This window comes from Zalophus californianus, chromosome 4 (genome assembly GCF_009762305.2).
Source record: "Zalophus californianus isolate mZalCal1 chromosome 4, mZalCal1.pri.v2, whole genome shotgun sequence".
NCBI lineage: Eukaryota > Metazoa > Chordata > Mammalia > Carnivora > Otariidae > Zalophus > Zalophus californianus.
The window spans coordinates 78,464,869-78,527,595 of record NC_045598.1 but is presented as its reverse complement, the minus strand read 5'-3'; the positions used below and the strand labels follow the sequence as shown (position 1 = coordinate 78,527,595).

The 62,727-nt window shown below is 39.0% G+C and overlaps 1 protein-coding gene and 1 pseudogene across 3 annotated transcripts; one reads left to right on the top strand and one right to left on the bottom strand.

Moving 5' to 3' along the window:
* The first annotated feature begins 8,015 nt into the window (after positions 1 to 8,015).
* LOC113926524 lies at positions 8,016 to 25,242 on the top strand (annotated as a pseudogene). Its single transcript, XR_004820014.1, has 3 exons — positions 8,016 to 8,324; positions 9,803 to 9,846; positions 22,729 to 25,242. The product of XR_004820014.1 is annotated as a eukaryotic translation initiation factor 2-alpha kinase 1-like (transcript).
* On the bottom strand, positions 25,086 to 44,372 carry DR1 (down-regulator of transcription 1). 2 transcript variants are annotated; one of them, XM_027617875.1, is made up of 4 exons: positions 43,416 to 44,372; positions 35,099 to 35,262; positions 33,065 to 33,191; positions 27,002 to 27,135 (listed from the first exon to the last, which is right to left on the bottom strand). In XM_027617875.1, exons 1-4 carry the CDS (start codon positions 43,633 to 43,635, stop codon positions 27,131 to 27,133), a joined length of 516 nt encoding a protein of 171 aa, XP_027473676.1. In that variant the 5' UTR covers positions 43,636 to 44,372; the 3' UTR covers positions 27,002 to 27,130. The 2 variants fall into 2 exon arrangements, with proteins under 2 accessions (XP_027473666.1, XP_027473676.1); XM_027617865.2 differs by lacking the exon at positions 33,065 to 33,191 and having other exon boundaries at positions 25,086 to 27,135; positions 43,416 to 44,371.
* Between the last annotated feature and the right edge of the window lie 18,355 nt (positions 44,373 to 62,727).

Genomic DNA, 62,727 nt, shown 5'->3' with positions numbered 1-62,727 from the left:
GAACACTTAGAGGTAGTACATGTCTATTTGAGTGGCTCTGCTCCATACTGTGAAAACAGGTAGCACGAGTGATAGATAAATCTTTATAATTTTGAACCACTGGGAACTCAAGAGTTGTTACTGCAGCAAAATCTAGATCACAGATAGAAGGTAGAAATTGTTATCTAAAGGGAGGTGCTGTCACGCCAAGAACCTAAAATATTTAAGAGACAGATGACAGGTAGCAGGAAAACCATTTTCAGAGGAGGGAAAGATAGCAATCCATGTTATGAGGTGATAAAACCATTCCATAAAACTGTTTCCTACAGTTGATTTGGGAGACAGGTCATATAAGAAATTTGTAGCTTAAGCAGCAGATAGGGAAAAAAAAGGAATGTTTTGTGTTTATTCCTGTTGGCTTGCATTTGACAAGACATTCCAAAGAAGATATGAGGTGAAAAAAAGAATTGATTGCAAGCAAGAATGAAGAGAATAAAGAATCACCAATTTGAGGACTCATGGGGTTGAAATAGGCAACTACTTCTCAACCTCAAATAGTTAAAGAGAAAACTGAGAAATGCTTGCAATGACAAAGGATAACTAGAACTCAGCCTGAAGGCAGTGCATCAAATTAAGAGAATGGCCGGTTCACCACTTTTTTAAAACTCTGAATGGATGAATAGGTCCCAGATCAAAAGTCCAACCAACTAAGGTTATATATGGCTCAGAGAAAAGAGACTAAGGGGGGGAAGGGACTCTCACAAGTCTGATAAACCTATGTAATCACTATGAGAGAGAGAGGGAAAGGGAGGGAGAGAAGGAGGGAGAGAGATAGAATATGGATAGGGGCTAGAAAACAAAGAATTATACCAAACGAGAGTTATGCCTCGGAAGGAAGTGTGAAGGTGACTATTGCCATGTGAAGCTGATGAAAATGACTAGTTTCGGTTTCTTTCCCTTTTCATTAAGTTTCTGAGAGAGTTGCAGTTTCAAAATAATTACTACACTGGACTAAATAAAAGAGATCATGACTATTCACCCTTAGAACTCCAATATCTCTGGGAAGAAAGGAGGAGGGCATATCCCCCCCAACACCCATTCCAGATGTGGCCAAGGATAATAATGGAAAAGGTCATCCACAGAAAGAATCAGGAGTAATGGAGAACAATGAACAAGGGGGTCACTGCCAGGGGGCAGAGTCAGGGCTCATGAAGAAATATTCCTCATTCCCCAGGGTGATATAAGATCCTCAAAAGAGCTGCCAAACAGAATTTCAGAACTGCCACAGACCGGTGCCTGTCTCTGCTCCATGTCTCCTTCCTGAAGGGAATCTTTACGGTGGTTATCTTTTCCATGGGACAGATACCTTGAGTTTTCAGGCATAGGTTTTTATGCCAAAAGGAACCACATCTGTACCAATTGTAGAGGTGACTGCACATCACTCAGAGATTCTGGGTTTTGATCTGGATGCCCTGGCTAGATAGAGCTTTGAGGATGTCTACCTTGGGAAGAGGGTGAGCATATTTTGCATGCATGAGAGAGAATTAAATTAATATTTGGTGACCAGAAGAAAATATTGCTACTCCCCAATATTTCTGAGTTTTTTCCTTGCAGGCACATGGTAGGACTACGCTTCCCTGCCCCTTTGAAACTATAAGTGGCCATGTGATTTTTTTTGGCCAATAAAACTGAATAGAAGTCATGAGCACCAGTCCCAAGAGGAAGACTTTAAGAGATGTTACACAATTTGCCCTTCTCCCTCCCCTTGCCGTGGTTCCCAGGGATGTTTTCAGATAGTGAAGCCTCTGTGAATCTGCATCTTTTAGTGAGAACAACGTGGAGCAGAGCCCCTACTGACCTAAGATGGACATATAACATGAGTAAGAAATACACTCTTGCTGTTTTAAGCCACTAAGATTTTGAGGATGTTATTGAAAAATAAGCTAGCCTAACACAGACACAAACAAACAAAACAAACAAAAAAAGAAAACAGCTTGCCTAAACTGAAAAAAAAAAGAAACGCATATTATCTTAAAATAATAAAATCTAAAAATGACAATCTTTAAAATAAATTTGTTTTTAAAATTTGGCTGGAAACACAATCAATGCCTAGCAGAAAATTAGGAAACCTTCTGTTCATTTTAGCCCTTAGAGTTTGTAATGAATGTTTAAAGAAACTTCGTAATCTTAATATAGCCTGGCTAGAATTACACTGTACTGCAAAACATATTAAAACTAACCATGATCCAGGGGCGCCTGGGTGGCTCAGTTGGTTAAGTATCTGCCTTCGGCTTGGGTCATGATCCCAGGGTCCTGGAGTTGAGTCCCGCATCGGGCTCCTTGCTTAGTGGGGAGCCTGCTTCTCCCTCTCCCTCTGTGGCTCCCCCTGCTTGTGCATGCATGCTCTCTCTCTCTCAAATAAATAAATGAAAAATCTTTAAGAAAATAACTATGATCCCTAGTTTGCAGAGCCAAGGTGGAGTGGGATTGTTGAGGACAGATGAAGTGTCTCCCTAAAGTGGTAGCTGAGGTGATAATAATGTTGAGGTTCCCATTGAGAACAGGGACCACAACCTTTATATATTCTCACTACAGAACCTAATAGTGCCTGACATGTAAGAGGCACATGGTAAGTATTTGAAGTATTGGCTACAGCTGAACGCAGTTGCTCACCTGAAAATCTAGTCTCAGTTGGTTAAAGTGCCCAGCTCTTGATTTTGGTCTACGTCATGGCCTCAAGACTGTGAGATCTAGCCCCAAGTCAGGCTCCACGCTTGAGATTCTCTCTCTCCCTCTGCCCCTCTCCTGCTCTCTCTCTCTCAAATAAATAAATAAAATGTTTTTAAAAATTAAATTGAGAAAAGCAGGGGGGCATCTGGGTGGCTGTCGGTTAAGTGGCCGACTCGAGTTCGGCTCAGGTCAGGATCTTGGGGTTGTGGGATCAGGCTCTGCACTCAGTGTGGAGTCTGCTTGAGATTCTTCCTCTCCCACCCCCTGCTCGCACTCTCTCTCTTTCTCCTTTCTCTCTAAAAGAAATAATAAATAATAAAATAAATAATAAAATAAAATCTTAAAAAAAGAAAGAAAATCTAGTCTTCAAGAGCAGCCTATGGAGCTGGGCTGTACCTGATCAGGGCTGCCAGTGAGGGTAGTGTAGAGGTACTGGGGGAAGTGATTCTGGTATGATGGTAAAAGGCAAGCTAGGCTGTTAATCCCCAGATCTTGATTCCAAGAATAACAAATAAAAAAATCCTAGTTCCCTCTGTTCATATTGCTAACAATTCCTCTGTCATCGTGATTTAGTTTCATGAGTCAATAGATTCTTCTTTTTGCCTAAGGTAGTCATGTCAGGGTTTTGTCACCTACAGAAAATGCCATCTACTAATAATCCTTTCTCAAAGGATTAACATAACAGATATGAAGAAATAATTAAAAACAGTGCCAAGTGGTACTGGGGAGCATGTAAAAAGGCCAAACCTAAAAGTCTAATGAAGTTGTTGGGCATAGTGAATAGTGCTGATGTAGGCAAGCAAACTCTGAGGCTCAGTGACTTCTTGACACAGGGAAAAGTGTTTGAATATTCTATCATCAGATCTGTGCACATGAGTGTCAGAAGTCCAGGAAGGCAAGAAGAGTCTAAATCCAAGAGTGTCAATGAAGGCAAGGAGAACCAAAGGCTTCTGCTGTTGGGCTGGTATTGGGTTTCCTTTTGTGTGTAAGCAGGCAGTTTTGTGTGTGCAGCTGAGAAAAGGGAGTGCCTCACAGATGCTAGAAAACCCAATTACAGAGGGTGGGGGACTCCTGACACACCAGCCTGGTAAGGCCACAGCAGCCCTGAGCTGCTGGACCAACTGTAAAATGTGTTTGGTCTGGTTCAGTGATTGATTGACTCCATCCCAAAAGAGCAATTAAAAGGTAGCTACCAGATCCCAGCCAGCTTGTACTACTGTGAAAACATTTTAGGCCAAACCTATGACTAGAAAGAATAGCTTAAAGTACACTATTTTAAAACTAAAAACATTATTGGGGCGCCTGGGTGGCTCAGTTGATTAAGCAGCTGCCTTCAGCTCAGGTCATGATCCTAGAGTCCCGGGATCGAGTCCATGTCAGGCTCCCTGCTCAGAGGGGAGTCGGCTTCTCCCTCTCCCTCTGCTCCTCCTCCCGCTCAGGCTCCCTCCCTCCCTCTCAAATAAATAAATAAAATCTTTAAAACTAAAAACATTATTTTTGACAGATGTTCTCTAAATGAAATGATTTATATCCAATTACTGTAGGCAGCCCAACTGACATATCTTCATTACCTAAATGTACATTAAAAGTACTTTTATTGCAAAAAACTCTCATAAACACAGAAGTAGAGAGGTTAGCATAATTAACTTCCACGTACCCATGACTGATCTAAATAATTATCACGTTTTACCATATTTGTTTTATCTGTCTCTTTTATGTTTTTTAAGTAATTTATTTTTTAAAGATTTTATTTTTAAGCAATCTCTACATCCAGCGTGGGGCCCCAACTCACAATCCCTAGATCCAGAGTCGCATGCTCCACTGACTGAGCCAGCCAGGCGCTCCTCATCTGTCCATTTTATTTTCTTGTTATTAAAGTATTTTAAGGGGGCACCTGGGTAGCTCAGTCAGGTAAGTGTCTGACTTCAGCTCAGGTCATGACCTTTCGGGGTCCTGGTATGGAGCCCTTCTGGCCCTCCCCCGCTCGTGCTCTCTCTCTCAAATAAATAAATGAAATCTTAAAAACAAAAAAGATTTATAGTATTTTAAGGCAAATTCGGACATCATTTCACCCTCACATATTTCAGTATACATTTTTAAGAAAGGACATGTTTTTACACTACCACCACGCTATTATCACATTGTAGCAAATAGTGTTGGTGCGTTTCCCCACATCACTTTGGCCCTTACCATTCCAGCGCACCTTTTTGGCCTGAGGGCTTTCTCTGGCCACTGAAGAGCCCACTCTGCCTCCCTCTCCCATGGGCACAGCTGAACCAACGCCTGATAGGAGCTGGTATATAAGGAACCCATGTCCCTTGGTCTGGAGGTGGGGATTAGCTCCGAGGTATAGTCCACACTATTTCCCCAAGCACATCAGTGAGATTAAGTTCCACGGGCCCACAGTGGTTAAGTTGCTTAATAGTGCAGCTTTTATTGGCTTCTATTCCTTCCTCATCTCACTTCCTCTTCCTCTTCCAATGTTTCCTGCGATCCTTTCTCAAATATACTACTTGTATTTGAATCTTTATCTCTGGGTCTGGGAGAATCCAAACGGAGAAACTCACCTAACCAGACTTACAATAATTCTTTGGTATCATCTAATACCCAGATCTTATTGAGATTTTCCTGATTATATCAAAATTATCTTTTTATAATTGGTTTGTTAAAATCAGATTTTTAAACTAATTGCATTTGGTTGTTTCTTAAGCCTCTTTAATCTAGAGCAGTCTCTTCCTCCTCACCTCTTTTTGACAACATTGACTTGATTGCAGAAACCAGATCAGTTGTCCTATTGAAGTTACCACATTCTGGATTTGTCTATTTGCTTTTTTCTTGTTCCTTTATCTCCTCTATTTCCTATAATGAAAGTTAGCTTTTAGAAACTTGCAGATTCAGGGGCGCCTGCGTGTCTGACTCTTGGTTTCAGCTCAGGTCATGATCTCAGGGTCCACATGGAGTGGGGAGTCTGCTTGAGATCCTCTCTCCCTCTCCCCTCCCCTCATACTCTCTTTCTCTCAAATAAATAAATAAATACATCTTTAAAAAAAAGAGACTTGAAGATTCCATTTTTGGGGGGAGCAAGAATACTTCACAGGCAGTGTTGTCAGCCTCATATCAATCCCTTTAGGAGACACATACTGCCTGGCTGTCCTGCTTGAAGTGATACTAAGACTGATAAGTGGGTTCAGCCGGTTCATCTCAGAGAGTTTAACAGGAAGCTGCGCTGCTTAAAAAACCATGTTCCATGTGGCATTACTAACACTGTTCTATGACTTCAGAGGACAGCTGCTAAGTTCACAGGGAATGTTTTGTAGTGTTAAATAATTTTAAACAGGCTTTAAACTGTTAACTGCTTCATGTCTTAGAACATACTTCAAGCTATTTTCTAAGGAAAATTCTAGTCCCACTCACAGCTTGAATCATAACTTAATGCACCATTAAAATGGGAACTAGATGGGGCGCCTGGATGGCTCAGTTGGTTAAGCGACTGCCTTCGGCTCAGGTCATGATCCTGGAGTCCCAGGATCAAGTCCTGCATCGGGCTCCCTGCTCAGCAGGGAGTCTGATTTTCCCTCCGACCCTTCCCTCTCTCATTCTCTCTGTCATTTAAAAAAAATAATAAAAAATGAGAACTAGACCCACCCCTCATGAAGTCTCATTAACCCACTTACTCAACAAATACCGAATATTGCAACGTGCCAGACAATGTAATAGGTACCAAGGATACAAGAGTAAGCTAATCAGTCTTTGTACTCAAAGAATTTAGTCTTTTTTTTGTTTTAAGATTTTATTATTTATTTGACAGAGAGAGACACAGCGAGAGAGGGAACACAAGCAGGGGGAGTGGGAGAGGGAGAAGCAGGCTTCCTGCGGAGCAGGGAGCTCCATGTGGGGCTCGATGCGGGGATCAATCCCGGGACCCTGGGATCATGACCTGAGCCGAAGGCAGACGTTTAATGACTGAGCCACCCAGGCGCCCCAGAATTTAGTCTTGTAGGGATCTTACTAGTGATACAATGGTTAAGCACATAGCAGTGGAGGGAGGATGTCATTAGGAAACTCTTCTTCTCTTCTTAGAGGAAATGATATCTAAATTGAGACCTACATGGTTATTTCTTAAACAGTAAGCGCCAGGAAAAGCAAAGCTTTCCTTTTCTTGAAACGAATATGTTTTTTCTTAAGGAAACCATGAATCATGTTGTTAACTCTTTTTGCTTTGACCCCTAAAAATTTCAACTTTGCAGCTTAACTTTAATTAGGTAGGACCTGATAGTTTACATCTCTTTATTGCAAATGTTTCCTAGTCTTGATTTTCTTTCTATTCTTTTCCTGATTTTTAAATGTTTATATGTTATTTTTCTGTTCCAAATTATACATGTTTTTGAAGCTACCTCAAATCTCAGTCTCTTTTGCTTATATTTAAAAACAAGAACAAGGGCACCTGGGTGGCTCAGTTGTTAAGCATCTGCCTTCGGCTCAGGTCATGATCCCAGGGTCCTGGAATCGAGCCCCGCATCGGGCTCCCTGCTCGGCGGGAAGCCTGCTTCTCCTTCTCCCACTCCCCCTGCTTGTGTTCCCTCTCTCGCTGTCTCTCTCTCTGTCAAATAAATAAATAAAATCTTAAAAAAAAAACAGGAACAAAAAAAAATCCCATATTGACCTGGACCACGGATGACTCTAACTTCATCAAAAAATAGTCTCAAGGAGCTACCCAGGGAGGGGTCCATATGGCATTGTTCTGCATTCCCGTCATAAATTAAAGGGAAATTTTCACAATGTCTAGAGCCCTTGACGTCCTGCAAATGAAGGAGGAGGATGTCCTCAAATTCCCTGCAGCAGGAACCCACTTAGGTAGCACCAACCTTGACTTCCAAATGCAAGCGTACATCTACAAAAGGGAAAGTGATGGTATCTACATCATAAATCTGAAGAGAACCTGGGAGAAGCTTCTGCTGGCAGCCTTATGCCATGGTTGCCGCTAAAAATCTGGCTGATGTCAGTATCATCATCCAGGAATACTGGCCAGGAGCTGTGCTGAGGTCTGCTGCTGCTGCCGGAGCCACTCCTACTGCCAGCCGCTTCACTCCTGGAACCTTCACTACCTAGATCCAGGCAGCCTTCCGGGAGCCGAGACTGCTGGTGGTTACTGAGCCCAGGGCTGACCACCAGCCTCTTACAGAGGCGTCTTATATTAACCTGCCTATCATCGCCCTGGGTAACAGACTCTCCTCTGCACTTCGTGGACATCGCCATCCCTTGCAACAACAAGGGAGCTCACTCAGTGGGCCTGGGAAGTTCCGTGCATGCGTCGCACCATTTCCCATGAGCACCCATTGGAGGTCATGCCTGATCTCTACTTCTACAGAGATCCTGAAGAGACTGAAAAGGAAGGGCAGGTCGCTGCTGAGAATTCTGTGACGGAGGAGGACCTTCAGGGTGAATGGACTGTTCCAGTTCTTGAGTTCACTGCTATTCAACCTGAAGTCACAGACTGGTCTGATGGCGTGCAGGTGCCCTCTGTGCCTATTCAGCAGTTCCCCACTGAGGACTGGAGCGTCCAGCTGGCGGTAGAAGACTGGTCTGCAGCTCCCACTGCTCAGGCCACAGAATGGGTGGGAATAACCATGAGTGGTCTTCCTCTTCCACAAAGGCAAACAAAATGGAAAGAAGGTTGATGGAAAATAAAGTTTCTAAAAAAAAAAAAAGGTCTTAAGGAGGGTATAACTTTCATCTCTGCTACCACCCATTAGTTCCTGAGGGAGAGTGAAGTGGAGTCAGAGATATGCTTAAATCCCAGATCTGACAACACTGATATCAATCTTAGTTTGAAATCCTATGGAAAGAATTTTCAGGGACTCCAGGATCTTTCCCTGAATTACTACCAATACCTTTTTTTCATATGTTTAGCTTGAACTTAAAAATAATCATTATATTAATTAAGATATCTTTGGCTGCAAACCAACAGAGAATTGACCCACAGTTTGTATTATTTCCTGAGGCTGCCATAACAAATTACCACAAACTGGATGGCTTAAAACAACAGAAATTAATTTTCTCACAGTTCTTCAGGTCAAAAGCCCAAAATCAATGTGTCAGCAGTCATTTTCCCTCCAGAGGCTCTAGAGGAGAATCCTTCCTTACCTCTTCCAGCTTCTGGTGGCTCCAGGCATTCCTTGGATTGTCACTGCATAATTCCAGTTTCTGACTCTGGGTTCACATTGCCTTCTCCAGTGCTTCTGTTTTCTCCTCTGTGTGTGTGTGGTTTGTTTTTAAAGATTTATTTATTTACTGGGGCCCTTGGGTGGCTCAGTCAGTCAAGCGTCTGATTTTGGCTCAGGTCATGATTTCGGGGTCCTGTGACAGAGCCTTGAATCTCGGGCTCCGTGCTCAGTGAAGAGTCTGCTTGTTCTTTCCCTTTTCCTGTGCCCCTCCCCCCATCATGCACATGCATGCATGCTCTCTCGCGCTCGCTTTCTCTCTCAAATAAATAAAAATCTCTTTAAAAAAAGATCTATTTATTTACTTTAGAGAGAGCAAGCATGTGAGCAGGGGGAGAGGCAGAGGGAGAGGGAGAGAAGCAGACCCCCCCCCCCCCCCGGGGAACGGAGCCTGATGCAGGGCTTGATCCCACAAACCTGAGATCATGACCTGAGATCATGACCTGAGCTGAAACCAAGAGTCAGACACTTAACCGACTGAGCCACCCCCAGGCACCCCACCTCTGTGTGTCTTTCATGAGGACACTTGTCATTGGATTAAGGACCCACCCAGATAATCCGGGATGATCTTATCTCAAAATCCTTAATTTAATTACATCTGCAAAGACCTTTTCTCCAAATAAGGTCACATTCATAGATTCTGGGGGTTAGGACATAGACATATCTTTTTGGGGTCACCATTCAACCACACAGTGGATTAAACAATGAAGCTATTTCAATTATCTTACATAAAAGGAAGTCTATATGTAATAGGCAATTTAGGATTGGTAAGGCTCAATGATCTCATCAAAGACCCAGACTCTTGTCTTTCCCCCTCCACAATTCTCAGCATGTTATTTTTTGTTCTCAAACCTTTTGCCTTATGATTACAGGGGACAGCTGGTCCAACTACAGGCTTCACATCCCTTACAGAACAGTAAATATAGCAGGAAGGGAAAAAAGAAGAGAAAGTAAAAAGACCTCTCCCTGAAGCCTCCACAGCTTCCCTCTATGACTTATCATGCTCAACCGAAATGTACTATTAGCAAAGGGGGATGGAGATGCCATGACTGCCTTGATCTATCAGGATACATGCCTTGGGGTACACTGCCATATTGAAACTTGAGTTTTGATAATAAAAAAGGGGAGGCGGCTACTGCATAAGCAACTAACAACATTTGCTACAATTTCTAAATGTGTTTCCTGAAGATTACTAATAAAAAAATTCACCAATCCTTTTATCTACCAATTTACATAAATTCCCTCAAACTGGTAACATCTACTATATGTTGGGTACCGTGATAGAAGCAGGAGTCTCAAGATCATCAAAGAGCCCTTGGTTGAGTTGAGTAAGAGATAAAAATACCAATAATTCCAGGACAGCATGACAAATGCAATGTTCGAGATATGTGCATGGTACAGTAGGGGGACAGAATAGGTTGCTGCATCTGGAAAGGCAACCCTTGAGTTTTTGAGAAGCAATTAAACAGAGAAAAGATGGAGGTGAGTAATGGTACTTTAGAGAGAGAAAAGAGCATGTAGAAAGAAAAAGATGATTGGAGAACACTGCTACACCTTTGTGGAACTATGAAATTTTTACCATGGTTAGAGTGGAGAACTGTGTAGGTAGCAGGAAGGCAGGTCAAGCTAGTAAGATGGGTGGGAGCTAGATGAAGAGGATGCTAAAATAAGATGACACTTGATACCAAAGTCTATGGGGAGTTATTGAAGGGTTTTAATCAAAGGAACTATCAAATTAGACTGTTTTAGGATTATTCTGACAGTAGGTGGATGTATCTGACTACATTACTGGATAGATGGTCATGCCCTTCCTAAAAAGGGCAAGTACAAGTGGAGGAATGAGAATTGGGAAAAAGATACCGAGTTGAGTTGTGTGTTTTGAAGTTTGAAATACCAGTCCCAAATGGACCCTTCTCTCTTTCTCTCACTCTCACTTTCGCTCTCTTTTACTTGCCTTCTAATTTACATGCAATCTATTATGCCTTATGGACTTATAGGCCTCATTTTTGGTTTTATTTTACTTGTTTTAAAAAAGATGCCCTTGGATTAGAAAGGAATACATCAAAATGTTACCAGTGGCTATCTCTGTGGTGAATTTACATGACTTTAAGAAAATATTTTTCAGTATTTCCCAAAGTGAGCATTTTACACACATTTAAAGACCAAGAAACCTTCAATTTAACTGCCTGAGATGTTTTCATTCCAGAGCCAGTATTTTTTACCTGAGACATGGCATCTTCTTGAGTAATTTTAAGTAAATGCCAAGTTTCTTATTGTCAAATAAATTTTAAAATTTCACCATTCGATCATTTTTGGTCATACTTCCAATTTCTTACCAACACACTTAGCACAATTTTGCAATCATTTGCTTATCAGTCTTTTCCCATGGATTATGAATACCTCCTAGGAAAAAAAATCTGGCCTTGTTTATCTTGGTAGACCCAAGACCTAAATATTCAGTGGATAGATATTTAATAAATATTCGCTGAACTGGAATGTATAATATGCATCTTTGTGTTCCTAGTGCCAAGCACAGTGCCAATGCCCAATAAACGTTAGTGGAGCTATATTTAAACTTTTGGGCAGTACTCCACCAAAGTCATACTGTCACTGGGTGGCAAAAATAAAATTCCATTTTCTCGAACAGTATCTTTTTGCCACATAATATATTATATAGCTTCCTATAGTTCTTCATCACTGGGCAACATGGACCTCCTTTAGCTCCTCCAGCCTTTCCAACAATTTTGTTATCTAATTTCCATATTAAATCCCTCCCGCTTAAAACACCTCAAGTAGCTCCCACTTTTTGAAATTTTTTATTTAAATTCAATTTAGTTAACATAGTAGTGTATTATTAGTTTCAGAGGTAGAATTAAGTGATTCATCAGTTGCATACAACACCCAGTGCTCATTACATTAAATGCTCTCCTTAATGCCCATCACCGAATTACCCCATCCCCCCACCACCTCCCTTCCAGCAACCCTGTTTCTTTCCTACAGTAAAGAGGCTTTCATGGTTTGCCTCCCTCTGTTTTATCTTATTTTCCTTCCCTTCCCCTATGTTCACCTGTTTTGTTTCTTAAATTTCACATATGAGTGAAATCATATGGTATTTATCTTTCTCTGATTTATTTCGCTTAGGAAATACACTCTAATTCCAACCACGTCATTGCAAATGGCAAGATTTCATTCTTTTTGGTGGCTGAGTAATATTCCATTGTATATAAATACCACATCTTCTTTATCCATTCGTCTGTTGGTGGACATCTGGACTTTTTCCATATTTTGGCTATTGGGGACATTGATGCTATGAACATTGGGGTGCATGTGTCCTTACAAATCACTATGTTTGTATCCTTTGGATAAATAGCTAGTAGTGTAATTGCTAGATTGTAGGATAATTCTATTTTTAACTTTTTGAGGAACCTCCATACTGTTTTCCAGAGTGGCTGCACCAGCTCACATACCTACTGACAGTATAAGAGGGTTCCCATTTCTCCACATCCTTGTCAACATTTGTTGTTTCCTGAGTTGTTCATTTTAGCCATTCTGACCGGTGTGAGGTGGTATCTCGTTGTCGTTTTGATTTGTACTTCCCTGATGCCAAGAGATGTTGAACATTTTTCCATATGTCTGTCAGCCATTTATATGTTTTCTTTGGAGAAATGTCTGTTCATGTCTTCTACCCATTTCTTGACTGAATTTTTTGTTTCTTGGGTGTTAAGTTTGATAAGTTCTTTATAGATTTTGGATACTAGCCCTTTATCTGATAAGACATTTGTGAATATCTTCTCCCATTCTGTAGGTTGTGTTTTAGTTTGATTGTTTCCTTTGCCGTACAAAAGCTTTTTATTTTGATGAAGTCCCAATGATTCATTTTTGCTTTTGTTTCTCTTGCCTCTAGAGACATGTCTAGCAAGAAGTTGCTATGGCCGAGGTCAAAGACGTTGCTGCCTGTGTTCTCTTCTAGGATTTTGATGGATTAGCTTCCATTTTCTGATTATGTGGTATAACATTTAATCTGGTGTTCCTTTGTCCAGAATAGTCCTTTCAGGACTAAAATACCAATTTTCCTGAAGTTTTTTATTAAATGATTCATACATGGTCCTTTCTTCCTAAACAGAATATTTAAAAGGCAATTTTTTCCTTTTCCATTATTATCATCATTGAATATTCACTGAGTATCTCCCTTTAGGCCCAACATTGAAGCACCAAGAATAGATGGTGTAGGACACCAGACTATATTAGTACTAACCACAAGCAGATATGTATAAGTTCAATTGCAAAAACCTTTACTGTGAGAGTTACTAGAGATAGGGAGATGATGATGACATGATTACTGTCCCCTAGACACTCTCACAGAAAAATATGTAAGCAAACAAATTATAATAAGGAATGACAGATACAAAAATAGAAATATATACTACAGGCACAGACTATACGGAGGAAGTGGCTACTGACTGTGCATTGAAGATATCTGGGAAGGCTCTAGATGTGGGCTGAAATGTAAGCTGGGTCTTGCAGTTTGAATGTTTGCCAGGAAAAGAAAAAAAAGAAGGCATTTCAGAGCAAAGAAGAAGCATGTGCAAAGACAAGTATGGCAGCGAGTCTCTAAAGACACCAGCTCTCAACAATTCATCCTCTTCCTGTATGCTTATACAGGTCTCCCCTGCTATCCAAAAGTAGAGCAGTCCCATGAAAACTTGTAAACTGAAAGGGCATGAGGCAAAGAAGCAATTACTATTAATTTAGATGAAAAAAATTTTTGAGCATTCCCAGACTGAAAAAATAACCTCTCTTAGGCTTTTCTGACATCTTGGGACACATCTTGCTAACAGATGAACAAAATAAATCACGATAAAGCAGAGATGCTCACAGACTCAGTTCAAAGCTATGGCAGCTTGATGCTGAGAGGCTATAAGTGTAGTTCCCCGGGAAGGAGTTAGCGATGCTACTCTGCTGCTCAGCGTGCACACTGCCTGTATAAGGGCTCTCTGCCAAACAAACCCTGAATGTTACTTTCCCTTTTCACCTTTTTTTGTAAAAGCAAAAAGCCCCTTCAGATTTCTTTTGGTTAGTGAAAATAGGTACGAATGTAGGTCTTTTTAAAAAAATTTTATTTGAGAGAGAGAATGAGAGAGATCACAGAGGGAGAGGGAGAAGCAGGCTCGCCCCTGAGCAGGGAGCCTGATGTGCGGCTTGATCCCAGGGTCCTGGGATCATGACCTGAGCCGAAGGCAGATGCTTAACTGACTGAGCCTCCCATGTGCCCCAATGTAGGTCTTTCTTAAGTGAGTGGTGTAACTTGAACTTTTGAAAAAGTGAGAGATACCTGTATCTTTTCCCTTTGAATCTAGATTGGCCCTGAAATTGCTCTGAGCAATAGAATGTGGTGGAAGTAATGTTCTGGGACTTCTGAGCCCAGGGCTTGAGAAGACTGGCAGTTTCTATTTTCTTCCCTTGGGAACACTCTTGAGACACTCCTTAGAATCCTACCATACTCTAAGTTCAAGTCACATGCAGAATCAAGGAATTGCAAATGACCCCTCCAGATGAGATCCCACCTGACAGTGCCAACTACCAGCCATGTGAATGAGTTATCTTGGATATTTCATTCCAGTTGAGCCCTCAGATGACTGCAGCTTCAAACAGCAGAACCACTCAGCTGAGTCCAGCCAATTCACAGAACTGTGATTAATAATATGATTGCCGTTTTAAGCTGCTGAGTTTTAAGTGATTTCTTATGCAGTAACAGGGCTCCCTGCATGAGTGAAAGTCGGTAGATGAGTGGAGGCTCTGAGGGAGTTCTCATAATTCCTCCTCACTGGGCAATATGGTCTGACTTTCCTTTTTGCTCTTCTAGTTCTTCCAATAATTTATTACTTAATTCCTTGTACTATAACACTCTTTGCTTGAAATACCTTGAGTGCCCTCTGTTTTTCTAGTTAATTATGTGGTATAACATTTTGTTATCTTATATTCCTAGGACCAGAGAATGTGCTGTACCTGGGGCAGGTATGGGGGTGCTTCTGATAATTTCAACCCTTTTGGTATTGAAATACCATATTCCTGACAGTTTTTCTTTTTCTTTTTCTTTTTTTTTTTTTTTTTAGATTTATTTAGGGGCACCTTGGTGGCTCAGTCGGTTAAACGTCTGCCTTTGGCTCAGGGGTCCTGGGATCGAGCCCTGTGTTGGGCTCCCTGCTCAGTGGGGAGTCTGCTTCTCCCTCTCCCTCTGCTGCTCCCCCTGCTTGTGCTCTCTATCAAATAAATAAATAAAATCCTAAACATTTATTTATTTATTTGAGAGAGAGCAGGGGGAGGGGCAAAGGGAGAGAATCTCAAGCAGACTTCCTGCTGAGCCCCGACTGGGGGCTAGATCTCACAACCCTAATATCATGACCTGAGCTGAAATCAGGAGTCTGACACTTAACTGACTGAACCACCCAGGGGCCCCTTCCTGACAGTTTTTCTTAAATAAAAGGACCTTTCTTCTTAAACATAGTACATGAAATGTAATTTTTCTTCTTTTTTTTTTAAAGGGGTGAGCTTACTTTTATTTTTTTAATATTTTATTTATTTATTTGACAGAGAGAGACACAGTGAGAGAGGGAACACAAGCAGAGACAGAGGGAGAGGGAGAAGCAGACTCCCCACTGAGCAGGGAGCCCGACGCGGGGCCCGATCCCAGAACACCAGGATCACGACCCGAGCCAAAGGCAGACGCCCAACGACTGAGCCACCCAGGCGCCCCTGTAATTTTTCTTCTTTTCCGTTATCATCACCATCAAATATTTACTGAGTGACCTGTATATTGTATTATAGCTCTAGGAGCAAACGGTATGGAACATCAGGTGAAAGGAGGGCTGACCACAAGCAGATATCTATAAGTTCAACTGCAAAAAACTTCACTATATCAGTTGCTAGGGATACTGAAATAATGATGATATGGTCCCTGTTCTCTAGCAGCTCCCACTGTAATACAAATAATTTGTAAAGGGGCGCCTGGGTGGCTCAGTCATTAAGCATCTGCCTTCGGCTCAGGTCATGATCCCAGGGTCCTGGGATCGAGCCCTAGATCGGGCTCCCTGCTCAGCGGGAAGTTTGCTTCTCCCTCTCCCACTCCCCCTGCTTGTGTTCCCTCTCTCGTTGTGTCTCTCTCTGTCAAATAAATAAATAAAATCTTTAAAATAAATAAATAAATAAAGGTGGAGGCGGCACCTTCTCCAAGGCTTATTCTCATATATATATATATATATATATATACACACACACACACATTTTTAAAAAGATCTTATTTATTTATCTGTCAGAGAGAGAGAGAGAGAGAGAGAGCACAAGCAGGGGGAGCAGCAGAGGGAGAAGCAGGCTCCCTGTTGAGCAGGGATCCTGATGCGGAACTCGATCCCAGGACCCTGGGATCATGACCTGAGCCAAAGGCAGATGCTCAACCAACTGAGCCACCCAGGTGTCCCTATCATATATTAAAAGCTGTTGATTTATCAGTACCCTTAAGAACAAAATCCTTAATTTCAAAATTCTAAATAATGGCCAGCTACCAGATCTTATTTCCTATTTATATAACAGTAAGCTTGTTATTGGTATATAAACAAATAGGGGCCTTGCAATTAAATTTTTTAATTTGGCCTTGATTGACAGCTTACTCCAAAGAATTCCGAATTTCTATATTTGGATAAGAAGAAATTCTAGAAACCTGATTCCAGGTCATATTTTCCTATAATCTTTGAAGTATTTTGACCAGAAGAAAAGTTTTATATAAAACCTATCCAATAGGGGTGCCTGGGTGGCTCTGTTGGCTAACATCTGACTCTTGATCTCACCTCAGTTCTTGATCTCAGGGATGTGAGTTCAAGCCCTGCATTGGGCCCCATGTTGGGTGTGTGGCCTACTTAAAAAAAAAAGTCCATGGCTATTTCCTTTCAATTTCATATTATCTAGTATGTTTCCTATGTATACTTATGAATAGTACTGGCAAAAAAAAAAAAGCAAGCACCTGGGTGTCTCAGTAGGTTAAACTTCTGACTCTTGATTTTGGCTCAGGTCAAGATCTCAGGGTCATGAGATCGAGCCCCATGCCCTGAGAGTTAAGATTCTCTCCCTCTCCCTTTGCCCCTCCCCCTGCTCACACTCTCTCTCTCTCTCTCTCTAAAAAAAAAAAAAAGGCAAACAAAACAAAAAGAAACCTATACAGTAAGTCAACTTTCTGAAATAGCTTCTCTAACAATATTTCATATTCTGCATAACACTGAATCATTTGGACAACCATACGCAGAAAAAGGGAGCCAAAAACATTACCAGACATTACCTCTGCTTCCTTACTATGTGCTCTGTAATTATCTTGCAAAAGCACACAATTTTGCTATCCTCAGGAAGGGTTATAATTTTTAAATAACTTCAAATAAAGATAGATTCGTCCCAGTATTTTAGAGGGAAAGCAGAATGATCTAGTGGAAGAAACATAATCCTTAGAACTACTTAGATTGGGGTTGAAATTCTGATGCCTCCACTTGCTACATATTATCATATTACTTAATTTCTTTTAAATTTAGTTCCCTTATTTATAAAATGTTTATACTAAAGACAGACCAAAATTTGGCTACTATTGAATGTATGATTCAACTGCATATGTAAACCTTGGGCTTATAGAATACACCCTATCCAGTGTAATACACCAAATAAATGTTTCTGAAGTAAGTACCATTGTTGTCTCTTGTATCTTAACTCTACTACTACACCCTACTACATGGATCCTGAAGTTTATTAATGACATAAATATGATGTTAATGGTATCTTTTATAGGCACAATAAAGGAAACAACTTATGAAAAGCATGTTGCATAACCAAACAATTTTGAGTCTGCCACATTTTCCTTCAGTAGTCAGAGGATCTTAAGCTGCCTTAACAGCAAGCATAGTTTCTTCTTCCATCACCAGATGCATCTTTTCTAATACTATCACCTCCCCCCCACTCCCAGTCCCCAGTACAAAACCCCTCCATCACACTAAAATTTTTTTCTGGAAAATCTCCTTCTGGCTCCACTACTGTATTTCACGTCAGTGACAAGTGAGTACTATTCATAAGAAGTATACATAGGAAACATACTAGATAATATGAAATTGAAAGAGAATAGCCATGGACTATATTGTTTTCCACATCTACTACATTATGCCTAAGATATAAAGTTTCATAAATAAAGTAAAATACTATATGTATCTATTACTTTTTTTTTAAAGATTTTATTTATTTGACAGAGAGAGATAGTGAGAGAGGGAACACAAGCAGGGGGAGTGGGAGAGGGAGAAGCAGGCTTCCCGCTGAGCAGGGAGCCCGATGTGGGGCTCGATCCCAGGACCCTGGGATCATGACCTGAGCCGAAGGCAGACGCTTAACGACTGAGCCACCCAGGCGCCCCTGTATCTATTACTTTTGATGGTACACCTGGGTTACCAGTCCGCCACCCTGGACTACCAAGAACTAACTCTCAGAGGGGGCACCTGGGTGGCTCAGTTGTTAAGCATCTGCCTTCGGCTCAGGTCATGATCCCAGGGTCCTGGGATCGAGTCCCACATCGGGCTCCCTGCTCTATGGGAAGCCTGCTCCTCCCTCTCCCATTCCCCCTGCTTGTGTTCCCTCTCTCACTGTGTCTCTGTCCAATAAATAAATAAAATCTTTAAAAAGAAAAAAAAAGAACTAACTCTCAGAGGGGATGAGAAAATGAAGTAACACAGGTAAAGATCTAGTACAAAAGTGTCCCCTTCATGTCATATTTATCATATATTATAAACTATCTTTATATGTGCATTTGTACTATACTTCTTGTTTCAATTCTCAAAATACAGATCTGCACACTCAAAAAAACATGCTTGCTAGGAAGCAGATATTTGTACACTTATGTCCCTAGCAGCATTATTCACAATAGCCAAAAAGTGGAAGCTACCCATTCATCAATAGATGAATAAACAAATGTGACATATATACACAATGGAATATTATTCAGCTGTAAAAGGAATGAAGTTCTGATACATGTTACAACATGAACCTTCAAAGCATGATGCTAAGTGAAATAAATCAGACACAAAAGGGCAAATACTGTTTGATTCCACTTATATGAGGTACCTAGAATCATTGAATTCATTAGAAACAGAAAGCAAAACCGTGGTTACCAGTGGCTGCAGGGAGAGAAGAATGGGGAATTACTGTTTAATGGGTACAGTATTTTAGTGTGGGATAATAAAAACGTTCTGGAGATAGTGATGGTTGTACAACAATTATCAATGTCCTTAATGTCACTGAACTGAACACTTAAAATGATTAAAATGGTACGTTTTATATGTATATTTCACCACAATAAAAGCGCGTTTTATATGTATATTTAACCACAATAAAAGCAATTAAGGGGTGCCTGGGTGGCTCAGTTGTTACGCATCTGCCTTCGGCTCAGGTCATGATCCCAGGGTCCTGGAATCGAGCCCCACATTGGGCTCCCTGCTCGGTGCGAAGCCTGCTTCTCCCTCTCCCACTCCCCCTGCTTGTGTCCCCTCTTGCTCTGTGTCTCTCTCTGTCAAAAAAATAAATAAAATCTTTAAAAAAATTAAAAATAAAAAAATAAAAGCAATTTTAAAAATACTTGTTAAAAGATATACACTGCAATGAGACAGTATACCTGATCTATCTTAAACTGGGTTTGGCTAGGATCTCCGGGTGAAAAGCAATGAGCAGGTAGATTTAAAAAAAAATTTTTTTTTAAGATTTTATTTATTTATTTGAGAGAAAGAGTGAGTGAGAGAGAGAGAGAGAGAGAGAGCTCATGAGCAGGGGGAGAAGGAGAAGCAGGCTCCCCACTGAGCAAGGAGCCCAATATGGGACTCTATCCCAGGACCCTGAGATCATGACCTGAGCTGAAGGCAGACACTTAACCGACTGAGCCATCCAGGCACCCCAAGCAGGTAGTTTTTTAAGAACTGGACCAGCTTTCTAGGGGGTACAGAGATCTAGAGATGTGAAGTCAGAGCCACCTTTAAGATTTTACTTTCCTTAAAATATATTTTAATCCTGGGTCTATTCTCTCCAAATCACCTTGCTTCTTTTTGTCTTATTGATTTACACCATGTGTTGCTTCCAAACAGAGGTTCAATTTCAGTCTTTCCCCAGTACCCTATCCTAAAAGTAAAAACCTAGATGTTGCAAGGTTCTCAACAAGGGGTGATTTTGTTCCCCCTCCCAAGACATCTAGGGATGTCTGGAGGCATTTGGGGCTTGTTACAAATGGTGGGGGGTGGGCGCCTGGGTGGCTCAGTCATTAAGCGTCTGCCTTCGGCTCAGGTCATGATCCCAGGGTCCTGGGATCGAGTCCCACATCGGGCTTCCTGCTCAGCGGGAGGCCTGCTTCCCCCTCTCCCACTCCCCCTGCTTGTGTTCCTGCTCTCGCTATCTCTCTATCAAATAAATAAATAAACTCTTAAAAAAAAAAACAAATGGTGGGGGGCGCTACTGGCACCCAGTACATACATAGAAGCCAGGGATGCTGCTAAACTCACAACACACAGGACAGCCTCTCATAACAAAGAATTAACTGACCCCAAATGCCAATAACGCTGAGGTTGAGAAATCCTAAGAAGTTCTAAAAAATTAAGAAATTCTAAGGTTCTACTACGTTGCTTGATTTCTGGTAGAAATTGATTATAAGTTATAAGTTGCCTTCTTTGCTTCCCTACCTTCTCTTTTCACTCATATCTTGTATAGGGAAAAAGCAAATTTAAGTACATATGTAAGAGTAGACCTTTTATTTTGAGGAAATAGAAGAAGGATCAGTGGTGATGCTTGGGGGGATAGGTGAAAGGATGCTATTTATGCAGTCACTCTCTTCACCCTGGCCAATCCTACCCATGATATTCTATGCCGTGGGGCAAGGTAAAAAGTAGAGGGGGCCAAGGCGTTGGGGACAGAGGAGAAGAAAAGAAACAAACACAATCCAAGTGAAGCCCAGTGGGAGGCAGTCTATGCCATCTGGATTAGATAATTCTTCCTCGTGGCCATTTGGGTATGAGGAAATATCTCTATTTCCAAAAAAGGTTATAACAAAAACATTTTAATTCAATTAAAAATGTAAATCATATATTTTCCATAACTAAACATTCTATTTACAAACTCAACATACTATTTATGATTACCTAAAACGTGCATTTCTTCTGAGGAACAATAATCTGAGTGCACAATACTACTGTGTCTATAATAAGAACAAATACTTTTGCTTTTATTTTCATCTTGTGTGATATTAAATAACAACAGACCTGCTGTAGCAAATATAACTCATTTGGTAAAATTTAGGTATTCTGAGAAATTCACTAACATTGTCAGGCCTCTAGACCTTTAGAGTAATTCATTATAATGGTACATATTAAAATAGTGCCATCTAGTAAGCTTTTGGAAAACTGACATACATACTAAAACCAAATATGTGCACACCCCATGACCCAGCAATTCCACTCCCAGGTATATATTCAACAGAAGTGCATATATACAGTCACCAAAAGACATGTATAAGAATGTTCTCCACAGCATTATTCATAATAGCCAGGAACTAGAAATTCCTCAAATACCCATCAATGGTAGAATGGAAAAATTTTGGATATAATAAAAATGGTTAAACTAATGAAATACTATTCAGCAATGAGAATGAATGACTATAAACACATACATTCTGAGTAAATCTCACTCTAGCAAGTTGAATAATGGCCTCCAAAGAAATCTAGGATCTAACTCCAGGGAACCTGTGAATGTTATCTTATGTGGCAAAAGAGGCTTTGCTGGTGTGATTAAATTAAGGATCTTGAAATGAGATTATCCTGGATTATCCAGGTGGGCCCTAAAGGTAGAGGCAGAGGAAGATTAGACTACAGAAAAAGTGATGTGATGATGAAAGCAGAGGCTTTAATACCAGGTAAGGGGCCACAAAAACTACAGGGAGCCACTGGAAGCTGAAAAAAGGCAAGGAAACAGATGTTCCATTCACAACCTTCAGATTCAGGAACCAACCCTGCTGATAGCTTGACTTTGGCCTAATAAAAATAGTTTGGGACTTCTGATCTCCAGGACTAAAGAGAATGAATTTGTGTTGTTTTAAGTCACTAAGTTTGTGGTAATTTGTTACAGTGGCATCAGAAAACCAGTATACTCACAAATATAGCAATGATCAAATAAAATAGTATACCACGGTGGGGGGGGTGGGCAGTGCCTGGGTGGCTCAGTTGGTAGGCATCTGCCTTCAGCTCAGGCATGATCTCAGGGTCCTGGGACAGAGTCCCGCATCCGGCTCCCTGCTCAGTGGGAAGTCTGCTTCTCCCTCTCCCACTCCCCCTGCTTGTGCTCTCTCTAATAAATAAAATCTTTAAAAAAAAGAGTACATTGGGGTGCTGAGTGAGGTGGCACTGGATTGGCAGGCAGGCAGGGCTGCAGTCCATGACGCTAGGGAGCAGCTCCAGAGCCTAGGAGCGTGAGGCAGAGGGCGATGGAACAGGGTATGCCTGTGCATGGCACCTGTCGTAGACTTCCTGGCCCAGGGCTGTGAGGCACCCAGAATGCTGGCAGCCCTCTTCTAGCCCCCATCCACCTTCTCTCCCTCTTTTTCTGTCCCTACTCCCACTCGTGTGCTCTCTCTTGCTTTCTAAAATAAACAAATCTTAAAAAAAAAATATTTTAAAGTAATTTCTACACCCAGCATGGGGTGTAAACTCACAACCCCAAGATCAAGAGTCACATGCTCTACCAACTGAGCCAGCCAGGCGCCCCAAGCTATTGCTCATTTAATGAGGTCAGCTAAAGAAAGAGCTCCTCAGGATCCTTGAGATGATAATTCTCACATCCAGAAGATCAGATCAAGGGAAGTAGCTCTGAAAAACAAACTTCATGTTACTTAAACAAACTACAACAGCTTGCCACCTTAGGAAAAGGTAGATATGAAAGAGTATACAAGATCAGGAATAAATTAGATGGTCAATGTTTTGCAATTAAAAATTTACAATTAAAAAAATCCTGATTAAGGGTGCAACTAAACAGATTGCTTGAAGGTACTATGGTGAGTGAAGGTATTGGCAGGTCTTCGGTATCCTACTTGTAGGGCCATCATAATGCTTGGATAGAACATGTTCCTGTGGCCCGAATGCAAGGTAGAATTTCTATTCAGTTGCCATCTGTGGAAGTGAGGTTGGAACCAGGAGGATGACAAAAATCAGTATGATGTTAAAAATGATTAAAGTAACAGCTCATCCACTATCCTCACCAAGTTCACCCTAGAAAAAGAAAAATTCTTAGAAGAATCTGGCATTGAAAATCAGACTAACAGACTGATGAACTACATCACCAATTTAGTCACAAAAGATGCCAGTGAATTTGAATCATTCCTTTCACTCCAAGAAAATGGCTTGGCTGATTTGTCTTCCAGATTGTTGAACATCAGCGGCCACTTAGGCATGATTGCGACTTTGAAGAGAATTTCACATCCATCGAGGAATCTTCTGAAGAAAACTTAAAACTTGTTGGGGCAGACATCATCTCATGGAGTGCACCTGATGTTGCACATCCAGATCCAGCTGTGGGACTCTCTCTGTGAGACTGGATAGCTGAGAGAAACAAGCAGGGCCAGGAGTGTGGGGGCCAATCTGCATGTCCTTATGTTATGGCCAGTGTTGCAATAAAAATTTTTCAAGAATTGGAGGAAGGTGTATTTTATATTCATAACATGAGAATAGTACACATATATCTGAAGCCCAGAAATATTTTCCTCATGGCCCTGATCAGCAAGTAAAAATAGGAGACTTTGGTCTGGCCTGCACAGACATCATACAGAAGAACACAGACTGGATCAATAGACATGGCAAGAGAACACCAACACATACTTCCAGAGTAGGTACTTGTCTGTACCCTTAACCTGAAGAGTTAGAAGGATCTGAGTGTGACGGCATATCAGATATGTATAGCTTGGGTGTGATCCTACTGGAGCTCTTTCAGCCGTTTGGAACAGAAATACAGCAAGTACAAGTTATAACAGGTTTAAGAACTGGTCAGATACTTGAATCCCTCAGTAAAACACAAGCCAAGTGTATCCAGCACTTAACCAGAAAGAATACAACTCAGAGACTGTCTGCTCTGTTCAGCTGCTGTAAAGTGAACTTTTCCAAAATTCTGGAAATGTTAATCTCACCCTACAAAGATACTAGAACAAGAAAAAGAAACTGAAGAAAGAAACAGCTAAGCCTCCTTTCTCAGGACAAAAGGGTTAAATATGAAATGGAAGATAGGAATGTGCCTTTCTAGCCTTAATTAGGCTCTATAAATGTGGAAGTGGTCTCAAACTCTTTAAGCTAGTCAGCTGGAATGTAAATTTTCAATTTTTATTATGGTATAAAGGGTATAATACTTTTCTTTAGTAAGCCTGTATAAGACTTATTAAAGTGAAGTTGTAAAAGTTTTTAAAAAGTGTATTATTTATGATTGCATCTACACAAAATAAAAGACAAAACTAATCTATGGTTTTAGAAAACAGAACAGTAGTTACTTCTGGGGAGGAAGAAGGTAGCGTTAAAATAGGGGCAAGAGGGGCTTCTGGGGTGTTCGTACAGCTGTATGTTGATCTCAGGGTCAGTGATAGGACTACGTTTAATTTGTCAAAACCCTCACTTATATACTCTTCTAGATGGATGGTATATGCAGTTTTTAAAAATTGGTAACTTTTCAGCATTTATCAATTTGATAGGCTACTGAAAAAGACAGATATGTATTCAAGGAAGTGGGGAAAATATTTACTAAACAATAACCTTATTTCTCAAGAACCCTAAAGATTTGTTTCTATCTCCACAAGATTTTAAAAATCTCAACGGACAGTATAGTGACTTTTAAATGTTAAAAAATAAAAGTAAAATACTGCTTAATGAGCTTTGTTATGCCTAGATCCTAGGACTGTAAATTACAAAAGTACAAGTAAAACCACATTTCCTGAAATAACAATAAAGGAAAAAGTCAGGTACTATATACCAAATGATAAAAATATCTTCTGGGCCTAAGATTCTTGAAATTAGTAAAAATGTTGATAATAGAAATCTGCTGCTAATCTACATAGATTATTAAATGTAAAAACAATTTATAAAACACATCAGAATTTTATTGCTTGAAGAATACAGCATATGAAATCACAAGAATGTCAAAATGAAAAGTCACTAGGCTTCAAACATATAATACATTATCAGATGCAGTAAAATATTAATTAACCTGAACTCTGCATCAGGGAAAAAAAAAAGTGTGGAAAAATATCTAAGTTGTTTACTTAAGAAACAGATAATCTTAAAATAGAAAGTATATGGATGTTACAGTACAAATTAGAAAAGCCAACACTTATTAACTTATTATTTCTTAGACTAGACTACCTTTGGTACTTAAACTTTTAAAAAAACAACCCCTTCTATCTTGTCCAAAGCACTTCAAGGATACAGTATCAACTTCAACTTAAAACATCCAGCAAAATTAACCTTTTCATGGCATGGGGGAAGTGTATTTAATAAACATATGCTAATATTTGATTTTTTCTAAAACTGCAAAATAAGATCATTAAGAAATCTAATACTTATAAACTTCACTTATTTAGCTCTTCAATTAAAATTGGAATCCCAGCAGCCACAATTTATCCTTGGGCTTGGTAAATATACAAATTTAAATGATTTGGCAACTGACATAGGAATTTAGATTGCTTTATACTATCTTAAGAGGCTTTTTCATTCTGTTTCCAAAATACACACACAATATGCCATTTCCTCAACTCACTGGATTCCTATAAAAATCACTACTTTATTTTTATTGTAACCAAAGTAAACCTTCTCCCTTTTAATGAGTAGGTTGAAACTATTTATGTTTCACATAGGGCTGATCTGTTATGACATGCTTTCTTAAACAAAATAAAGCCAATCATTTTTAAAGCTATCACTCAATTTTGATGGAGACAATGATGCCATTTCAAAAGGAAGCACTGGACACTCTAGGCCATCTAGTCAAGAAAATGTAAAAGTAATGCTAAAAACAAACAATAAGTAAACTATAACTACAAGTTAAATTACAAAAAAAATCCCTCTTTTACAGTAAGCATGCTTATTAACTTTCATTTCTTTCCCCCAGCAAAGGTTTGAATATTCATGAATCTCCATTAAACCAATGGAACCTAAGCAATTGTTTCACAAGGTCCAATAAACATGGATGGACTAAGCAAGTAATACTATTAACAATTATTGGAGTGAAATAGTTAAGAATCATGACAGTCCTCAAAATTGGGCAGTCTTTGAAATGTAATAGCACAGCTCAAGATGAATTATGCCATAATAAAACTGTAGTTTTTACCTCTACATAAAACAAAAACAAAATCAGAAACATAACCCACTGAATTTATACAACTACTGAACACACTCCTTCTTAGTTTTTGAATGTTTAGAGATTTTTTCTAAACAAGTATATTTATCTGAGCATATATATTTACTGCCTATATATATATATATATACTCATTTTAAAAGACAAAAAATTCAGATACTACAAAACTGAACTCTGTTTTTTCACCAACCTGATCTAACATCTACTGCATCACACAACACCCTCCCCCCAATAATTTAAAATTCCCAATTTTTAGTTTAGTTAAAAGGGCAGAGGAAATGCAAATGCAGATTTAGTTTCTGTATGTATAAATTTCACTGTATTTTATAAACTTGACGTTTTCTGTAACACTGCTTATTGATCAAATAAAGGACTCACTGCTATCTAAAATTTCATAAACACCATTAAAAATTCAAAATTGATATTATACTGAACCTTAAATTTTCAATAGTTCAAAGAGACAGTTTTTACATGAGTAGCACACAATAGATGAAACTTAACAACAGACATCCCTAGAATACCAATGGCAAGTCCACCAAGATGCATACAAAATTACAGATAAGCATTTCTTTCACTGTTTTCTTGTGCAGGGAAAAACATTTATAGAGGAAATAGAAACTCAGCTGGTAAATTTCAGATATCATCATCATCTTCTTCATCCTGAGAAGATCCTGCCTGGTGAGATGCACTGGCTGTGGCAGCAAGCTGTGCTTGTTGAGCAGCTTGCTGCATTTGAAGCCATTCCTGCTGGGCCAATTCTGCTTGTTGCTGTCTAGCCTAAACACCAAAAACATAAAAACAAATAATGTATATATTTTTTAAACTCACAACATATACACTTCAGTTAAATATAAATTAAGCCAATTACAGACTTAATTATCAAATTTGGGTATTTTCCAACCACAATATAACTGTTATACATCTGGAGAACATGAAATTTATAAGAAAATATAGACGACTGCCTCTCTGTCAACTAAGGACAGTTTCCAAAACTTCGTTCTTTTACAGACAGTCCCCTTTATGCCACATAATTTTATGACCTTTGGCTCAACTGAAGTTGAAAAAGCTGGTAGAAAAATCACAATGTCCTCTCTTTGGTTCCTTTCTCTGCTTCTCATTCCTTTTGTTTCACTTGATTCTTCCGTCCCCTCAACTCACAGTTAACATGCAAACATTTTTCAATCTAAAAATTATTTCTGTGGTTTAAATGTTGTCTAGTACAGTACCTTTAACTCTTAAGGAGAAGTACTATACATGAATGCAATAGCTACCTTGATGTTTGAGGGTTTTTTTTTTAAGATATTTACTTATTTGAGAGAGTGAGCGAGCGCACGGGCTTGAGTGCCTGGGAGAGTGGCGGAGGGAGAGAGATAGGGACAAGCAGACTCTGCCCTGAGCACAGAGCCCGACGGGGGGCTCTAACCCACGACCCTGAGATCATGACCTGAGCCAAAATCAAGAGTTGGATGCTTAACCAACTGAGCCACCCAGACACTCTGATGTTTGAGTTTCTCTCACAGTTCCCTACCCTATACATACATTTCTGCTCTGTCCCTCTCCCCATAAATACACACACACATACACACTTCCCATACACAGTAAAGAAAACGCACTTATCCAGGACTGAATTTAAGTGAGATAGTTAAAATCCATTCATCTGATATATAGCCTCTCCAACAATCATCACAGAATTTTTAGAAACCAGGGTGCCTGGCTGGCTCAGTAAGTAGAGCATGAGACTCTTGATCTCAGGGTCAGGAGTTCAAGCCCCACACTGGGCATGGAGCCTACTTTGAATAAATAAATAGAAAAATAAATAAAGATTTACATTCTAAAGCTTTATTCTTAATAAAGAATTTTAGAAACTAAAATACATACATAGGCATTGCACACACTGTTGCAACATCTAAAGCTCTTTCCCAATTTAATTTCATCCACTCACAGAAAAATCCCATGAAAAGGGAAAAAAATGAATCTGTTCTTGAAAAGATCATATAATTTCCCATTGGATTCTTTTTTTTTTTTAAAGATTTTATTTATTTGACAGAGAGAGACACAATAAGAGAGGGAACACAAGCAGGGGGAGTGGGAGAGGGAGAAGCAGACTCCCCGCTCAGCAGGGAACCCGATGCGGTGCTCCATCCCAGGACCCTGGGCGCCCCTCCCATTGGATTCTACCGAAATAATGCTGTTTCTCTTTCTCTGCCTTTTCTCAGAATTGTTCCTTAAGCCTGGCTCATATCCTCTACCTTCCTTTATGCATGGCCAATTCCTAGTTATCATTTAAAATAGAAATTGGTCTTTCTTGACCCTTCTAGGTCATATTGAATACTCTATTTCATACGCCATAATTCTCTATGCATTCCTACACCTATCTACTTTATTCTTTAATTATCTGAGCATATTATCTTTTTTCTCCACTAGACTTGAGAATACAGAATATTTTCATACTCTTTGCTGCATTCCCAACATATAGGCCTCCAGTATTTTCTGAATGAATATTTTGTGGGGAAATGGTAATACTCAGCATAACTCTAAAATTAAGATTTTACCATGTGCATTCCTAACTTTTCTTAATAATCTGTCATGAATTTACTATCCAAACATTTCTAGATGAGAATTCTAATCAGGCCATGATCATACTTTAAAAAAATCGTCTGTTATACCAATTAAGTCCACTTTCTCAGCCTAGAGTTCAAGGTCCTCCAAATTACTGCCTGCCCTAACCTATCTCCCAAATCAACTTCTGTAATATATACTTGGTACTCCAAAAAAACTTAGAACATAAAATATTTCCCAGATACACCATACCCTCCCATTTTTGCTACCTTAACTCATGCTGATATTCACTCTATTTGAAATTTCCTAATTTTCATGAAATTCCACTCTTCCTTCAACTCAAACTGAAATACTATTTTATCCATTAAGTTTTTTCCTGATTCCTAACTGTATCATTCAGGATCTAATCAGGAGACAGAAGTCACACTAGTAGGGGAACAGAGAAAATGAAATATAAAGGATTGTTAACCAAGTATAAAGCTGGGAACTACGTCATTGAAAAGGCAAGAAAACACTAAGATATCATGCAACTGGTAACTATCAAAACCAGCCACCATCCCTAAAACTGGGGCAACAAAGGAAGAGGCTGGAATTTTTAAAACTTAGAAGCTTAAAGGAACAATCCATGGAACTGAAACTCAGACCTCTGAAGAAGGGACATAGATTGGCTGGTAAGCATCTCTTGAGCTTGGTAGAGTGACCCAAGGTTTGAGACCCACATCCCTAAGGAAGAGGGTGAATGTTTAGGCTGGTTCTGTAAGTATTAAAGAAAACTGCAAACTGGATTCAAGTCCTGCTACAGGAAAAAAAAAAACAAAACTGATGCAGCCAGAGTGAAGAAGCACTGGTAGGTTATCCAAAAGAGCTTGAAGCCAACAGTTAGTAAAAGAAAGGAGCCCAAGTGCTGCCTTCCACCTCCAACCTGGCAATCTCCCTCCAGAACCCCCTCGTGGCAGCAGAGTCTATAATGAAGTCCACAAGAAAAGCAGAAACTCGGTTTGCAGAGTACTAGGCTTGGTCACAAATCAAAGCATAGAAAGGCGGGTTTCAGGCTAAGAAAATTGTTTAGTAACTGGCACATGGTGTTTTTTTCTTTTTAAAATTTTATTTAAACATAATTATGCTGGGCGCCTGGGTGGCTCAGTTGGTTAAATGGCTGCCTTCGGCTCAGGCCATGATCCTGGAGTCCCGGGATCGAGTCCCATATCGGGCTCCCTGCTCAGTGGGGAGTCTGCTTCTCCCTCTGACCCTCTTCCCTCTTGTGCTCTCTGTCTCTCATTCTCTCTCTCAAATAAATAAATAAAATCTTTAAAAAAAATAAACATAATTATGCTTACAAAAATACACTCATATTGGGTAACAGAATGCAATATAAGTTTAACTTACTCTACTCAATTTGGACCAAAAACTTAGTATATAGTTTAAGCTCAAAAAAAAAAAAAAGGATTTGCAATTTGATTTATTTTTCACCTACTACAAGTGTATACAAAAGATTCTCCATCAAATGCTACAACAAAACATTGTAATGTTTCAATGCCAGTTTACAAAGTTCAATAACTAATGGATTGTTGAAAAGGGTGGGGAGAGCCTATGTAAAAATGTGAAAATGTAAAGCTATCCAATTTTTTTTTTTAAGATTTCACTTATTTATTTGTCAGAGAGAGAGCGAGCATAAGCAGGGGGAGTGGCAGGCAGAGGGAGAAGCAGACTCGCCCCTGAGCAGGGAGGCCGATGTGCGGCTCGATCCCAGGACCCTGGGATCAATGACCCGAGCCGAAGGCAAACGCTTAACCAACTGAGCCACCCAGGCGTCCCAAAAGCTATCCAATTTAGTTAATTATTGCATGTGGATCACAAATCTACACAAATCAAGATTCAGATAATCTTGAATCTGAATTAACACTATCAGCTCAGTTCATCTGCTGAGGTCAACAAGAAAACTGCACACTAGCTGTTTTTCTGAGTTATGCAAAAAAGAAAATTAAGTTTCTTCCCCAGCTTTTCAGTCCAGAACTGATATTATACTACAGGCAAGGTATTCCTTCCATTGTCAACATTCATAAGGAGACATGTGAAGTCGGCTTAGGTTTAAATTTGTATTAGCACTCACATGCAAAATAACTGGCACACTCTTACACTGCCAAAATCTAATGTGATGTCTCCGTTCTTGGGATCTCTATACGTTCCTCATGAAACAGTCAGCCTCCTATTATAGTTGTTAGTGTACCTATTATCATACCTCTCCTACAAAACAAAAACTTTTTTTGTTTAGGAAATAAAAAACCAGATATTCTAATCACCACTTTCATCGATTTTTATTTTAAAAAAGTATGGAAAATAGTTATTCTAACACACAGACATATTTACTTTTATGGCAGGAATACCCGGAGTGTAAAACAGACTAAGAATGCTTCATGAAAAACATTTTAAGAGTTCATAATGGGGTGCCTGGGTGGCTCAGTCGGTTAAGCATCTGCCTTTGGCTCAGGTCATGATCCCAGGGTCCTGAGAGGGACCAGATCAGGCTCCCTGCTCAGTGGGGAGTCTTGCTTCTCCCTCTCCCTTTGCCCCTCCCCCCTGCTTGGGTTCTCTCTCACTCGCTTGCACACTCTCTCTCCCAAATAAATAAATAAAATCTTTTAAATAAAGTTCATAAGAAAATTATAGGTCAAACCAAATATTTGAATTTAATAAACTTAAGAATACCTACTCTGTGCCTTAATCAACTATAAATAGGTAAAATTTCATAGCACAGAAAAAAAAACTCAAATAGTTTCAGATCTCTACACAGGTTTAATTGCAAAAGGTGCTTGATCTCATGTTTATTCAATGATCTGCAAAGACACGTACTGGTTACAATTAAAATTTAACTGACTTTTAAGTACCATGGCCCCATATCAGCAACCACACTTTTCTGTCTGGACATAAAAACATTCCCGTGCCTTTAAAATCTTTGCTGACTGATAGACTTTGTTTATATTCAGTGGTACTTTTTCTAATTTCCTTTTCCCTCTTGCCTCTTATCCAATGTACCCCAAGTATTTTTCTTCTAAAATGGGAGTGTGAAAGAGAGTAGACATATATTTCCTAATTCATTTCTTCTTTTGGAGAGTTTTCCTATGTTTTAAGAAGCTCATTCCCAAATACTAAAACGACTCATTTATAATTCAGAGTTAGCCTTAATTTCAGTATATTAATGGTTTCCCCTTTCCAAATATTTGTTGCTAACAGCTGAAAGACAGCTTCAAATGAGGCTGCAATTGTGTTAGTGTTTAAAGTCTAAAAGATGAGGGGTGCCTGGGTGGCTCAGTCATTAAGCTTCTGCCTTTGGCTCGGGTCATGATCCCGGAATCCTGGAATCAAGCCCCACGTTGGGCTCCCTGCTCTGCGGGAAGCCTGCTTCTCCCTCTCCTGCTCTCCCTGCTTGTGTTCCCTCTCTGGCTGTCTCTCTCTCTGTCAAATAAATAAAATCTTTGAAAAAAAAAATAAAGTCTAAAAGATGAAATGAAACTAATGAAAAAGATATTATATTTACTTAACAGTTCCTTTCATATTTAGGACTTCACTGCTTTGTGCTTTGAGGAAGAAGTACTAGATAGGTGCTATAATTTTATCTCTCTGCTGATCTTCTCACAAGAGCAAAGAAATACTAAGGGATCTTGACCCCATAGATGAGGGTAAGAAAGAAGGGAGATAAGGAAGAGGAAAAAACAGATGACAAGCATAGAAAAGCAAAGACAGATTTGGCAGATTTCTTTCGTTCTTCTTTTTGCCCTGGAAAGGATAAGGCATGTTCCGCTTAAAAGTTCCAAAATAGGGGCGCCTGGGTGGCTCAGTCGTTGGGGCGTCTGCCATCGGCTCGGGTCATGATCCCAGGGTCCTGGTATCGAGCCCCACATCGGGCTCCCTGCTCGGCCCCGCTTCTCCCTCTCCCACTCCCCCTGCTTGTGTTCCCTCTCTCACTGTCTCTCTCTCCATCAAATAAATAAATAAATAAAATCTTTAAAAAAAAAGTTCCAAAATAAAGTTAAGCAGACAAAATATGGGCTAGAACATTAGCATGGTAATGAAGAAAGAGCAAGTTTTGGAGTCAGAAGATGTGAGTTTTGAATTTAAACTCCAACACTTCCTAACTATATGAACTTACTTGTTTTATTTAACTCAATCCTTTCCAGTAAACTACGTTTCAGAATAGCAAGAACCATGTCTCTTTTGTATACCATTATAAGCCTAGAATTATACGTCTGGTAAGTAGTGAGGACTTCAGTAATTATCTGTAAAACAAATGAATGAATGATCTCAATCAAGTTTCTCCATCTCCAAATCTGTTTCTTAATGCGTAAATGAGTATAGGAAAATTTACATTTATTTATTTTACTCATACTTATAAAAACTCTGCAAAGTATGTAAAGTATCTAGCAGAGAATCATTTTCTTTTCATCAAATATCTAATTTGGGGGGCACCTGGGTGGCTCAGTCGGTTAAGCATCGGACTCTTGATTTTGGCTCAGGTCAGGATCTCAGGATTGTGAAAAAGAGCCCTGAGTCGGGCTCCGCACTGTCATGGCGCCTGTTTAAGATTCTCTCTCTCCCTCCCCCTCTCCCCCTCCCTACCCTCTCTCCCTCCCTTTAAAAAAAAAAAAAATCTAATTTGGAACTCTCTAGGTGATCTACAATAGCAGAGAATTAATAAATAATAGCCATTAATATTTTTTAATCATCTTTCTTTGTAACCTCATATTCATATGGATTATATAGTTTGCTTGTGTTTACGCCTGCTTCAAAAGCTTTTAGTAACTCTTTAGTACGTATAGGTGGTTGTGAGGATTAAAAAAATACAGGTAAATTACTTAGCAACATGATTAACACATGGTTAGAACTCAAATGTTAGTAAACTTTTATTTTTCTTATTAGTTTAAATGGTTTCTAGTGCTTAATACCTGACAACACTTAAAATTCAAATGCTTTTTGATTCAAACCCAAATGACTGTTATTACTACAGAGATCAGGTATGGTGCCAATCTGGAAGAGATTACCTAAAATGATACTTCCCAGTTCTACAACACAATACGGGTAACTACAATAACTGGTACAAAATCTCACCCTTTCTATTCAAACCAAAACTGCCTTACAATCTCAAATGAGAGGCCAAAACTTAGTGGGGAAAAAAGAACTTTATCCTCTCTCTTCCTTTTTTATTTTTTTTTAAATAGAGGAATATTAAAAAATAAAATAGAGGAATATTAGTACTTGGTGCTAATCCTTCACAAACTGGTAATCAGAACTTTAATAAGAAAAAAAAGTTCTCTCCCTTTCTCTGTTCTACTAGCCCTTCAAAATTTTTTAGGATTAGAATGTTTGTTTTATTATTTCTTTTAAAGATTTTATTTATTTATTTGTCAGAGAGAGAGCACAAAGCAGGGGGATTGGCAGGCAGAGGGAGAAGCAGGCTCCCCACTGAGCAAGGAGCCCAATGTGGAACCCAATCCCAGGCCCCTGGGATCATGACCTGAGCCAAAGGCAGACGCTAAACCGACTGAGCCCCCCAGATGTCCCTATAGAATGTTTGTTTCAAAGGTGTGTTAAAAACTTAATTTAACTAGGGTGACGGGCAATAAGGAGGGCAACGTGATGTGATGAACACCGGGTATTATAAGCAACTGATGAATTACTGAACTCTACATCTGAAACCAATGATGTACTATATGTTGGCTAACTGAATTTAAATTAAAAAAACTTAATTTAACTATAAAATAGATGTTTATCAAATTTTCCTCATATGCTACTCATTTTAAGATCTGATATAGTATTTTCTCACCAGTCCCATCATTTTAAATTTTAAGAATGTTTAGGTATACTTCTCATGCTTTTAAGTGGGTATTTTGTCTAGAAAAAAAAAAAAACCATCAAAGTAAAATCTCAGCAGTTATTTGGAGTTATTCTCCTCAGAAAACAGGTTGCTACAAATATATACTTTTCTAAGAAGTAAATAACTGGCCAAACAGAGTCAAACTGGTTAGTTAGATCTAAACATCAGATTCTATGATCAAACAATCAGCCACAGAAAGAAAATCCTCTGGGTATGTATGTTGATTTAGGAAATGATTTCAGAAACCAGTATGATTTCTGTTAGCAAACAGGGTAGGATTCAGATGAAAATAATTTAAAATGCATTACTTACTTTTGCAAATAACTCTTGTTGCTGTCTTAATAATTCTTCTTCAGGAATGCCAAGGTTTTCCAAACGAGAACTGGCCTTTCTTCTTTTTAACGCTACAGTCTTGCATTCTTGTAAGACTTCCTTTACTTCACTGATATAAGAGCCAAAGCCCAAACTTTCTAGTGCTAGGGAAATGAAAATAGGAAAACATGAAAGAGTGATAAAATTTAGTCTTTCGCCCATCTATGGAACACTAAGTTTTTGTGGGTTTTTTTTTTGGGGGGGGGCTGCTGTCTTGTAATAATTTTACCTATTTTATAGTTGCACAGCAACTATCTGAATGACTAAATCCATTTTATCAACTTTCTTAATATTAAATTGCAAATTAGATAAAACTTGAGGAACATTTAACAGCATAGGTCTTTCCTTTTCCTTTTCTTTCTAACTTTTAAAAACCAAAGCATTTCCTGTGAGAAAAACAAAAAGTCCAATGTAAGAATATGTGCTTTTAGTAAGAAAACATTTTCCTATACCACTCATTGTAAATCAAACATCATTAACTCAGTCACTTTTTCAAAGAACACAAAAAAAGGAAATATTTGGAATCTATTTGTTAATAACATATTTTGTGCCATTTGGCTTAGAAAAGGTAGGCTGGTAACACATGTTCTAAGTGTCAGTACGATAGGATGAAAGAACAGATAAGTTCTTTTGTACAATATATCAACAGAAAACTATTTTTAGCAAAGACACTCAAACTGCCAAGTTTAAGAAATACTGGTGGAAATAACTTATGAAATTCAGCATTTATATTCAGCCAACAAGTTTCCCTTGAAAATAAAATTTAACACAAAGCACTATAAAAACATTTCAAGTGATGTGGCAGAAAAATGGGATAAAGGAAAACTGTAAGGATAGAAGCATTAACAAAAAATTCTCTCCCTTTATTTTTTCACACTTAAAAAGAATATTTTATAATAATGCACTTTCTAAATGCCTTCTGTAATCAAGACAAAGCATTAAGTTTCCTTTTGGCTCACAGTAATTAAAATTATATTTTATAGTTTACTATCTGTTGATATCTCCAAAGGCATTTGGGGGTTTTTTGTGGTTTTTTTGGCATTTTTGTTTTCTGACCCAATGATGAAATATAGGTGGTGAAAAACATAGTAAATGAACTTAACTTAGTTCATCAGTTCTTGTAGTTTTTCAACAATTATGATGAAACAGAGTGCCCTCAATAAAGATGCCCTGAATTCTACATCAGGGATTTGCTCTTCAGGGAGAATACCAAATACACCTTTATGGATACACATTCCCCCCTGTGTAAGCTGTGGTTTTTAAGACATTTTGAAATGATAATTTTAATTACTTCAAATATTAAGCTATTTGCATCAACCTTCTTCAGAAATAATCTTGATGCCAAAAAGCATAGTACTTGCTTGAACTTTAATTATATTAACTTATTGCCCCTCTTCACCCTCCAAAAAACTTCAGTAAAGCATTACTCTGAATTCTGTATATGAAATTAACCACCACATAATTCTTGGCCTCAAGGAGCTTGGGGTATAGTGGAAAATTAAGTGAAGATTAGGCAACCTGCATTTTTTATTTGAATTGACAGACGGATTATTAAGCGTCAATGACAGAAGTCAAAATTTTTCTTTTACTCTCTTTTTTAAAGGCATGAACGTAATAGTATGTTTTCAGTAATATTGGCTGGAGATAATACCAAAACCAAGAATGGCTTATGGTTCCTCCCACATTCTGAAGAAAGTCTTATTTCCTTAGTGTACACCAAGTTTCTCCAGGATGTAGCCCCACCTTCCAGCTTTATTTCTGCCATTAAATCCCTGCATACTTATGCTAAATCTGACAGCTCAGTGTTTCCCAGCAGACATCAGTTTCCCACATTCATCCTGATGGTAATGCATTCATGGCTCAAATCAAACTCCATCTTCAAATTAAGCTTTCCTGATCCTTCTATACAGAAGTAATCTCCCCCTTGTAAAATCAAACAGATATCTTAGAATTTGAAATTTGATTGTCAATATATTCATATAACCTTCAATACATATCTCCAAGCTTCAATTTTCCTTCTCTGAGAATAGCATCTATTTCATATCTTCCTAAAACATATGCAGTATAGTGGTTATGCATGTAGGCCCTAAGGCTGCCAGACTGATCCCAGCTCTGCCTCATTTCAGCTGTGTGACCCTAGATAAATTCCTTCACCTCTGTGCCTCTAAAACAAGAATAACAGTATCTTTATCTCATCAGATCAGGTTACTGTGAAGAATAAATGAATTAATATAAACAAAGAGCTTAGAATACAGGATGGCCCATAGAATGAGCAAATAAAGTACTCACTATTATATTTTTATTATTTTTGGATGTGAGAGTAATATCAAGTAATCTAAGGCATTTAACAGTGTCTAGCACGTAAGATTAGCTTAACCACTTGGACTATTTATTATTCATCTTTATTTTTTTTCTTACATTTAAAAGAGTGCCCTACCAAAAAAAAAATTAATTAAAAAAAAATAAAAGGGTGCCCTGATAAGTGTATAGGACCTAAATAAATGTAGAGATATGCAGTATCACACTAAATTCAAGTTGAACGAATGTATTTGTAATATAAAATAGTAAAATTTATAAAATTAACAAATCAACACAATGGAAATAACTCTTCAAAATATCATGAATTACTAGACTAGACATCAAAAAAAAAAATCCAATCCAAACTACCTTTAACCATGGGTGGCTTGAATTAAAAATTAAAAAAAAACAAAGAATTCACCTTTAAAAACATCTAAGGTTGAGAGCACTGCTTTCAAAAAATTTGCAAGTAAATCCAAGGTTAATATTTAATATTATTCAAAGAGCTTCCATATACAAATCTGTACTCTCAATAAAATGGCTCAATGGGAAGAGCCATAAATTTAATTTCAAAAACTACATTGACTTTAATCCAAATTTTAAATACATTTTGGCTAACAGATAGCCATAAGTGGTTACAGTATCTTCTAAACAAGACGTTTTACATCATTTGTTACCATGTAGTAATAATCATTCCCATTTTACACAAAGGAGAATCTTAAAGGATAAGGGAAATGATTCATAAGCAGGGCCATCATTTGCAGTGGTGCAGGTTATTTAGTGCACAACAGTACCATATCTAAGGAGGGCCATTCCTACTGTAAACACAGATTTGTATGTTTATTATGGCACTTTTCTGGCAGATAGTAGTAAAGGTTTTTAAGTAAAAAGTGCCTTTTTCTAGTTTGTGTAAAGAGACTTAATGGACTGTTATGGCCCTGGCTCTAGGGATCTCAGAGTAAAAGCCAGAAAAGAAAAAAAAAAACAAAAAAACTGTGGGTAAAACACATACATCACTTGCTCCTCAGAGGTCTGTCTGCTATCCTCTGCCATGTATTTTAAAACTATACCCAGAAAAGTGCATGGTATATTAGGGGAAAAAAACACTTGGCACAGTTTTCAATTTGAAAGACAGATGTTAACAAGACAAACACTTAAAAAACACTTAAAAAAAAAAAAGGTAAAACTTCCACCCAGCAACAATAATTCTAATATAGTCTTATCTTATTTTACAAAAGTGATATAATCTTATAAAGTTTTGTTATAACAAGACTTTGTGTGACCTGTATAATGCAGGTTTTTCATTAAAAAATTAAAATACATAAAATAGCATTCTCAAATTTCTCTATTTTCTTTTGTTTATAAGTTAAGGGAAGGGGGTTGATGTAGTTCACTTAAATATATTTAGAGGATAATATAGGCCAATGTGACTTCTTGGCTCATGAGCCTGGCAAAGGTTTCTGAAGACCCTTAACCATGTCCTCTATGGATCACTATTCCTGAGAATCTGGGACAATAATGAGACTGATAGCAGAGCAGGAACCAAATATCATCCATCTTTCTATCCTTAGCAGTATCTAATACAGTGCCAAGTACCTAGTAGTATTCAAAAGAAATTGTTGGGTGGCAGAAGGAAAATAAAAACGAAAGATATATCAGTTTTAAGGAAAATAATAAAATCCCAACTTGAAAAGAACAATGTCATATACAATGTGTCCCCTTGGAAAAAAATATAAGCATGCATGATTATTTAGGTAATACAGTATCATTCTCCTTATTATTACAACTTCTCTGCAATCACTCAGGTTCTCTGATTTAAAAACTACTTCACAACCACTTTCTAAAATAGACTGTGGTTTAGGCTTTATAGCAAATCTACTCAAACTATGGTCCGTGAACTTGTGCCAGAACTGCTTATAAAGGTCTGTGATGGGTTAAGTATGAAAATCAAAGTAAGCATTTTGGAAACTTCACAGCAAAACTGTAACTACGTGCGGGTGATGGATGTGTTAGATAACCTTACTGTGGTATCATTTCACAAATATGTACACATATCAAATCATTATGTTGTACACCTTAATCTTACACAATGTTATGTCAATTATATCTCAATAAAGCTGGGAAAAAAAAGAACCTTCATAGCAACTTGACAGTAATTTTATGTCTACTAAATCTAACAACAAAAACTGAACTTTTGTCTTTTTTTAATTTTGTTTTTCTAGTGATCCATTTTTACTGTGTTTTACAAAAGTACCAGTGTGAGAGGGACTGAATTTTTAAAAATCCTTTAACAAAGATAGCTTGGAGAAACTCAATTGCTGAAGAAGCAAATCTTCAGAGACTTTTTCAAACTTTCACTACTTTCAGTTACTATTGTTATAAATGTGGGGGGGGGGATTTAGCAGAAGATTAAAAATGAAAAAAAAAGTCACTTAAAATATCCTTACTTACACTTTGGCTTTAACAAATGGCATCATGCTGTAAGATTAAACATAACAGACTTCCAGCTTTATGTTTCAATCAGTATCATTATAATTTTAAAAATGATTATTAGAGCATATCATGTAAGGGTCTCAACCTCAACTGATTCTCAATAAATGCAAGTAATACCTGAAACAATTAGGTATTATATATACATAAATGGGGAAACCTTTAACAGAATTGCATAAGGCCAGAGACTTTCCAGTGTAGAACTTGCCACTTTTTTTTTTTTTTAAAGATTTATTTATTTATTTTGAGAGAGTGAGAGTACATGAGATTGGGAGGGTTGGAGGGAGAAGCAGGCTCCTCACTGAGGAGGGAGCCCGATGCGGGACTCAATCCTGGGACTCCAGGATCATGACCTGAGCCGAAGGCAGTCGCTTAACCAACTGAGCCACCCAGGCGCCCGAACTTGCCACTCTTAACTCAATGTCAGTTCTTTCCATAATACAACAGACTGTGTTAAAATTCATTTAAGAATATGTGTTCACAGGGGTCCCTGGGTGGCTCAGTTGGTTAAGCGTATGACTCTTCATTTCAGCTCAGGTCATGATCTCAGCATCCTGAGATCAAGCCCCAGGATGGGGCTTGAAATTCTCCCTCTCCCTCTCCCCTTGCCCCCTCCCCCACACTCTCTCTAAAATAAATACATCTTAAAAAAAAAAAAAGAATGTGTTCACAGAAACCAGCGGTGAAATAAAAGGAACACCTTTTATAGCTTAGAACTCCTCTGCGTATCTGTGATCTTCAATACGAAGTCCACTTTCCTAAAATAAATACATTTAGAAATTTTTTTTGAATTTAACTATTTCAAAGATTTTCTGGCAATAAAATTATTTCAACTTTAGTAACTTGCATTCTACAGAACTGCCTCAAATGCTTAATTTGCTCCGAGAAGGTAAAGCAAAGTAGCAAGTGAAAAATGACATGTCCTAAAGCAAAATCTAGTTCATTAAACTTATTACTAGAAAATCTAAACTTCAACATGTGAGATTCATACAACTTGAAATATACATTACTATTCCACTTGGATATATCCTACATACCAAAATAATCAGTGCTTACAGAAAAGCAAAAAAAAGTGTATCTACCATGATTTAGCAAGCTTTAAACACCTAAAAAAATACACACCCTAAGGATTTCTTTTTAAAAATGTAACCACTCAAGACAAAAATTCTTTAAAATGATTAAGGAATGTGAGATTAATACAAGATGATAAATGTATATATTTTATTCCCCTAATTGGACAGAATTGGGGGCAAAAATCGTAGGTCCTTATCTACTTAACAACAGCAATGTTACCAAAAAGAAGGGTAAATTTGTAAGAGTGTAACAGGTCAATGGATGATTTATTTTTCCCCCAATGAATGATTTTTTTTAAAAATTAATCATCCTCAGTACACTAAGGAAAATGCTTTCACTGGAACTTTCTGACTCACACCTTAAACTGAATTTAGCATATTCCAAAGTTGAGCTATTTAGCATACTGCACGCTACAGCTGTACTTTTATTCCATCATGTCAATCAGAAATCTAAATATATCCTAGAAAAGAATAAAGTACCCAAGAAGACAGATTGTAATGTGTTATTAGATTTTTGGAATGATCCCCACTTCTGTGTTGTAAACAAATGTTTAGGCAGATCCTTTAGAAATCTTGTGCAATTTTCATTAGAAAGGCAATGTTGATAAAAGATTCTTTTTCTTTGTTATGAGTTGTAAAGGGAAATTGTAGCTATCTGTGTTAGATAATCTTATGAAAGACTTATGACAATTGTACAATGGAAAAATAAAACACAAGGCAAAACATATAGAACTTGACTTTCATTGTACTTGCCAGAGTATTCAGCGCACCAAACAAGTAGAAAAAAATACTAGCTTTAAAATCAAATATCATTTTTCCTAGAGATTTTTTTCTTCCTCATGTACATAAGTGGAAATAGCAGAGTATACTTAAATATACCTTCCACACATCATTAAGGACCAAAAATGAATCATTTAATTCTTTTGTCAATACTGACAGTAAAATATTGGATATGGTGAATACAAGCAGATGTGTTCTCTACTTCAGAATAATAGGAAAGTCACCTTTAAAAAGTTAAATTATAAAAAACAAAATGGTAGACAACTGCCTGCCTACTTAAATGATTAAAATTAATCATGATTGTTTTACTTCAAATGCAATAAAAAATTGTTAGAATTTTATAAAAGGCAAATAATCACCTCAAACTGAATACAACTTTTTCATAAGAGTACATGTAAGTGCTCTCAAAAAATTAGGACTAGTAAATATGTCTCCCTATGCCTGAAACAAACCATCAAAATGTGGTCCCCCAAATCCCTACTACTGGACTAAATCCTTTCCAAGATAAGAAACGATTGAAACTTTCAAAAATGCTGGTCAATAAAAGCTTACACGTATACATCTAAATGGGAATGGCAGCAGGAAAGGACAGGGAAATGTTCCATGAAAAAATCTCTTACAACCTTTCAATCCAAGCTTTAAAATTTATCTCCATAGAGCAAAGCAAGCTACACAAAAGAAAACCTAAGAAAGAGAGAAAAAAGAAGGAAAGAGGGAAGAAGAAAGAAGATAAAGATCATCCGCCCTTTTAACAGAACTGAAAAGTTTTATTAACTTGATGAATGGCAGGACCACTGAACCATTTTTTTTTTTTAAGATTTTACTTATTTATTTGGCAGAGAGAGAGACACAGCGAGAGAGGGAACACAAGCAGGGGGAGTGGGAGAGGGAGACGCAGGCTTCCCGCGGAGCAGGGAGCCCGATGCGGGGCTCGATCCCAGGACCCTGGGATCATGACCTGAGCCGAAGGCAGACACTTAACGACTGAGCCACCCAGACGCCCCCACTGAACCATTTTTAAAGCAGAAAATATACTGTCTTTATTCAACATCACTAAACTTTACAGCGTTGAACACACTTATGTTAAGAATTCTTTTACTCGTGTTCAGAAAATTTATCTTTTCCTCTACACTGGTAAAAAGGTCGGGTGGGGAAAGGGTGCTGCCTCTCACGCTTGAAGTTCCTGTCTGAATTTTCACTTTCCAAGGGAGAACTCTGGGTTCCTTTCTCAGTTGTCACGATCGAGGTTCCACTTTAGGCAGACAACTTCTCAGTTGTGATGTCTGGGTTCAACTTTAGGCAGGCAAAATTCTTGTTTCGGCTTACCTGGCCGTAAACTGAGACAGCAACTAATACTTTATCTTTGGAGGATGTGAGCTGACCTAAACGCTTGCAATCCTTACGTGTACTCGCTGGATGAAAAGCACCATCACAATACTACAGAGGAGTTTCTTAAGGCACCGGCTGCTTCCATGCCCGCGTGGCTTCCCACCCCCCCCCCACGTCTGCCAGTACTTATCAGGGGAGAGGAATGAAGGCTTTGACATGAACGGGTCACGCGACTAGCAGGCTGTCCCCGACCCTCATTTAAACAAAACCCCACACCTACCACTTACCTTGTATGACGTGCTCGGGTGAGATGGTCTTCTTTTCCGATTTGTTGCAAATCTCATTGGCTTCAGAAGATATAAGGTGAATGAATTCAGTGCAGCAGTTCACCACCAGCTCCCGGGCATCGTTGGCCACCCGGACGTTGGGGAGAGTCTCTTTGATCATCTTATTGATAGCAGCTCTAGGTATAGTGAGATCATCATCGTTGCCAGATGAGGAAGCCATCGTATCTCCCTCTCTCGCGCGCCCCGACTTTTAAAAACTCCCCAGCTCTGCGGCACTATTCCGCGAATTTTTCAAAAGGCTGCCCTCAAAAGTGTGATCCCAGGAGCGCGAAGAGAAGAGGGTGCAGAAAATGAAGGGGGGCGGGGAGGAGCCGGTTCGTGAGGGTGGGGGAACACCCGTGTGAGAGATTTAGGGCGAGGTTGGGAAGGAGGTCGGGACGCTGAGGATTACGGGGACAGCACTGTCCAGGTCGGAGAGGAGAAAGCAAAGGTGGTCCGGAAATCTGAGCACTGGGGAACCACCTTCGTGTCCCCTCAGAGGAGCGGGCGCTGTCGCCTAACCGGTCCCCAACCGCGCCGGAGCAGAGGCAAGGTCCAGGGGCACTGGCCTCACCGCGGTACTGGGCGGACACCCAGCGGGCTTGGCTCTAAAGAGCCGGAGCCCCCGCTGCCGCCGCCGCCAGCAGCCGCTGCCGCCGCCTCTGCCAAACCATCCTTCAGACACCCGCGCCGCCGCCTCACAACATGTCGGCCGCGGCCGCTGCTGGAACCGTGGCGGCCGCCTGGGAACGAATACAGACAGAGCCGGGCACAAGGGGAGCGACAGCAGCGGCCGCCGTGGCCGTTTAGCCCGAACGCAGATCGTGGAAGCCGAATCCGCGGCAACGGTGGTCCCTCCAGAGGCCAAGGAAGAAGGTTTGCTGGAAGCCTCTCCCGACACCCTTTGCGCTACCGGAAGCCTCACCCCCCCCCGTCCCCCCCACCCTTCGCAGACCGACTTCCGGGTGTGACTGCAGCCCTTCCCCCACCCGCCCCGGCGAGAACAGCCAGTCCTCGCAGCCAGCAGCTTCCGCTTGCCGTCGTCTCGGCACGCGCCTCAGAATCCCAACCCCTCCACTGGGACCGCAGCCCGGCGAGCGTGCGCCTCGTGGTACCGGAGATCCCCTCAGCACGCGCTTGCTCTGGGGCTACGGCGCCAGACTGGGGATGGGGCGAGGGTGGGTCCTCTCTACCATCTCAGCCAGCTGAGGCCTCGAAACCCTCTCCCGGCCTTGTTTAAGGACATAGGAGCACTGGATCTCGTCTAAGGAACACTCTTTGCTATCCTTAAAGAGCGCAAACTGGGATTGAAAGAAAGAGGCCCGGGTTCAGAAATGAGAGGGGGAAAGCAGAACGTTGTGTGCCTGTCTCCATCGTCCGGAAGAAAGGCTTTTGATGATATCTAATAGACGTTGTGCGGATCAAAGCTCTTTATGGTCCTTTACCCATTTCCTTGTTTAATTGGAAATGAAACATTCAGAGAAGTGACTTGTTAATAACTAAGCCAGAAACTAGAAGTAAGATGCAACGTAGTGGAAATGAGTAGCGCACAATGAGCCACGTTAAGAGGTTCCAGCTTAGCCGTTTTTCATGTTTCCAGAAGCACGTTGGCTTCTGGAAAGTGTGGGGAAAAAAAGTAAAAGTATCAAGCAACTCTCATCTTTGCTTCTCTCCAGGGTGACTTGTAGTATATGTCAAGGTCTTCACAAAATTTGCCGTACTGCCATTTGGAAGAAGAGGCTATGTTGTAAAGAGTGGGGTGTTGCAATTTCTAAAAAGTAAAAGATCACATTTAAGTCACTTTGGGCACTTTAGATACATTGTTCTTGATACATTGGACAGCAACTGGTTTGTTTGAAATGTTTCCTTAAAACGTTTTATTTCCTTCTGAGACCTAGATGAGGCACCTGGAGGAAATCTTAGCTAACTACACTTTTTTCGTTCAGCAGTTTCTCCAGTACGGGTTTCTTTAATTTGTAAAGTATAGATGCTTGTTTTTCGGTGCTACTAAGTTTAGTCAAAACAGAATTTCTTTGATAAAACCATAATTTTAATTTTTTTCAAAATAGGAATGTGAAATTCTTGGTTCATTTGTTGGCACTTTATGAAGTGTTTTTGTAAGCCAGTTTACTGTCCGTTTAAAGAGTTATATTGTCTAAGTTTATCTTGGCCTTACCAAGTGTATTAGTCTGAAAAAGCTAGGTAGCAAAAAAATGTCCCCAGAGTTATCACATTGTTGCTGACCCAAATCTCATTTCTGAAAAAAAAGTCATAATGATAAGCTTGCTTTTTTATGTAACATTTATGCTATGTAGACTTATAGGCTAACGATACATAGATCTATAGAGCACATGTGAAGTTGTTATTCCGGTAATAGTTTATTACTACAGGTTCTGTGGTGGCATAAGCATGAAATATGTAGTAAAGAGGCCCTAGGTTACAGTCCCAGTTTTTTGTTACTTTAGACAGGTCACTGAGCCTCATTTTTCTTCAACTAGAAATGGAAATATTATATAACTCACAGGATTCAAAGCCAAATGAGACTGTATGTAAAAGCACTTTTAACATTATGATGAATTAATATAGATGTTAGTGTTCACTATTATCCTTATCAGGTCTGGGTAGCCTTCAAACAATAATAAACCATACATAATACGGCTGCAGAGAAAATTTAATTAAATTTAATAGCGTGAGATGTTGGGGCACCTGGGTGGCTCAGTCGGTTGAGCATCTGACCCTTGATTTCAGCTCAGGTCATGATCTCAGGGTTGTGGGATCAAGCTCCTCCTTGGGCTCCGTGCTCAACATGGAGTCTACTTATCCCTCTCCCTCTGCTCCTTCCCCCACCCCTCTCACTCTCCCTCCCTCCCTCTCTCTCTCAAATAAATAAATGAATAAAATCTTTTTAAAAATAGTGAGAGATGTCATGAACTATGCTAACCTGGATCCCATATTTAAATTGTTATTTATAGTACAATATATCCCTAGTGTAAATAGGCTTTTGAAAACAAGGATAATGTCTCCATAATAAGCTTAAGAGTTTTAGAGTGCATATATATGAAACATTACTTTTTTCATGGGATTCCAAGATTTATGATATGAAAAAAACACAACAGAGCTATTTCTTATAATGAAGTAGGCGAACGCTATAGGAGTTATCTTAAAATGGGTTCATTCATAGCTGCCCAGGTTTTTAGCTAAAATTACTGACAATAATCTATAACATTTGTAATTTGAAGCTTAACGTTTAGAAAAGCAAATAACAGGGCCCCTGGGTGGTTCAGTCAGTTGGGCGTCTGCCTTCAGCTCAGGTCATGAACCCAGGGTCCTGGGATCGAGCCCCGCATCGGGCTCCCCGCTCTGTGGGAGGCCTGCTTCTCCCTCTCCCACTTCCCCTGCTTGTGTTCCCTCTCTCACTATCTCTCTCTCTGTCAAATAAATAAATAAAATTTAAAAAACAAAAACAAGTAACACTCTCCATTATGTTCATTTGTCATTGCTAACAGACCAATTGCTAATTGGTGATAATGCAAATTTAAAAAAATAACTAACATTATTATATACTTCTTCCTTAGCACTGTGCTAAGTGCTTTTACCTGTATTTAACCTAAGTACTTTTATCTGTATTATCTCATTTAATCCTCAGAGCAACTTTATTTGCTAGATACAGTTTTTGTTTGTTTGTTGTTTTTTAAGATTTTATTTGAAAGAGAGAGAATGAGAGATAGAGAGCACGAGAGGGAAGAGGGTCAGAGGGAGAAGCAGACTCCCCGCCGAACGGGGAGCCTGATGCAGGACTCGATCCTGGGACTCCAGGATCATGACCTGAGCCGAAGGCAGTCGCTTAACCAACTGAGCCACCCAGGCGCCCACTAGATATAGTTTTAATCTCCATTTTTCAGATAAGGAAAGTGAAGCTTGGAGAAGCTAAGTAACTTTCCTGAGGTCCATGTAACAGTCAGGATAGGCTAGATTATGTTGCAAGAATAAATAACTCCCAAATCTCAAAAGGTTTATTTCTTGCTCATGTTGTGGGTTCATCATGGGTCAGGAAAAGGATTTGACACATAGTAATCACTCAAGCTCCAGTGGAGCTGTTGGGAAGAAGTAATGAAGGAGTCTTGAAAGATAGGCTTTTGACAGGTGGAGAGAAAGGGAGGAAGTATGTGTGTTCAAGCAGCAACAAAGTTGTAGAGACAGAAATTGTTCTGGGGACAGTGAAGGGATCGCCTTAATTGGAGTAAAGCATTTGCGTTATACATTAGTGAGCGAGAAGTGAGACAGCCAAACACATAAGGCAGCAGAAGTTACGAAGTATTAATAGCAAGAGAAGCAAGGAGAAAAGCTTTAGGACCTCAAACACTCACGTCAGAGAGCCCAGCAAAATAACTGGATTGCTAGAGTGTTAGTATATTCTGCTTTCAAAATAGACAGTAAGACTCCATGAAACAGTCTCCTGTGCTTCTTTATTTTCTGTATATCTTCATAATACTCTTCTAAAAATCCTTATTTTTTGTTATACTCAACTTGAAAAAGCCCAACTCATTCAAAGCCTTTGGCTTCAGATCTGGGTTTGGTCCCCACTCTGCCACTCAACTAACTGTAACTTGGGCAGTGCATTTAAGCTGTGTCTTGATTTTTCTGATCTATAAAATAAGGATAAGAATAGCTGCTTCACAAGGTGTTTTGAAGATCAAATGACAGAATTAATACAAAGTCTTTAGCCCAGAACTGCAACGTTCATAAACGGTAGCAGTTGTTAAAAAATAATCATCATTACACTGAAGGAATATCATAATGGGATTGAAAAGAAAAGTGATTCCAAGAACTATTTCACAGAAAGAACTGGGAGAACCTGATAGTTTGATTCCTAGATAGTCAAGGAAACAGATTAGTCAAATACAATTATAAGATTTTTAACCTCAGAAACTGAGATTAGATTATCTGCTAAAGGTTTTCATATTCCCTGTTTCATTTAATTTTCAGATATTCATACAAAAAGATGTTTTGACAGATAGGAAAACAGTTTTAGATTTGCTAATTTGTTCAAAGTCTCACAGTAATGGAGCTGGAATTTGAAAATAGGTTGTTATTTAACTCTGAAGCTTAGGCCATTTTCAATATGGTAACTATCTCCAAATTAAAAAGGGGGAAAAAAAGCATATTCTCTCTAGCACTTAAAAAATATAAAGCACTTTCTTATGTATTTGGTTTTCATCACCAGTCATTAATCCCATCTTATAGATGGGAAAATCAAAACTTAGCAAGATTATTTACATAGGTCACAGAGTGAGTAAATGGCAGATTGGGAATGCAACCCAAGCCTTCTGACTCCAAAACCTAAGGTCTTTCCAACATCCTTTTAAGGAGTCTGGAGTTTCTTCTGTAGACAGTGGAAAGAGCAAGTGAGCATTTTTAAGGGGCATGACATAAATGTTTAAAAACATTAGTTTGGGATATCATGTGGGATGGACTGGAATGGAGAGAGACAGGACACTAGTCACTAGGCTATTTCAAAAACAAGCTAATAATGATGTAGACCTGAACAAGAGATTCAGTGATAATAAGATAGAGGAAACAAATCAGAGGCATTTGGAAACAGAATTTATAGGACTGCATCTGCAGTGAGGTAGGAGAAGTAAATAGTACAGTCAGCGAGTGTCTGGTTTGTTCATTTCTGCATCCCCAGGGCCAGCATAGTTCCCAGCACATGTTAGACACTAAGTAAGTATTTCTTAATTCTAGAAGTAGATAAAGACTTTTAAAGGTGGTAGAGTAAAAAAGATGTCCAAAAACGAAAAGCTGAGAAAAGACAATATCTCAGGGAATTCTTGATAGAAATAAAAAAAAAGCATACTGCAAAAGAAACCATGAAGGGGACGCCTGGATGGCTCAGTCAGTTAAGTGTCTGACTTGATTTCAGTTCAAGTCATGATCTCAGGGTTGTGAGATAGAGCCCAGCATTGGGCTCTGTACTGGGTGTGGAGCCTGCTTAAGATTTGCTTTCTCGGGGTGCCTGGATGGCTCAGTCGTTAGGTGTCTGCCTTTGGCTCAGGTCATGATCCTAGGGTCCTGGGATGGAGCCCCGCATTGAGCTCCCTGCTCGGCAGGAAGCCTGCTTCTCCCTCTCCCACTCTCCCTGCTTATGTTCCCTCTCTTGCTGTGTCTCTCTCTGTCAAATAAATAAAATCTTAAAAAAAAAAAAAGATTTGCTTTCTCTTCCTCTCCCTCCCCTCGCTCTTTCTCTAAAAAATAAATCAGTTAATAAATTTTAAAAAAATTTTTTAAAGAAACCATGAGGGAAGAGTTCCAAGAGTGTGAAATGCCAGAGAGGCATTGTTGGAAGGAGATCAAACGTAGCATCATTGAAATAAAAGGCCAATAGGAGAGAGCAGAAGTCAACATGTAAACAGTTAAAGAGAGGAATGAGGGGAAGAACTGGAGTCAAGGAGCATAGAGCACACCTTCTAAATTTGTTGATAAAGGGAAAGAGGGCAATGGGATGAGAGCTTGAGGGAGAAGCAAGGTCAAGGAAGAATCGCAAAGGCTAGAAGACACATGAGGTTCAAGGGAAAAGAGCCAGTGGAGAGGGGTAGATGGAAAATACAAGCAAAATAAGGTGTTAGGAAATGGAGGTGGATGAGCTTCAAAAAGCTCGGTGGAGAGGTCAAGATTAGATATACATCTCTGGCACGTTTCACAGAGAAGAGAGGTTGAAGCCAAGATTATAGGCGAGTGATTATAGACAGTGATTGCAAAAGGAGATGAGCAGAAGACTAAGGAAATCTTTAGAGAATGATCACAGGCAAGGGCAAAGGAGTGGTCAGAAACATCGCAAGAAAGTTGTATAAATTCACGGTCACATAAACCAGTATACAACTGACCGAATTTGACAAAAGTAAGAAGTAGACAAAAGTGTCTAGTGTTGCAGAGTAAGGAATGAAGACTGGGAATAGATGGTATTCATCTAGTGATATTTGTACAAGCAGTTCATGAACAGAAACCTTGGAAGTCCTTCTTTGTCTATTCAGTTAAAGCTGATACATTTCCGTGGGTCAACTTTGCAACTAACTCAGACTTTTTAGGGTGAATAACAAATCCCTTTGTTTATAAGTGATACATTTAAAACATGATGCAAATAAATTTTTCTTTCAAAATGATGTGAATTTTGAATCTAATTTAATCGTGATAATTCAATTTAAAAAGCATTTGAAGCAAGTGAAACTAGGAAGCCTATTTCTGTAAATCCCATTTGTTCATTCATACATTGCTTTCATCCAACAAATGTTTATTAGGTGTCCACTGTATACTTTGCTAAGTACTAGGAACCTGGGCAATAAACAAGAAAGACACCATCCTGGCCTTCATACTGAAAATAAAAATACCAAAGAAAAAAAAAGCTGTCTTTGTCCTGATGTTGATAACAGCAACAACAACAACAAAATAACCTAATAATAGAGAAACGATTAATTATAGTATAACTGTTTGAAGAGCTATCACATAACCATTAAAATAAGTATGAATACGGTACTTCCTTCTAATATTAAAACAAAATCCAACATTGTTGTTATTTGAACTCTATGAAAATACATATGCATGTGGGTAAAGGCTGAATAGAAACATGAAAAATTAACATAGGTGTGTTGGAATAGAGAGGTTATTGGTAATTTTACTTTTGATTTTCCTTTAAAGTATTTTAAAAATGATAAATTAGTTTTTAAAGTGTCTTATAGCAAGTAGTGAGAAATTTCATTTCTACTGATTTATAAATTTATCCAATCTTCACATTCACAGTGGAACTCATAAAAGCAGTCCTTGGATTTTAAATCTCTTATTTAGCTAACAAAGCTCTCAAGTTGGTGATCCCCAGATGAAATTTAACTCACAGATATTGTACCAGTTATTTATTGCTACAAAAATGCAGCCTAACAACCATTTATTATTTCTTAGGAGTCAATGTGTTGTTAGTTGGGTAGCTCTTCTAGAATTAGCTGGGCTCACTCATTTTCTGAGTCAGCTGTGGGTTTGGTAGGTGGATCTACTCATTTTGGCTGAACACTCGTGTTTGGGGACCAGCTGTCTGTCCTTAGGTCTAGAAAGGCCTTGGCTCTTTTCCATCGTTTCTCACATTCTTCAAGTAGGTGAGCCTGAACATGTTCTCGTGATGAAACAGAAAATTTTACTCATTTATCCATTTACTTACTAGGTCTCCTATGTGTCAGGCACTGTAACAAGGAATCAAAGAAATAAAGTCAAATGAGAACTTGCCCCTTCTATGAAGGAGCTTGCCATCTAATGGGAGAGACAGGCAAGTAAACCAGGGACTACAGTGCAGAATGGTAAGTGCTATGACTGTGGCATAATAGGCTGCATGGGCACAGTGGAGGGCCTTTCAAGTCAAAACAGGTTTAAGTATGGAGTGATGATTGAAAGTATCACAGAGGGTTGGGGTGCCTGGGTGGCTCAGTTGGTTGAGCATCTGCCTTCAGCTCAGGTCATGATCTCGGGGCCGTGGGATGGAGACCCTCTTTGGCTCCCTGGTCAGCGGGGAGTCTGCTTCTCCCTGTCCCTCTGCCCTTCTCCCCGCTCCTGCACTTGTGCTCTCTCTCTCTCTCAAATAAATAAATAGAATCTTAAAAGAAAGAAGGAAGAAAGAAAGAAGAAAGAAAGAAGAAAGAAAGAAGAAAGAAGAAAGAAAGAAAGAAAGAAAGAAAGAAAGAAAGAAAGAAAGAAAGAAAGAAAAAGAAAAAAGAAAGAAAGAAAGGAAAGAAAAAAAGAAAGAAAGAAAGAAAGAAAGAAAGAAAGAAAGAAAGAAAGAAAGAAAGAAAGAAAGAAAGAAAGAAAGAAAGAAAGAAAGAAAAAGAAAAAGAAAAAAAAAGAAAGAGAAAGAGAAAAAGAAAGGAAGGAAGGAAGGAAGGAAAAGAAAGAGGTATCACAGAGGGGGTAATCCTTGAGCAGGTTTTCAGGGAAATAGGATAAGCTCAGTGAGCTAGAACATTGTGGCATTCTTGGTGAACTTTGACATTTTGGTGGAGGGTGTAGGGAAAGGAACATATGAAGAAATAGCATGAGAGAAAGCTATTCAGGGAAGTATAGTAGTTAAGGTTCTTCTGATTTCAAATAACGAATCCAGCTAGTTGACATTACCAGAATGATACCAGGGTATAGTACAGACTTTTGGGGATCATATAACCAGGGGAATTCAGTAGTAAAAATCCAAAAACTCTTCCTGGTGGGTTGTAAACAACTCCCTGTCTCTTTGCATTCTCAGCTCAAAATTTCAGTTTTCTTTTTTTTTTTTTTAAAGATTTGATTTATTTATTCATGAGAGACAGACAGACAGAGAGAGAGGCAGAGGGAGAAGCAGGCTCCCAAGGAGCAGGGAGCCCGATGCGGGACCCGATCCCAGGACCCTGGGATCATGACCTGAGCCGAAGGCAGACGCTTAACCATCTGAGCCACCCAGGTGCCCAAAATTTCAGTTTTCCAGGAGAGCAAGTCTGTTTGGCCAGTTTGGGTCAGATTTCTAGCCCCCACCCCTCAGCCATGACTAGACTGAAGTTATGTGTGGGGATGCTGGGGAGGGAGGTGTCCCTATGAGCTGTTGTGGCTGGCCTAAGGGGAATCTGTTGAATTTTATTATTTCTTTGCCTTTCCCCACATGTGCAATGAAAATAAAATGCCTCCAGCTTCTGTGATCTAGCCATTCTAGTACAAAAGCCCCTGAACTTGCCCAAAGGCAAGTTCTTTCCAAGCCCAAAGATACCTCCAAATGGTGGAAGGAATATCTTGAGGTTATTGTTTTCCTGGTCCTGATCTCTGGGTGTAAAATGCCCATTTTTTCAGTTCTAGCAGTCTCATCCAGGTGTGGTTCCTCTTGGTCTCACAATACAATGACTAAATGGTCAGTATAATTATACCAGTATACTCTATAAGTAATTGCTCGGGACAGGGGTGGCAATGGTTGCTACAGAAAGAAAGGAAGAAAACAAGGATAGTTCTTCATTTAAAAGGGAAAAAATAGAGTAATTTTTTCGTCTCAGACATTCCAGCAATATATGTGCAGAATACTCATTCCTGCTACTGTTAATGAGAGTATAACTGGCCTATTCCAAGTTTCCTTGCTTGTAGCTAATGTCTCAGCTGATTGAGGATTTTGCCACTATGGTGATTTAAGCCTTCATTTCTGGAGGTCTAAGCCCTTGGTGATCATCAGCGTGGATTGTGTCAAACCAAACAAAGACAATGCAGCAGACTGGAGACAAGGCTGAGGTGGAAGGACAGGGAACCAATGCGTATTTGTTCCATAAATAGTCTCCATTTTACAGATGATGAAGCCGAAGCACAGAGAGTTTAGATTAACTCTGTCTGGCTCTAGAACGACCCTTCTCCATAGTTACATTATACTGCCTCTGCACTCGGTGTGCACATTGAGTCTGGGCGCTGAGCCTTTTATACCCACGATTAAGTCATGTCTTGGCTCTTCAACTTTAGCTAGCCTTGTGACCAAGAACAAGTTGCTTAATCTTTCTAAGTCTTTTCATCTATAAAATGAAGATAGCCTTGTGCAGGGCACAATACTTATCATTTGATAAATAGATTTGTAAAATGGTGGCCATTATTATTATTATTACTATTTCTTTTTAGAGAGGGAGAGAAGGGGGGAGGGGCAGAGAGAGAGGGAGAGAAAGAACCGTAAGCAGGTTCCACACCCAGTGCTGAGTCCAATGTGGGGCTCTATCAAACGACCCTGAGATCATGACCTGACCCAAAATCAAGAGTCGAATGCTTAAGGAGCTGAGCCACCCAGGCGCCCCAGTGGCCATTATTATTAATTCAATAAAAATGTATTGAGCATACCATGGTAGGCACTGGATGTACAGTGGTGCATAAGATGGGCATAATTCCTGTGTTCCTGAATCTTTCAATAAAAAGAATCTGAACTAAGCCATTAAATGAAAATAGCAATGTGTGGTCTACAGATCTGCCTCCCTCGCTTTGGATTATGAACACCGGGAATGACATAAGGGAACATAACGAAGATTGTGAACTGAAGAGGACAGATCAGGAAAGATTGTTCCACGGCTGGAACAATCCAAAGGAAAGGGAGAAAGACAAAGAACAGGGGTGAACTCAGGAAAACTCCCAAGGGAAAGCATCATCACCTACTTAAGACTGGCAGGTAAATCTGGATTTTTTTCTTTTAAGATTTTATTTATTTATTTGAGAGAGAGTGAGAGCAGGACGGTGAGCACAAGTGGGGCAGGGGGAGGAGAGAAGGCGGGAGGAAGAAGCAGACTCCTTGCTGAGCAGGGAGCCCCACGTGGGGCTCAATGGGGGGCTGGATCCCAGGACCCTGAGATCATGACCTGAGCATCTGCTTACCCGACTGAGCCACCCAGACACCCCAGAAATCTGGATTTTATATGAAAAGTGGAGCGATTCTTGTCATGGAACAGAAAGTTAGAGTAGGTAAAATGGAAACGATCTGTGAGAGACCTGTGGAGATGGAGTGGTAGATAGTCTCAATACTCTGTAGAAAGCATGATTAAAGGGAAGGAAATGAGAAACATTCATTAAAAAAAAAATAATCCTCAAGTCCTGATTTGGAGAACAGCCACAATTTGTAATTTGAGCCAACAGATAAAATAAAATTTGTCTCTCGGGGGGACAAAATAAGCCTTTTTCAGGCTCAATTCCCCCGGCACCTGGCTTGTTTTCTTCACTGTAAATGAGCACTGGGAAAAGAACAGGCTTTAGACATTCTGCCCGAACAATTCACAGACCATTTTCTTGGTAATCACTATGTAGCTCTTTTTTCAGTCAGGCTCACACACAGGATTTAATCTTGGTGTTTGATAGCAAGTATTATTTTTAACATTTATCAAAAGTATGAAAATAACTCTAAAAGTGCCTTAGAATGTATGTAAGGGAAGAAAAGTGAGTTATATTTTATATATATATATATATATATCTCCATCCTCGAAGTGACCTAATATAAAATTCTGCAGATTTATCCTTATGACTGTGGTTATGTAATATGACCTAAATCACTGTCATGTTTAAAGCCAACATTTACCACAATGAGATCCTACATGGATTAAATGACCAGTTACAGTATTTTCAGGAGCACCTGATCATAAGTGACTTAATTGTGGCTATATGACAGGCAAAGTAGTTGAAAAAGTCATTGTTTCCAAGTAAATCCCAGCTGACAGTGTTTACCATCAAACCTGTCATCTTTACCAAAACTAAAAGTAGGTTCATTGGTTCGATCAGAAATATGTATTGTGATTTGTGTGTGTGTGTGTGAATTTTTTTGTTCAGACCAAAGGAACATCTATAGCACAAAAATAGATCCAACTTTTACACAGATGCTTCTCTATGTGTTTTCAACTTCAATTTAAAAGGTAGCAAAGTTGATTTCAATTTCCACAGTATAATTATGTTGATTGTATTGGAAAAACATGAACCAATACATTTAACTTTAAGATCCATGAACATCTTATAGAAAGTTACCCATGTATATGAAATTTGTTGAGCACTTGACATTCATAAATAATATTTAGCTTCTGAACAATGATGATAAATATATACATTTATGCACTTATCACGCATAATACATTAAGAATGTCTTATTGGCTTATTGAGCAAAATATGATCATAAAATATATGTCATTACAGCCCAGATACATAGCAATAAAAAATTTAAGATATTTAGATAAGTTTTTGGGTAAGACATTTAGATTTTTTTAAAAAGACATTTAAATTAAAATGCTCAACAGCATAAATTGATTTTAGCAATGATATTGTTATAAAATACTTTGAATATTCTCTGATTAAAAAAAAAAGCCAGAGATTTATTCAGTATCTTTCTGGCATTTGAAATGCCATCTCTTCATCTTCCGTACAATTGCTGGTTAAGAGGGAAAAATGATTAAATCTGTCAAGAAGCTCTATATTTTCACATTAAAATTCAAAGTTATTCCGATCCAAGTAGATAGATAAGTAGCATTCCTTTTTTTAAAAAAGATTTTATTTATTTATTTATTTATTTAAGAGAGGGAGAGAGAGCATGAGCTGTGGGAGGGCAGAGGGAGAGGGAGAAGCAGACTCCCCACTTAGCAGGGAGCCCCCCCATACAGGGCTTGATCCCAGGACACGGGGCTCGATCCCAGGACCCACTCGATCCAAGGATCCCAGGATCATGACCTGTGCTGAAGTCAGCCGCTTAACCGACTGAGCCACCCAGGCACCCCAATAAGTGGCATTCTTAATCAGTAAGGAAAGTATAAATTATACAATAAGTTAAGGAGCCAGTGCCCAATTGTTTGAAGGAAAGAAAACATATACTTGTGCCAAAATAAATTCCTGGTGGATTAAAGATTTTAATATAAAAATATAATCATAATATTATTAAAGAAAATATAAAAATACTTATATAATCTTGGAAATGGGAATTATATTGCATTAAATATAAAGCAAAAGATTTTTAAAATACATTAAAAAAAATGGAGCGCCTGGCTGGCTTAGTTTGTAGAGCATGCGACACTTGATTTCAGGGTTGTAAGCTCAAGCCCCACGTTGGGTGTAGATATTCCATAAAAATAAAATCTTATAAAAAATAAATAAAATATGTAAAAAACTAAAAACTATTTCAGAAATCACCAACAAATAAAAAGACAAAATCCCAAACTGGAAGGGAAAAAATTACCCCCAAATTAAAGGACAAATGCCAAACTAGAAAGAGGAAAATGTGGGGTGCCTGCCTGGCTGGCTCAGTAGGTAGAACATGCAACTCTTGATCTTGGAATGGTGAGTCTGAGCCCACATTGTGGGTAGAGATTACATTAAAGGGCAGGGGAGGGACAAAGGGCTAAGAAGTCTTACAAATCAACAAGAAAAAGTTAAATAGAAAAATGGATAAAGAACTTCTGCAGGTAAAATAGAAAAGAAAGACTAAAAAGGGTCAATAAGATGAATATTTTGCCTTTTCATCAGTAATAAAAAATGTCTATTATAATGCCAACTTTGCCTATCTAATTGATAAAGATTATTTTAAAAGATAATATCCAGGGTTAGAGAGGACACTACATCTGTTCTCAATTACTCTTTGACAAAATGTCTGAAAAGTGCATACCTATTAACCAGCAAGTCAACTTCAAAATAATTCTAAGGAAATATACGCTGGGGAAGTAACTAATGATATATTCCACCAGTTGTTTATTGCAGTTTCCTTCCTTGCTTCTCCCCTCCCTCTCCCCCCCCACCTCTCTCTTTCTATCTCCTTTTTTTGGGGGGGTTTATGTTTGATACTGGTGAAAAACTGAAAAAAATTAAAATGTCCAACAAAAGGGGTATTGGTTAAATAAAATACGCTAAATTCATTCAACAAAACATCTACACTAGTCAACCAATAAAAATGACAGTGTAGTAAATACAGTTAACCCTTGAACAATAAGAGTGTTAGGGGTGCTGACCCCATACAGTTAAAAATCCATGTATAACTTTTGATTTCCCTCAAACTTAACTACTAATAGCCTACTGTTGACCAAAAGCCAATACCATAGTCAACTAACACATACTTTGTATGTTATACGTATTATATACTGTATTCTTACAATAAAGTAAGCTAGAGAAAAGGAAATGTTATTAAAATCACAAGGAAAAGAAAATACATTTATATTACTGTACTTATTGAAAAAAATCCACATATAAGTAGGCTTTCACAGTTCAAACCTGTCTTATTCAAGGGTCAACCGTATATTTAAAAAAGTGTTCACCAATATATTGGTTATTTTTTTTTGCTTTTGTGATTTTTAAATTTTATTTTATTATAATTCCAGCGTAGTTAATATATAGTGTTTTATTAGTTTGAGGTGTACCATGTAGTGATTTAACAATTCCATACCACAATATATTGTTAAATAAAAAACTTGGGATACAGAGCAAAATGTATTGGCTGGGAGGTGGAGGGTTAGGGGAGTGGGAGTGCATCTTTCCATCTCTCTGTCCTCTCTCTGCCACCACCACACCCACAGATACACTTAATGCAAAGGTATTGGAAAGAATAAACTACGGGGAAGGGAGATTACTAGATTATTAAATGTTCTTTTTGCCTGTCATTATTTTCTAATTTAACTACAAAGAACAGGAATTATTTTGTATAAGCAAACATATTTTCTGCTTTTAAAGATTTTATTTTTCATTTATTTTAGAGAGAGAACAGGAGTGAAGGGAGGGGAGCAGAGGGAGAGAGACAAGCAGACTCCCTGCTGAGCATGGAGCCCAACACAGGGCTCAAAACAAGGCTTGACATAGGGCTTGACCCCAGGACCCTGAGATCATGAGATCATGACCTGAGCTGAAATCAAGAGTCAGACGCCCAACTGACTGAGCCACCCAGGCGCCCCCAAACATATTTTCAAATTAAACATATAATGTTACTTAGTGGTTGCCTTTACATAATGTGTAAGAATCATCAATTAGCCAGTTAGTTAAGTATAGTTTCATTCCAATATCTTCGTATTTGGGATGCAAAATTGAGAAAAAAGCATTGAATCTTAAAATGCTATAGAATTGGCAGATCATTTTTCATTTCATAAGGTATTATTTATAATCACTATTTTTATTGTTGCTGTGGGAATGTTCTATACATAACAATGCTGAAGTTAGGCATTTGTGTCCAGAAAAACATCAGAACATCAAATCTAAAGTAAATAATGATTTCCTCCTTTAAATATAACAAAGATGTGGGAAGAAGTAGTGGGCAAGAAGGCTCCGTGTTACCATGGAGATGATTACCTATCCATGGTGCAAACCACCCCCACTGTAGCTTCAGGGTCAATGACTCACTAGCTCGCAGAAAAGTCAACAAATAAAGGCATACCTGCTATCTGCACAAAAGAATTTTCATTATGCAGAGAAGTGCTGTAAAATATTATTCAGACAAATTAAGGAAAACCAATCTAAATTAGTGTTTTTAAAATTTTAATTGGGGAGTATTTAAGATGGATGAGAAGACAAATTCTTATCCCAGGTCACTCCAAAACAGATTAAAAATTAATGTGAACACGAATTAAAATCATTAAAGCAAAAATCACAAAACCCTTCTATTAGTACTTCAATTATTTTTTAAAAACAGCATTTATTAAAACAATCCCCAGGGTAGTCTTGTAATTTATTAATTTTAAGCTTCTGTGTTAAACTCTGGGGCCAGTCAAGGGAGCCAACAGTCTGGCTGAGGAGCCAAGATAGCCATTCATCAATTCATTCATTCATTCAGTAAAATTTATTGAGAACCTACTTTGTGCCAAGCAATGTGTGAGGCATTGAGCATTAAAAATACCTAAAACATGCCTCCTACCCTCAAAAAGTCACATTTAGAAGGAGAGAGATTTGTAAATAAATCACCGCTATAGGGCCAATCTCAGTGACTGCCGTACTGACTGCTCCTTCTAGAAGAACTCTTCCCATGTCTCCTGATGAATAAGCCCGGGGTGGCCATGTTCCGCACAGAGTGACCAGTCCACTTCTCTTTTTCATCAGCTTTCCCTGCCATAGCTAGGAAAAAGGCCTTAGCCCAAAAAAATCCCGCCAGAGTGGGGCAGGGTAGTGATCAGATGATTTCTTTAAGAGTTCCAGTGTGAGATACAGAGGGCAGGTTAGTAGTTGGTAGGAGGAGCAGAAGTGGGAGTGGAAAAGATTCTTAGAGAGAGACTGTTATAAGCCTTCAGGGGACCAAAGTAATGAGAAGCAGAAGCTCTGCAGTACAGAAGACATGAAAAGGGAGTTAGAAGCAGCAGCAGATGAGGGAGGAGAATGGAAAAATGGAGAGAATCATGGTTACCTTCATGGTGAAGGATCAGTGAACTACAATTGAAGAACGGCCAATGATATAACCCAGTTCTTAGGACTATGTTGATTCCTGAATGTTTACTTAATATAAGACAATCTTCATCATATGGCATTAAGGTAGAAAAGGAGGATTCAAAATTTCTTAGTGATGTCTTGGTTCAGCCACAACAGAATAAAGGATTCACCTTCCCACGGTAAATAACCATAAAACTGGATAAAATAAATGAAGCAACTGTTTTCAGACATGGGCAGTAGACAGCACAGATCCTTGAGAGAAAGGGAGCAAAGAAGGTGTTAATCACAGAGTGATTTGATGTTTACTTAATGAGCAAAGAAAATATTAAACATCTCTTTAGGAATAGTTTGCATGAATCGCCTTAATGTTCACTTTATTTCTAGAAGCCCCCATACATAATCTAGAAGTTCTCATATGTAATCCAACAAATGCGTGATGATAGAGCATCAGTGTAATATGTTACACACTTCCACAAGCTTCCACAGGAGAGAAGTAGTTAACATCTGGCCAGTGCAAGAGCAAGGGAGTTACTTTTATAAAAATTAGAATATGGTCACTACAGTCCATTGTGGATTGTACAACTAACTTAATTCTCTAGAAGTCTAACCTGTAATTCTACAAAATATTTATAGATAATCAACAGTGAGTTCATACTTGGAAATAAACAAGGAACTCCACAGTATATGCTTAAATCTGCTTAGGTCAATAATATACCGGAAATTCAGTAGCTCGCTGTAAGGAAAGGCACACTATGCATAACACTGAAGAAACCTTGTGAAAATGAAGGGTAGAGTGATTGGCACTAAAACCTGATGCACTTTTGTAATAACTGAAATTTTTCTTAAAGCAGATATAAATAATCCTTATTTAAAAATGAAATACTGAGGGCGCCTGGGTGGCTCAGTTGGTTAAGCGACTGCCTTCGGCTCAGGTCATGATCCTGGAGTCCCGGGATGGAGTCCCGCATCGGGCTCCCTGCTCAGCAGGTAGTCTGCTTCTCCCTCTGACCCTCCCCTCTCTCATGCTCTCTCTCTCTCTCTCATTCTCTCTCTCAAATAAATAAATAAATAAAATCTTTTAAAAATAAATAAAAAAAATGAAATACTGAAACGTGTAAGTAGGGCTGTTACAGATAATAGTCATACATAACCTGCTAATTGTAGAAAATTGATTAGTATTCCAATGTGTCTGACTATTACTAATAAAAATGTTTTAACCCCCTCTATGCTATTGAGATACAGGCTAAGGGGTGCCTGGGTGGCTCAGATGGTTGGGCATATGCCTTCAGCCCAGGTCATGATCTACAGGTCCTGGGATCATGCCTGCTCAATGGGGAGCCTGCTTCCCGCTCTCCCTCTGCCTGTCCCCCTGTTTGTACTCTGTCTCTCTCTCTCTCTCTCAAATGAATAAACAAAATCTTAAAAAAAAAAAAAAAAGATACAGGCTGAGATTTTTGTAGGAAAGAGACACTCGTGTAACAAATTGGAGGTGAGCGCTCCAGGCTACTAAAGGGATGGGTTTCTGCTCCAAGAAGTCATGCAGGGTCCCAAGGTCCTTCAGTGTTTTTGCTCTGCCATCCCCTAGAGTGTTGTCCTCATTTACATGTCTAAGGTAGGGTTGAGTTTCAGCCTGGGGGAAGGGAGCAAGAGAAGCCCTGGAGGGCAAGCAGTTTCCTTTTAAGTAAAAGATATGGAAGTTGCAAATCTCATGATCCAGTGGTTAAGAACTTAGTTTCAGGGCCATGGGTGAGGGACAAGTTAAAGGTTCATTGTGAGCCACCAAGATGTTCCAAAATGTGTCCATTACACAAGGGCCATGCTGTAGATCTTGTGGATCCTGGCAGGACTGATCTCCTCCCTTAGGGAAAGCAAATGAGCTGAGGGGCAGCCAGGGATATGATGGTCTGCAGTTACACAGATGGGCCTTCTTGATGCATGTCTTGATCTTGAAGATCAGACTAAAAGGGAACTGAGAGAGGTATTGTAATTTTTTTTTTTTTTTGGTCTGTGACAACTTTCCCTAAAAATATAAAGTTACCTTTTCTACAGGTGACAATGATTGAGTTTATTCAAAAGAATTGATTTCAGGGGCGCCTGGGTGGCTCAGTTGGTTAAGCGACTGCCTTCGGCTCAGGTCATGATCCTGGAGTCCCGGGATCGGGTCCCACATCGGGCTCCCTGCTCATCAGGGAGTCTGCTTCTCCCTCTGACCTTCTTCCCTCTCGTGTTCTCTATCTCTCATTCTCCCTCTCTCAAATAAATAAATAAAATCTTTAAAAAAAAAAAGAATTGATTTCACCACCTTCACATCTTGCCCAACTGATTTGGTGGTGAACAAGTTTGAATGCTTATAAATGGGCTGATTGAAATATTCTAGTCACTGAAAAACATAGAAGTATAT

What these genes read in the sequence shown, in the direction of transcription:
- DR1 (XM_027617865.2), bottom strand. Translation starts at nt 43,635, where the DNA reads ATGGCTTCCTCATCTGGCAACGATGATGATCTCACTATACCTAGAGCT. An exon ending in ACCCGAGCACGTCATACAAG is followed by an intron (nt 35,263 to 43,415) that starts GTAAGTGGTAGG and finishes TCATTTCCCTAG; the next exon opens with CACTAGAAAGTTTGGGCTTT. An exon ending in AACAAGAGTTATTTGCAAAA is followed by an intron (nt 27,136 to 35,098) that starts GTAAGTAATGCA and finishes TTTGGTGTTTAG; the next exon opens with GCTAGACAGCAACAAGCAGA.